The sequence below is a fragment of the Homo sapiens genome, chromosome 4, assembly GCF_000001405.40.
Source record: "Homo sapiens chromosome 4, GRCh38.p14 Primary Assembly".
Taxonomy (NCBI): Eukaryota; Metazoa; Chordata; class Mammalia; order Primates; family Hominidae; genus Homo; species Homo sapiens.
The window spans coordinates 189,355,649-189,427,737 of NC_000004.12; the positions used below are offsets into that span (position 1 = coordinate 189,355,649).

Genomic DNA, 72,089 nt, shown 5'->3' on the forward strand with positions numbered 1-72,089 from the left:
TCTCACAGCTCCAGCAGTTCATTCTGTCCCCAACACAGTCCTCGGGCGCCAGGACAGTGCACGGCCTCCCGGTCCGCCGGGCTGCTCCACGACGGTGTCCCCAGGGCTGCGCCACAACAGTGCACGACCTCCCCGTAACTCGGGCTGCCCCACGACGGTGCACGGCCTCCCGGTCCCCCGGGCTGTGCCACGACAGCGTCCCCCGGGCCGCCCCACGACGGTGCACGGCCTCCAGGTCCCTCGGGCTGCGAGTGCAGGTGATTAATAAACTGCCGTCAATCTCGTCTGCTCGGTGGCGGGTGATTTGTTTTCAGACAATACTATAGCCCTGGGACGAGAATCCCTCCCTGCGAATGGGATGAACAGCGAGCACTTAAACAAAGAGTGGCCATTGGATCTGGCAACATTAGCTTCCCCTGGAATCAGGAAGAAAATACTTTGACAAGGAAATGTGAGGAAGAAGTAGAAACAGGAACTGGAAAGATCTCCTTCCAGAAGTTCCACTGTGCTTGGGAGTGAGGGGAAGATGGTTTTCTAAGACCGGAGATGCCACAGCCTATAAAAGGGCTGAAAATTAAGAAGGGCAGATGGGTGGGGCAAGAGTAAGGGCCAACAGCAGCAAGAGTAAAGTCCTTGGGAAGTGGGAGGTAAACGGCTCTGGAGCACAAGGTTGTTCTCAGACAGAAGCGCGGAGATTTCATCCAAAGTAGCAGAAGGTGCAACAAAGCAGAGATGGATGCGAGTGCCCTGCCCCGGCAGCTGAGACGTGGGAAGATGGGAGTCCCGGCCCACAGAGCTCACTGATGGCTTCCACTGTGCTCACCTGTTCTGGGGGGACGCACAGGAGATGGAGCTGGGTTTAATGAAAATTGAGAATTTGCCCAGAAAAATGTCGAGACTATTTACAAAAGACTGTCAGATACTTATTAGCATATAAAGAAAATAAACTTTTATTCCTAGAGGTAAATAAGAGCTATTAAAAAATGAAAAGATGTAAAATTTTGTTTATTTTTTATGTGAAGTATCAAAATGATCATATTGTTTTTCTTTGGTTGTACAGCATTATGGTTTTCTTCACTTGTTTTAAAAATTAAGAAACTAGTTTAAAGAATTGATTGAATGTGATATGTTGAGTTTTCACTAAGTCACTAAGCTTAATGGTGTACATAACACATATAACATATGATTAGTCTTTCTTAAGAATACTTAGATTTTATATTATTAAGTAAGAGACATAGGATCACATCTATGTGATAATAATATGAAAATGTTTAATACCAAACAAGCTGAATAAACTCTAACCATGGAAAACTTAGTATAGGGATAAAATTGCTATCTGTGGTTGATGTTCCAGTGGCTTGAATGCTATGCAATAGACAGGAACAACATTTCTGGGAAGTAACATTTGGGGGGACCTATATTTTGGTAAGTCCTGGAAAACCAGACTAACTATATTTTATTATTATAGTCTAGTTAACTTAGAATATGAGATGGATGTTTTAATTCATAACAAATGAGCATTCAGAGTATGAGATAACATATGTAATGCATTTAGAATAGCACCTGGCATATAGTAAATAACCAATTAAATTATTATTTTAATATTGCTGGCAATGCTTGTCAAATATAAGAATATTGAAAATGATGCTATCTGGAGTCTATTTATCATCTGAAAAGTATTTTTTATTGTTTTATTGAAGAGAAAGCAACAGCATTTCTCACAGATTTGTTTCCTGTTTGCTTGTGAGCTTGTTATTAGAACATTTCTGCAACCCATGAACACAAACCTGGTCACGATAAATATGCCAAATCTTGGGAAATTCACTTAACGCCCCTTCCTGTTAGGCCTGTTATACTGAGATACACGCTGATCGATGGGATTTATGTAAGTACTTGTGCTTTTAAAACTCAGTCCATGCACTACTTGTAGACTGTGGTCAAACATTTAAATTAAGTAACTCTTCTACAAGGCAATTTGGCAGAACCTTAAACTTTTGCAAACTCTTAGAACTAGCATTTCTCCTTAGAACCAGGAATATTCAAACATTTATCTGTAAAGAAATTATTGTAACAACAGCAAAAAAATGTGAAGGAATCTAAATGCCCTCTGCTAAAGCGATAGGTAAATAAATTATGGCCAAATATGCATGCATCAATCACAAATAGTGTCGCATAACACTGTGCAGTGATGCACAAAGAGACTCTTAGTCTATTAAGCACAACTGCTATGATCAAACACTCAAAAACTAAGTGACCCTATTTTTTGGAAAAATAAGAGATAGTCATTGAAAGAAAAATACTTGAAGGAGATACACTAAAATGTTGGTAGTATTTGTGTCTGAATGGTGGTGTTAGAAGTAATTTTCTTGTTTTCTCTATCTATATTTTCCATTTTTAATAAATATATCTCCTCTTTGCTTAGAAAATATAAGGTTTTTTTAACTGAAATATAACAAAGTGATATAGAAGGAGACCTACTTCTGACAATATTAAAACATAGCTAAGTAATATCATGCATACTAATGAACATTCAAAACCAAAAGAAGCAAATAAAATATATATTAAAATTAATGTAAATATACAATTTATATTTGCTCAGATTCAGTCAAATATTTGAAACAAATTTTAGTAGGGTCAGAAATGAAAAGAATATAATAGTTACAAAGATAATAGATGGGTTATAGCTCTTGTACAATTATCATCATCATCATCATCATCATCATCAATTAACATTCATTGAGTCGCTTCTCTAGGGAGCTAAACCTATTTCTTAGAAATAGAACACATCTGGAAGTAAAATTCTTCTTTTCAGGGTTCAAGAGGACTACTTAGGAAATTCCAATTCAGAACATCACACAGTATCTAGCCTTCTGAAAAAGTTAATGTAGTTTCCAGAAGAGTTCAGCATATTAAGCAGTGTCAACAGAAAGCGGCTGGATTACAAAACATAATCGCCAAACAGCTGCACTGGGAATAGCATCACTCAAATGATCTATTACCATCAGAAAACTGCTGCAAGAGAACCCTATGGCTGACGAGCCTCCTATCCCCAAACAGCACTGCCCTCAAAATAGAATACCAGACCAGGTACAAAGCAACATTTAAGACATGGCAACTGAGGTCCAAGGTAAGTACATGCCAGACAAACAGGGAAAAAAATTGACCAAATTTAAGAGAAGCATTAAATTTAGGAAAAGCTTCAAAATTATTCATTCAAAAAAATTTTTACTCTGAAAATATGCAGAGGCATATAAATTAGCTTTGTGGCTTTTGAAAGTTTGTTTTTTTCTAAATAGTCTAAATAAACAATAATCATTTTTCAGTTTAAATTACTTGAAGACTTAATTAAATCACCCCAGTTGAATAAGTGATGTGACTTATTTCCAAAAAATATTTTTTGGCTTTATTAAAAAAAAAAAACTTCTGAATTTTCTATAGTAACTATGCAATGGGACACATTTGTTAAAAATACAAAATCTAGATTAAAACTGCTTGGGATCAAATCTCAATTCTGCTAGTCACTAACCTTGTGGTCCTGGTTAAGTTACCTAATCTCCCTAGGTTCTTTATCTGTAAGCCGTGTATAATTAATAATTACAGCACCTGCTCATAGATGTGCTTTGAGGATTAAGTGGATTTGTGCATATAAAAGCACTTATAAAGATGCCTTGTACACAATAACTGCCCAATAAATGCTTATGATATTTATGCTACGATAACTAGTCATGGCAACATACAATCTGTTTATAGTTACCATTTTGAATGACTTTCTATGGGGAATCTTAATGCCTCGGTATCAGTGAACATGAGGTCTCTGGTGAAACATCATTGCACTCTCTCCCAGCCTTCTCTCATTTTGTTGTTTCCCTTAATTTTAATAAAACCAAAGTCATGCTTTTCAAATATACATGTAACTAAGCATGGAGAAAAGGGACTCTTGGAAGATAGACTCGAGATTTAAAATGACCTGCATACATTGTAGTGCTGGACTGTAAGTGCTGTGACAAAATGCACAGAAAGAATAGAAGGATGTTCCACATTTGGGATCAGAAAAACCAAACGCAGAAACACACGATAATGGGGACATGGGTCTAAAGGTGCAGACACAATTGGATGTTCCAATCATGCTGTTCTTTTTTTTTTGAGACAAGAGTCTCGCTCTGTCACCCAGGCTGGAGTGTAGTGGTGCGATTTCGGCTAACTGCAACCTCCACCTCCCAGGTTCAAGCAATTCCCCTGCCTCAGCCTCCCGAGTAGCTGGGATTACAGGCGTCTGCCACCACACCTGGCTAATTTTTTGTGTTTTTAGTAGAGACGGGATTTCACTGTGTTAGCCAGGATGGTCTCGATCTCCTGACCTCGTGATCTGCCCACCTTGGCCTCCCAAAGTGCTGGGATTACAGGCATGAGCCACCACACCTGGCCCCAACCATGCTCTTCTAAAGGTAAGTCTATTTTTATTGATGTGGAAATCATGCTTCCAACAGAAGGAGAAAACCAATGACTAAGGTACGGGGGAGTGGGAGGAGTTCAAATTCACTCCCAAGCTTTCATTAATAAAGACCACATCATGTTACCTCTCAAGACCTCTTTATCTATGTATACTGAATTAATCCATCTTAGTGTGAGTAGAAAGAGTGAAGAAAGCCCAGGACTAAGGCCTAAAAATCTGCAGTATTGAGGAACACAATAAAGAATGAGTGGCTAGCAAAGAACATAAATGAAACAATTGGCAGGGGGGTCAGAAAGTAGGGTGTCATGGAAGCTGAGAGGAGATCATGTTTCCAAGACAAAATAGTTAACTGATTATTGAATGCTAACAACAACAAAAAATCTACTGAAAGAGAAGTGCCCTTTGGGTTGAGTCCCCGAAAAGGCACTAGTGATCACATGTTACAGGACTGATGAGGTCGTGGTACAGTGAGATAAGAAGGAAACAGGAGATGAGAAGGGGAGGTATCATATATGGACCATTTGACAATTAATTGACGAGAAGCTGGGGTGTCAGGAGATCAGAACCATTCCTAGCAGAGCGTGTAGGACAGAGAAGGGTTTTCTCTGAAAAGAGACTCTTGAACACTTCTGAAACCTGACAGATCTGTAAGAGAAGGAAGATCAGAGAGTAATCAGATCCCCACAACCCCTCAATAGAGAAGGCAGGGCACACAGCATATTGGAGAGGGATGGTCAAGGACAGCCCTGGCCTGGCTTCCCTGAGCGAGGACTTGCTGGGCGAGAAAGAGATTTCTAGCTTTCATGACATGCAGCTGAGGTCCTACAGTTTAGGTTACACTATTAGAGCTTCCCCAGAACAAAAGTACAGCAGTATAACCAGAGCTGTGCGTGGGGAAGTGTGTGTGATTCAGCCTGCCACGTCCAGTGGAATGCACTGCTCCCTCATCCATAGGACTTCACGTGAGAATGTTTTGCATGTTGTATTGATTTTTCAACCTCTTAATAGCTACCATTTATTTAAACCCTATCATGTCCCAGGTACTATAATGGACAGTTGAAAAATATTAATTTGCATCCTCATAGCAATATTATGTTATAAAAAGAGTATATGATCCTAGTCAGAGGAAATTTGCCATCTATACTCTTAGATGTTTAGTGCAAAATATCAAAAAGGAAAGATCTCAGCATTTAAAATCATCTAAACAAAGTCATAAAGTGCACAGATAATATAACAGTTGCAGGCAAATGCTGGCAATTGGTTCATTCATTGTGATATTCATTTAATGCCTACGATGCCAGAGTGTGTGAGAGGCGGCGAGGATGGATTCAACAGTAAACAAAGAAAGTCCCTGCTCCATGACGGACACTTGAGAATACTGCATCCACTTGAGGGAATGGTGCAAAAAGTTTTTTATTGATTGAAGAGAACTCTAATATATGCTGATATCGAATTTGACAAAGTTCTTCCTAAAAGCTGATTTAAATTAATAAGGTATTTACCAAGAATATGCATATAATATTTTCCAAATTAAAATTAGATAATGCAATGTATTCATACCTTATAATTTGAGATCCTAGACAATACAGTTAAAACAAAATCAAGACTCTAGAACATGGGACAATACATGTTAATCACTTACTGTTACCGAAGAAAGAATATATTGAAGAGAAAGAAATTAAGATGAAACCACTCAGGTGGGGGAAAAGAATTAAGAAGTTAGATTGTTTAAATTATCAAAAAGTAGATCACAAATGAATTCACTACCAAAAAAAACAATTTAAAAATCCACCACCACTACCATTACCTTCCTACATGCGCGCACACACACACACACACACACACACACACACACGTCAACTTAAAGTACATAAAATCCTGAGTACTCCTAGGCTTCTGGTAACAATACTGGCTGCTGGATAGGAAAGTAAAGGGGGTGAGGCGCTCTGGGAGGGTTAGCCTGGAGACAGTTGAAGGCTTGAATGGCAAGTCGGACGGCTTGGCTGCAACCCCGGCTCTGTGACTTCCCTGATGTTTGACTTTGAGCAAGTTTCCATGCCCCTCTAATATGGGAGTAACGGTAATGTCTGTCCTGTAGTGTAAGGATTGAATGGATTAAATCAAAAGTAAAAGTTTATAAAAGTGTCTAGCATATAAACAGCACTTGGTTAAGCTATTGCTAATATTATTTCCACTGTTTTAAGTGTTTAACTTTATGCCAAATGACTGATTTTTTAAGCAATTCAAACATTTTTATCATTTTGAAAGACTGACATTTTCCAGATTGCATAAATTGTGTTGTCAAGCACACATTGGCACACCACACATACACACGCACACTCACACACATCACACAACTCAGTCACACACTCACACACATACACCACACATACGCACACTCACACACCAGTCACACTCATACACCACACATACACACGCACTCACACACACATACACACCCACATACACACACACGCACACACACCACACATACACACGCAGACATACGCACACACTCACACACACAGTCTCACACACACACATACACACGCACACTCACATTTTGGGTCACTGCATTAATTCCATATGATATCTAAGAAGCATTTGCCTCCAGTGAGTTACCATAACTCTTCCTCCCAGTGAGCATTTTTCTAAAGAATTTATTACCATTTGCGAGGAAAGAGTCCCCACATGATACATCATTTCAACTTCTGATTGAAAAACAATTGCTACATTTAAGCATGAATATGTAACTTGTGGTAGTGATTATGAGGGGTGACCTAGTTTCATGAAAAAGCACCCCATTATTTTGTTTCTGCTTACAAAAAGTATCAGAAAAGTCAGGGACCATTAAGTAAAATGTAAAAAATAAGACATAAGCTGCACGCAGTAAAAATATAATGTGCTATTCACTGTTTAATATTTGTTAAAATGATTCCATCAGTTCAAGGACTGCCTGTGTATTTCCTGTTTTACTTTCTGCTTTCTTTTTGTTCCAGAGAAATCAGGCACGAGTTACTGGAAATGCTATTTTTAAAGTTTATTAAAGAGATTTGATGAAAAAGAAAATAGTTTCTTTAATTTCTTATACTCAGGTTTGCTCTTTGGAATAATTCCTGATTAGGGACAAATATTCACTGGAAGCTCTCCTTGTGTGCAGCATGTCAGGATGGAAAGAATGAGGACTTGGGGGCTGGAGTAAAACTTTGCTTTCCATTTGCAGCCGACGGCCAGTTGAGTGAGCATACTTCACCTATCTTATTTCTTTACCTTCATGTCCTTGTCTATTAAATTAGGGCATTTGACCAACTGATTTCCAAGTTATCTTTAGCATAATCTATAATATTAAGAAAAAAACTATGTGTTTTCAGAAACTCTAAAATATAAAAGCTTATTGTATCAAAATGAATAAGTTGATTCTCCATCAATATGTTGTGAATTTAACAAAATATTTCTTATTCAAATTATGTAATAATACATTTTCAACTAAGATTCACTATCTGGAACTTCTGGGGCCTTCCAGAATAGCACTAGCATGTAATTAATAATAAATAGGATGTTAAGATATAATAATGATACATTTGTCCTCTTTGATTGAACACCAGTAACTCAAGACCTCTTTGATATGACAAAAGAACAAAAGAACCTGGGGAGAACACGTAAACCTAAGTTTGAAAATGAGCACGGATGTTCCTTACCTTCAACACAAACCCAGACAACAGCGGCAGTGTGCGCGGCCTCCCGGCCCTTTACCTTCAACACAAACCCGGACAACAGCGGCAGTGTGCGCGGCCTCCCGGCCCTTTACCTTCAACACAAACCCGGACAACAGCGGCAGTGTGCGCGGCCTCCCGGCCCTTTACCTTCAACACAAACCCGGACAACAGCGGCAGTGTGCGCGGCCTCCCGGCCCTTTACCTTCAACACAAACCCGGACAACAGCGGCAGTGTGCGCGGCCTCCCGGCCCTTTACCTTCAACACAAACCCACACAACAGCGGCAGTGTGCGCGGCCTCCCGGCGGCAGTGGGCGCGACCTCCCGGCAGCAGTGGGCGCGACCTCCCGGCGGCAGTGGGCGCGACCTCCCGCGGCAGTGTGCGTGACCTCCCACGTCAGTGTGCGTGAACTCCCGCGGCAGTGTGCGTGACCTCCCACGTTAGTGTGCGTGACCTCCCGGCGGCAGTGTGCGTGACCTCCCACGTCAGTGTGCGTGAACTCCCGCGGCAGTGTGCGTGACCGCGTGGCGGCAGTGTACGTGGCCTACTGGCGGGAATGTGCGTGACCTCCAGGCCCTTTACCTTTGCCTGTGACCTCCCGGCCCTTTACCTTTGCCTGTAACTTTCCCAGATTGCTTGTAAGTACGTGCAACGCTTTAAGACGTGACTTAGATTCTTTCAAAAATGTAGACTCCCCCAGGAAATAACTACTTCATCTTTTAGAATTGCACATAAATGATTTTTAAGATTCTTGAGTCTTCCAGAGTGGGAGAACGCACAGAACTGGAAACCTCGGGGAGATGCGACAACCTTTGTGTCCACCCCACTTTGCTGTGAGCCAGTTCCCTCAGGAACAATGTAGCCCAGTGGTGTGCCCTGTGTTTACTGCTGAAAATTCAGGAGAGAAACAAACCAGCCAACAATCAGAGTGAGCAAATCACTTCTATCCTACCTCTCATGAAATAATAGAATTTTTTAAAAAAGGAAAAAAAAATTCAAGAAAGAGTATAAGAAGGTCTCTAAATCAGTTTGGGATGCTATAACGAAAAATACCACAGACTGGGTGGCTTAAACAACACACATTTATTTCTCAAAGTTCTGTAGGCTGAGAGGACCAAATCGCTGGCAGATGCAGTGCCTGGTGAAGGCTGCATCCGCGTGAGACGTGCTGTCTCCTCATTGTGTCCCACGTGGCAGGGGGAGCAGAGAGGAAGCCTGCTCTCATGGTCTTCTCATAAGAACACTAATCCCACCATGAGGTCTCTGGCCTCATAACATCTGCACCCAAAGGCCCTGTCTCCAAATACCATCACAATGGGGACTAGGGGGCCCATATAAGAATTGTGGAGGGACAGAAATATTCAATCCACAGCAGGAGGCCTGCAGAATTCCTAAAAGAAAGAAAGTGTATTAAGCCAACAAAGAAAGAATATGGGGGAAAACAGCCTGGAAGAAATCTGAAAGACAATTATGAGAAAATGCTATTGACTAGACATGGGTTTTGAGGAGCTCCGAGTTAAGGCTCCACAGATAAAAACTGCTCTGGGATAGTTGTGGTGGGTAGTTAACATGGTAACCACAACAGAAGCACCTGGACCCCTCTGGCCCCTACATCTTCTTCCCCTTTACGGAGCAGTGGTCGGGAAGAGCATTTGCCCCTGAGAAGGCAGGAAGTGAGATTTCCTGAGCAAGAGAATGAGGAGCGTGCCCAGGGAGCTGCTAGCATCCGAGAAAGAACTCATCCATCCTGAGAGCCCTCAAATAGCGCCTCACCTGCAGTTGCTACCCACGACTGACTCCTAGAAACAGAAGACCCCAACAGACCATGACTGACTCCTAGAAACACAAGAGCCCAATGGACCATGACTGACTCCTAGAAACACAAGAGCCCAGTGGACAAGGATTTCAAAGGAAAAGACAAATCCACAAGCATTTGGGCAAACCCTGTGCCAGGAGTCAAATACACCAAACTCGATGGAAAGAAGCACTAACAGCAACCTAATTAATAAATATAACAAGTGTAACTAATTATGACAAGGATATTAGAGAAGATTATTTATACCTTACAAAGAAATACCTGGTGATCTCAGAATCTTTTAAATATAATTGTCAAAAAATTCATGGGTGATCTAAAAGGTAAAATGCACTCAATTGAAAAGCAAATTAGTTGAAATATTTTTAAAAAGATTCTCCCAGGAAACTAGCCAAAAGATCCAAATGTGGAAAGTGTTTGAGAGTTAGAAGCACAAAGAATATTCCAAAATCTTAGAAATGCCCATGGGAGAAGTGCCAATGGAAAGTGGAAATAATTACAGAAATGATAGAAATCGATTTCTAAAAGCTGAAAAACAACTCAAGTCTCCAAATTTATAAGGGCCACTGAGTGTCAAGAAGGATAAATAAAAAATAATGAGAGAGGCCAGGTGCAGTGGCTCACGCCTGTAATCCCAGCACTTTGGGAGGCTGAGGCAGGCAGATCACGAGGTCAAGAGATCAAGACCATCCTGGCCAACATGCTGAAACCCTGTCTCTACTAAAAATAAAAAAAAATTAGGTGGGTGTGGTGGCACGTGTCTGTAGTCCCAGCTACTGGGGAGGCTGAGGCAGGAGCATCACTTGAACCCAGGAGGCAGAGGTTGCAGTGAGCCAAGATGGCGCCACTGCACTCCAGCCTGGTGACAGAGTGAGATTCCATCTCAAAAAACAAAACAAAAAATAGACAATCCTAATTTAGTCCATGTTTTACACCAAAAGTACAAGTTGAGGGGTACTTAAAAATTGGTGTATTAATGTGTGCGTGTGTGATATATGTAACACGGATCCCTCCATAATGTATCAGGAGAAGGCTCAAAAGGAACACAAGTAACTATTAATAGTGGAACTTCTGGGAAAATGAGTAGATTAAAAAAAGAAGAGAAGAGTGAAGGTCTTCACATAACTTTATGTGGATTGCTTGAATCTTTTATAATTAAAATGCCTTCGTGTATTATTTGACTTAATCCGAAACTAATTGAAGAAAATTAGTACTATTTTAATTGATTAATACCCTTTTAAATAGAAATTTTAAATTAACATTTAAATAATAGTATTTTACTTAATATTAAAAGTAAGATAATTTAAAATTTAATAACTAGGAATATAAGAAAATAATATGAAATATTCCACCACTTAATATTTAAATTCATATCAGATATATAAAATGTGACAACTAAAAGAACTTTCATTATTAGAGGAAATTTGGAATAGTAGGTCTTGTTAACTAGTAAATGCTTATAATGCCATACCAAATATTGAGCTTTCAGAAAGTCACACTAACAAGAATAAGAAATTCTATAGCCAAAGTCTTTCAATAATATGTTGGACATGGTGCCTGCACATATTAAAGGAAATGGCATAAATTAAAGGGCCCCACAAGTTAAAAATAAATAAAAAGACTTGTATCAATTTCTCCAACAAAAATAGCCTTATAACAAGTAGATCTGGTTTGCTTAGGAAGAAGTAACAGAGAATTTAAATATCTTTCAGAAAGAGAGACATGAAAGATCATCCAGGCTTTTCTTTGAAATGAAAGTATTTATTAGCTAGCACTAGATTAACTTTCAATAAAATACAGGAGCCCAACCTCGCTTCTTAAAATTAAGTTAATTTTAAAAAGGACCCTTGGCTGGGTGTAGTGGCTCACTCCTGTAATCCCAGCACTTTGGTAAGCCAAGGTGGGAGTATCGCTTGAGCCCAGGAGTTAGAGACCATCCTGGGCAACATGGTGAGATCCCATCGTTACAAAAAAAATACAGAAATTAGCCAGGCATGGTGGTGCATGACTGTGGTCCCAGCTATTTGAGAGGGAAAAATTGGAGGATTTAAAAAAAAAAAAAAAAAGCACCCAGACCATCAGCATGTGTTAGTTATAGCACCTGGACATGGATACTCAGCAACACTTTCTGAGTGAACGAGGAACGGGCTCTGATAATCCCCTGGCGTGCCCACATTGGATTGGTGATGCTGATGGACACTGCATGAGCAAAATGCCCTCTAAATTGAGCAGTACTTTGCTTTCACGGCCATGTCCACCACAAACCAGCTGTAAAGATCCTAAGCAAATAATTTCCTGATTTTATAACATTAATATTTGTCTTGATTATCTTCCCACTTCAAAAGAGATGGTCATATGAAGTATATGCTAGTGTTCTAGGTAAAAGGAATATTACGTAATGATATAAATCATTCCAGTACAATGTCATAATTGCTACACAGTACTCTCCTTTTCAATATTTCAGCAACAAAACAGATTTTTACATGACTTTTGCTCTGCAGACAGTGAGTAGTCAAGGCAGAAAGCACTGGAATTTCCAAACATTTTATCTGCGTCTTGTAAAATCACATGAATGATGAGACCTCATGAACAATAATTTGGGTCAGGTGACATGGTGTGTCTGCACATACAACATGCAGGCTCAATCTTTAACCACTTGGGTTAGCCTGTAACATTGGAAAAAAAAAAAAAAAGAAAGAAAATGAGGGCAGGGAAATTCGCCACGAGCAAGGGACACAGTGTGACGGCCACAGAGAAAGTGAAGGAAGTTAGAGACGGGCACAAAGTTGCCATTCACACCCAACAGAAGATTTAAATCTGAGCTTCTGATTACTGATTGCTTTGTTCACTCCTGTATACAACGAGGGAGGAAATTAATCAGTTCTTTTTTTTACCACAAGATTAGAAACAGCTATTCAAAAGAAAAGGGGATGCTGATCACTCACTAAGTAATCTGATAACTTTTTAAATTCCACCCTAAATAGACAAGCCCTAAGTCATTCTTTCACAATCATAAAAAGGCTTCACATTGCTTATGGACAATATGTCTTTGGTTACAAAAAAAATAGTTTGAAAAATAAGGTAGATAAACTTTGTACTCAAGTGAAATTGAAACACTACACGAAATGCTTACGCTGTATGGAATTTAAAGGTATTTTGCATGGATATATATCAAAGGCCAAATTAGCAATTCTAAAAAATGTGATAACGTGCATTCACTAAGTTTTAGTGAGTCTTACAGCATGCATAGATACTGACTTACACAGGTGTCTATAAAGTAATGAGCAACTCTACAAGCTCCATATAAAAATTAATAACAATATCACCCTATGTATTAATCACACCTCTATACACTTTACATGTGTTAACTTATTCACTCCTCACAACAACCCAATGAAGTAGCTGCTATGATTATACCCATTTCAAAATGTAAAAAATGAGGCACAAAAAAGTTAAAAACTAAAACTGTCCAAAAACCAGCTCTGAAGATGTAGAATCTGGATCCCAATCTAGAATCTAGAAGCAGAGTTACAACCACTGCATGATATCTTGCTCCATGCCTCATGCAAACATGCAGCCCTAGTCACATTGCAATTTATAATATAAGCCATCAAGAAGAATGTTTACTGGAGTGGAAAGGGTTAAGACTGTGAGAGGAATAGATGGTCAAAGAGCAACTCTGAACTAAGTAGTCTCAGGGTGGCTATATCTTATATAAATAAGATTATGAGTCCTATGAAGAAGTCAACATAGGCGAAAGTACACTGAGATTGGGACCCAAGCATTGACCTGGTAACACTGAAGATGAGTTGGTTATTTTAAAAAATTATCCTAAATTCAGGCAGTTGTAAAGGATTTAATTTCCAGCCTATTTTAATACTGAAAAATTTAAATAATTGATTACATTATTAGCTTAAGTATATCCAGTGATATTTACGTACTATATAAAACTAAGCCTTTATAAATAAGCTTTTCTCACAGCCAGAAATTTTACATTGCTTTTTTCTCCTTAAATCCATTTTCATCCTCACAGAATTTTTTTTATGTAACATACTTGTGCTTAAAAGTCTTTTATTGATAACCCAATCATATTCTGCAAGCAATATTCTAGATATAAATTTAAATTTGTTATACTTAGTATTTCATGTGACCATAAGTCACGTAAATATTTAAGAAGTTCTTCAGAATTGTATTATCATTACGGTTATTATTAGAACTCAATTTTAAAAACACATAAATATTTTTTAGATTTTAAGTGATTGATAAACCTGAAGTCAGTTATTATTGGAAATGCATCTCTTCATGAGATGAATGGAGCTTATTTTTTCCAGTGGGTCACATTTCCACAGATGTTACTGCTACAATGAGGTCGGATTCAACATCCGTTTTATTCCTACTTTTCACTTTTATAGATGTAATTTCTAAAACCTTGTTCCCATAAACAAGTAGATGGAAATTGAAGGAGTTTGTTTATAGCAACGTCACTCAATGGTTTTAAATCCTTTTGAAGTATATGCTGAAAATTCCATAATCATTTACATTAACAACAATCATAGGTAATTATCTAGCAGCTTCTCCTCCAGAGCAAAGAAGTGGACCCTACCTGGCCCACGAAAGCATTTTCACGCAGTCATCGGAGTCATTTTCTTTTTTTTTTTTTTTTTTTTTTTTTGAGACGGAGTCTCGCTCTGTCGCCCAGGCTGGAGTGCTGTGGCGCGATCTCGGCTCACTGCAAGCTCCGCCTCCCGGGTTCATGCCATTCTCCTGCCTCAGCCTCCCAAGTAGCTGGGACTACAGGCGCGCGCCACCACACCCGGCTAATTTTTTGTATTTTTAGTAGAGACGGGGTTTCACCGTGTTAGCCGGGATGGTCTCGATCTCCTGACCTCGTGATCCGCCCGCCTCGGCCTCCCAAAGTGCTGGGATTACAGGCGTGAGCCACCGCGCCCGGCCCGGAGTCATTTTCATGCAGTCGTCATCAGAGCCATGAACTCTCTCAACAGTGATATCCCTCGTCCTTCCTTTAGGGCTACTCCAGGTTTTTATAACTTGGGTCAGGCTCCCAGAAAGATTCATACCTGGGAAGACGTGCTTTCCAACTGGGAACGGGGAGGCAGGAAAGGAAAGGCCAGTTCTTTCATGTCAGGCTTGTTCTCAGGGAGATTAATTTTAGGAGAAACTAAAATGAAGCTAGGATCTGAAAGTGATCTCTCTTATACGAAGTCTCGCACCTGTTGAAAAGCCTTTGGTTACCCCCAAGATATACATTCCCGTGTGAGTTCAGGTCTGTGGGTTTGGGAGAGTGTGGGAAGGACACGCCCCCAGTTAGCCTCAGTCTCCCCTTCTGTGAAGGGGGAGGTAGCGATCCTGCATCCTTGTGACGACAGTGACAGTGTCTGGCGCATGGAGCTTGACACCAAGCTGACACTCAGTGGCTGAGCATCTTCCCTTGTGCTTGTCACTGCAGCTCAGGCTTCCTGTGTCCTCTTCCCAGGGTCACCTCGAGGCCTGTCTCCTGTGGCTCTGCTCTGGGGTTAAAATTTTTTGTATTCTTTCTGCCACCTTCCTGCTCTCCCAGTCCCGAGTGGCCGCATCCCTGCTTAGCACAGTCTCCTGTTTTCTTTCCATCATAGCGTCTAACCTTACATGATTGTCTCATCTTGTTTTGTCTTGTTTGCTTGTTTCCTTTTATTACGTGTTGCCGACCCCTGGAAGGTTGGCTCTGTAGAGCAGGATGCCATCTGCCCAGAGCCTTGAGTGGCGCCCAGCAGAGGAGAGCTGTTGTAAATGATTGTTTGATGAAGTAAAGGAGTGAGTGAATGCATTAGTTTGCCATGGCTGCCATAGCAAAGCACCATAGACTGAGTGGCTTAAACCACAGACATGTATTTCCTCACAGTCCTGGAAGCTGGAAGTCTAAGATCAAGGTGTTGGCAGGGCCAGTTTCTTCTGGGGTCTGTCTCGTTGATGTGCAGGTGATGGCCTTCCCTCCTTGCCCTCCCTCGGTCTGTGTTCATGTGCCTTCCTCTCCTCTGCTTCTAGGAGCCCTGTGCACAAACATTCGTAGCAACTGTATTTTTAATGGCCAGAGATGAGACACAGTCCAGTGCCCATCCGCTGGGGAATGGACGAATGTATCGTGGGACACCTGCATGAGAAATTCACTCAGCAAATGAGAAAGAACAGCTGACAGCAAAACGGCACAGGTGAACCTGGAAGCAAGATGGTAAGTGATAGACGCCAGAAACAAACACCCTGCAGAAGTGGGTCCATCTATGTGACACTGCAGGAAAGGCAAGACTTTAAGGACAGAAAGTAGATCAGTGGTTGCCAGGAGCTGAGGCTAGAGAAGGGGATTGACTTCAAAGGGGATTGATTTGATGGGAGCTGGAAAACTGCTATAATTTCATTGTGCTTATGGTTACTGGAGTATATATACTTGTCAAAACCCATCAACTGTACACTTAAAATGGGTAAATTATATATAAATTTAACTCAATAAAATGGATTTTACAAAAATCAGAGCATAGCAAAGATTCTTTAGAATCCATATTTTCGTATGATAGCCTACCACAGAATTTTTGCAAATATATTTTTCACATATATTTTGGGGGAAAATACACACATGCAAACACACACACACATTTATATGTAAAATAAAGCAAATAGAAGTGTAGGTTTTATTTGCAAAGTTGTTGAGAATGCTAGGGTGGTGGAGAGCCACGTCAGGCCGAATCTCAGCTCTCCCTACAGCTGCCGAGATGGTGCCTCACAACGTTTCCTCGTTTGACTCCCCAGACCCCAAAGCCTCCTGAGCAGTCAGCGAAGACGCTGGAAGGATCCCCGAACCGTCATTATTTACCTCCATTGACTGAAGCACATTTAAAAGTTGGTTTACACTTTCCACTCCATATCATTTAATAATGTCATATTGAACTGTTTCCCCAAGCAATAAAAAATAAATCCTTTAATGCTATAGACAAAGTATAATAGCACTCAATAGAAAGAAAAGAAATTTGAAGGGCTTAGATTTCTTACTCTCCAATTGGAAAAGTAAGAATTTTGGGGAAAAAACACTTTTGCCTAGAAAAGCATATTCCATAGAGGACAGATGGAAAGGATATTTGTGTTTAATTTAAATGTTCTGCAAAAGTTCACTCTTCCAGCACCACGGCAACACCCGCAGGTCTCTGACAAGTGACAAGAACACTTTATGCTGAATCCTCAGCAGGATCTGAGACCTATTAGGGATTTTGAATCCATCTGGAGCTCGAGGAATCTCTGAAATGAGGCAAACCAGGGAAGGGCTCTGAGGAGACTTCCACACACTCCTCCAATCACACATGCAGCCCAAATTCCCCAAGTTTCCTGTTCTGGTTAATTAGAGATCCCAGTTTCATGATCACTGACTGCCCTTTCTTCGGGGGCTGGTTTGGTTTAACGATTCCTGACATTTCATCCACGGCACTGAGCTTTTTTACAGCAATAGAAAATAACAGCCTCTCTCCCTGACAGCAGAGCAGGTTGTTCGATGCTGTAACTAGAGGAACAGTGATGGCTCTCCTCTGTGCTAACTCACGGCACAATAGGTGGGACATCAAGAATAATGACATCAAATGGCCGTGGAAACGGATTCGCAGGATGCGCAGGTGAACGCCCATTTCAAGCTAGACACTCTCTTGTGTCCTGTGCCGCTTCCAGCAGCAAAGAGTTCTCACCGCTTTCCGCTCCTCGTTTGAGTGTGGGAAGCTGCCAGGAAGGCTCCTTTTGAAAAGCTGTGATCTGAGGGTCCAACCAAACCTGGGGCTTTGAGGACTCTCCCCAGGAGGCAGCCCCTTCAGTACCTGTGCGGAGGCAGTGATCAGAATAAGAGGAGTGCAGGAAATGCAAAGGCTACCTGGTGACAATCCAGTGTTTGGGGCCAGCAAGGACTTGTTGAGATCAGCGGTAAGAACTGTGGATAATGACACAAGCAGCTGCCCAAGGGAGCCTGAGGGAGAACAAGCATTAATGACCTCAGAGACTTGTTCTCTTTCTAGTCTTTTCCTGAAATGCCAAACCATGGAGCCAGTTATCAATCAAGGGAGTGAAATATATCGGAGGATGGGTTTGGTTTGCTACAGTGACAGCCAGCTTCGCTTTTGAATACTCTTTGAAAACAATTTTTACCGTGCAATGCTGGAAAAAGCCAACAAATAATAAACCTGTCGCAGTACTCACCAAGAGCTCATAAATACAAAAGTCAGCCTTGCAGCTGCAAAGAAACGCCATTCCTAAGCTTGAAAAATTGTCAGTACTCAATCATTGCATCTGATACCAATTTTCATTTCGGGCTGTGATTTGGGACGACTCTTATCTTCAGCACTCCAGAGGCGGGAGCCTCCTGCTCCCACTGGGCGGTCTTAGGGTTAGGGTGGAGGTGCTGCCATCAGATGGAGATAACAGCAGTTCTTTGAGTTCTTTTTAATTTTCCCAGCTGTGCTGCAGTTACACACCAATAAGCTCATCTTTTCATTTGGTTCAAAAAACTATGCAGAACTGTGCTAGTCCTGCATTTTTGGTGATAACATTTCAAAGGTAAGAGAAACACATTTAATGACAGCCATAGGCCCTGGGCTCTGCCTGGGAGCCCAGTGCTCCTCCTCCTGAAGCAATTCTCATTATGCCACATCCCCCAGACACTTTGTTACTGTCTGCCTGATTCTCGTCCGCCTTCTCTGCCCTTAGGGAAAAATCATCACACAAACCCTGTTGAGAGAAATGAGAACTTTACTGAGGAGCCCTGTGTTGAGTGGACACACTTCAACAATTTCCTGTAGCTTTCATGGGATTCAGCTGCAGCAAATGTATGACCTGATTCTTCAAAGGAGGACCAGGAAGCTGCCTGCTGGGTTCTTTGTGGAGGGTTCACTGTGAACAGGAGGAATTTGCTTCCATGAAGCATAGTGTTGCTTCTAATCAAGGGAAAGTTTCCAGGTTCTCAGAAGGTTCCCATTTCCTGAGAGGTGCCAGGTCACATACTTTGGTGTTGAAACTAAAAGTTACTGGATTTGGAAGTGACAGCTATAGGCCTATATTCCTCAGCAAGGTGCTTCTCAGTAGTGAGAGGTCGCTTGTTAAACGAGTTGTCTTTTTCCACATTCGATTTCCTCGCACCTGGACTGCGTGGTTGGTGGAGAGGTACACACAGCCCCCTGTGGGGTCTGCTCTTCTGTGAATCTAATGCACGTCACCTCCTGTTTCCTAGGGAGCATCTCCCTTTGTTGAGCCTCAACGTGCAGTTATTTTTACATGATCTCCCTCTACTGAACCCCTCTGAATCTAGTAGGCCATTTGTGTACAAATGTGACAATTTGTTTTTTAATTTTTAATTTTTTAACTTTAGGTTCGGGGGTATATGTGCATATTTGTTATATGGGTAAACTTGTGTATCAGGGGTTTGTTGTACCCAGGTACTTATTTTATCACCCAGGTATTAAGCCTACTACCCAAAAGCTGTTTTTTTCTGATTCTCTCCCTACTCCCACCCTCCACTCTCAAGCAGGCCCAGTATCTGTTGATCTCCTCTCTGTGTCCACGTGTTCTCATCATTTAGCTCCTTCTTATAAGTGAGAACATGCAATATTTGGTTTTGTGTTCCTGCATTAGTTTGCCAAGGATAATAGCCTCAGCTCCATCCATGTTGCTGGAAAGGATATGATCTCATTCTTTTTTATGGCTGCATAGTATTCCATGGTATGTATATACCACATTTTCTTTATCCATTATGTCATTGATGGGCATTTGGCTTGATTCCCTCTCTTTGCTATTGTGAACAGTGCTGCAGTGAACATAAGCATGCATGTGTCTTTACGGTGGAGTGATTTACATTCCTTTGGGTATGGACCCAGTAATGGGATTGCTGGGTCATATGGTAGTTCTGTTTTTGGCTCTTTAAGCAATCACTACACTGCTTTCCACAATGATTGAACTAATTTACACTCCCACCAACAGTGTATAAGAGTTCCCTTTTCTCTGCAACCTTGTCAGTATCTGTTCTTTTTTTTTTAACTTTTGAATAAAAGCCATTCTGGCTGGTGTGAGATGGTATCTCACTGAGGTTTTGATTTGCATTTCTCTGATGATCACTGATATTGAGCCTTTTTTCATATGCTTGCTGGTTGCATGTATGCCTTCTTTTGAAAAGTGTCTCTTCATGTTACGATTTGTTAGTGTGCTTAAGCAACCATGTCCAAAATGGTTAAGAATAGACAAATCACTCCCAAGAAAGACAAAGAACCGCACCATTAGTGGTTACCTGGTAACATACAAGACCCTCAGACCTAGAGGGACTTCCTCCAGAGACCGACGGCTGACATAGCAGGAACCCTACAGGCTGTCTCTCCTGATGCCCCAGTGCGCTGCTTTCAGGGAATGGTCCCACAGATGAATGTTCAGTCCTAGCAAATGAAAACTCAACAACAAAATGTGTTGCTGTAATAGAAAAAGTAATGTTGTCTGTCCAGACTTTCCATGGAAATATTGGTTTATACACTCACTATTGACAAATTAATCTCATTTGAAAACAAGTAAAATATAGCTACATGGTATAGCAAAAACATATGCCTTTTTGGCAATTGCTATATCAAAAATAATTTACTCAACTACTTTTTACTGGCTGAATTGATCAGTTGTTAAAGCCAAAATAATCTGGAGTCATCCTTGAAGTTGGTCACATCTAATCAACCTAAAAGCCAGCAATACAGCCTTCAAACTATATCTTGCATCGACCAATTTTCACAACCTCTACCAATTGTACTTAGTCATCTTATGACTCCAGCCTTTTTAATACTCTCCCTGTTTCTGTCTTTTCCATTTCAGTTAATTCTCTACACAGCAGCCAGGAAGCTCTTTGTAAATCATAAGCCATATCATGCCAGTCCTCTGCTCGAGCACTGCAAGGGGTTCCAATGGTCGGGTTTGGCAAACTTTTTCTGAATGTGGCCAAGTAATAAATAGCGTAGGTCTTATGTGACTACGTAGGGCCATGTGACTTCTGTTGTAACTTCTCACATTTGCCACTGGAGCATGGACGCAGCCACAGAAGATGCTTAAGTAAATGGGTGTGGCTTTGCACTAATAAAATCTTTATTTACAAACCCAGTGCAGGCTGCTTGTGGACCAAATTGTTTGGTGACTCCTGGAATAGAAGATCATACATGATCTTGCTTCTGGCTCCCTGTGCTAAAATTCTCCCACTTAGTAACTTCACTTTAATCGTAATGCTCTCCTTGCTGTTCTGGAAAGTGCCCAGTACAATCTCACCTTGATTCCTCTGCATTTGCTCTATGTTGTCTTAAAATACTTGATTTAGATACATGTGGCTGTGTAATAAATCATACTGAAACTTGGTAGCTTAAAACAATAAAGACATGTATTATCTTTCACTATCCTCTGGATGGACTGGGCTCAGCTGGGCAGTTCTTCTTTCACATGTGGTGTCAGGGACGCACTCACCTGGAGGAGGCTCAACTGAGCAGAAACACAACAGATGGCTCATTCACCTGCAGGCAGCTGGTAGCAGCTGGTATCTGGATGCTCAGCTGGAGGTAGGTCCTCCTCCATGTGGCCTGTTCATGTGGCTTGAACTTCTTATAACATGGTGGCTGCGTTACAAGAAGGAATGTTCCAGGATCATAACAGTGGAAGCTACAGATCTCCAAGGTTCCCACCTGGGAACTCACAGAGCATGGTTTCTTCTATAGACTGTACATCACAGCAAGGTTCAGGGGAGGATTCTGAGAACACCTTTCAAGGGGAGGATTAGGACACAATTTGCAGCCCTCTTCAATCCACTACATGTTCTTCCCTATCTGTTTTATTTAGGTTCAAATGTGACCTTTTCAGACAGGCCAGTTGTGGCCACCCTTGCCGTGTACTCAAGAAACTTTTTATCTGCTTGACCTAATTTTTCTTACTGCAATTGTGCATTGTGTATATTTATTTGTTCATTTTTTTGTTTTCTCTTTTCCTACTGCTAGAAGAATGTGTGTTCCCTCTTTGTCTGTCTGTTCATGATTCTCTCACCAGTTCCTAGGATAATTCCTGACACAAAGAAGGCATTCACTAACTGTTTCCTGAATGAAGAAGTGTTGGCTGTATAATACGGACTGTGCCAGCCATGGAGGATAAAAAGATTAATCAGATCGTATTTCTGCTCTAAAACATCTCATGACCTAAAACTGAGAGGCTGCTGATCTGGAATTGATGCTATGGCTTCTCAACTTCAACAGTTTGGAAGAGAATCACAAAATTGTGTCATTTATAAGCAAAGTTCAAAGTACTAAAAAAAAATAGGAACACTACATATTTCAATGCATGAGTACACATAGGGCTCCCCTCCTCTGCCAATGGCAGGGACTACCAGAGCTTCTAAAGGCATTTTAAAGTTACACTGTGAGGAGTGTCAGACTGATTAACATTTTCAGCCAACGCTGTTGAAGGTGGGATTTATCAGATTTTTTTTCATTTATATTTAAATTCTTAAATTAAGGAATAAGAAACATATTAATAAAAGCCTTAGTGATATCTTCATAGTATAAAGTATGACTTACTTTATTAATCTATTAGCATATCTTATCATATTCTGTGATATTTATAACCTGAAAAATGTCAAGGAGAGAGATGATACCAGGACTGAGAAAACATGTTAAACCATACTTGATATTTTCATTAATATTTGAGACAATATTATTTACTAAATATTGAAGCTCACAGAGAAATACAAAATAATAGCAATTAACAGTAAAATTTACTAAAATCTAGATATCCTATTATTCATTTCTAGTTTTAGCAATGCTTTGATTTTAAAGAATAAGAGGCTGGGTGTGGTGACTTACGTCTGTAATCTTAGCACTTCGGGGGGCTGGATCACCTGAGGTCAGGAGTTTGAGACCAGCCTGGCCAACACGGTGAAACCCTGTCTCTACTAAAAATGCAAGAATTAGCCAGGCATGGTGGTACATGCCTGTAATCCCAGCTACTTGGGAGGCTGAGGCAGGAGAATCGCTTGAGCCTGTGAGGCAGAGGTTGTAGTGAACCAAGATCATGCCACTGCACTCCAGCCTGGCCAACAGAGCAAGACTCCATCTCACAAAAAAAAAAAGAGTAAGAATAAGAGACACATGTTCACACTGTATATGTATTTTGGGACAGCTAGAATAAAATGATATGTAGTATATACAAATATATAGTATATACATATATAGTATATACAAATATATGATGTGTGTATATAACATACATATGCCATATATATGGTGTACAATTTTTAAAAATGATTTTTGCATTTAAGATTTAATCTTGTTCCCATAGTAGCGTAGATCTTAAGTTAGTCTTGGCCAGAGGGAAATCACTCCAACAAACCTAGCAATGTGGCTGATGTTTCTCAGAGGGTCGGAAGCACCTGGAGGGATCCCAGAAAAAGAAAAAGGTTATGGGATAGCAGGTATGGTTAGAACGGTGAGAGTTAGGGTAAAGGTTAACGGTGCAATAAAGAGACAAAAATAACATCACTCGAACAAGATGGAAGATTGTTTCTGTTTCATATGGGAGTCCATGCGTGGGCAGGCAGTAGAGGGCAGTGAGGCATACCTTCTCAATAGTGCTTCCCCCAATCTAGGTGACTTCTATATATATATAGCGTTGGTTCATGCGCTGTTATTGAGTGTGTTGCACCTGCACACTGGAACTCAGATCACCACCACACTCCCACATTCTTGACCCTGGACAGGGAGAAAGGCTGTGTGCAGGGCAAACCGCTTATTTTCATATATGTATCTGGAATTTACACACATTATTTTCACTTGTGTGTCTGTCACCAATGTTTACATGCACAGCTCCAGATGTGGTCTCTATTAGGGTGGCCAAGAGCCCTACAACAGTTCAGAGGGTTATAATCCTAAAGGGAAGAAGGGGAGAATGAAGACACAGAATAATTAGATGTCTGCAGCTTGGTATAGTTGACTAATTCTCCCATCCCCCAAACTAACTGATTATCTTTACTTAATCTGGACAGTAGTATTCTTAGTACTTGAACTTAATAATAGTTCCTTTGTTCTTTCAGAACAGAAAAATAAATTGAAAGGAGATTACACTAGAAAAAAATAATTTTCCCCCTCTCAAAATGTGGACAACAACACGCCAGTCACACACACCTGCAAGCACACGCACCTGCAAACACACGCACCAGCTAGCACATGCACCTGCAAACACACGCACCAGCAAACACACACACCTGCAAGCACACACACACCTGCAAGCACACACACCCGTAAGCACACGCACCAGCAAGCACACACACCTGCAAGCACACGCACCTGCAAGCACACGCACCAGCAAGCACACGCACCAGCAAGCACACACACCTGCTAGCACACACACCTGCAAGCACACGCACCAGCAAGCACACACAGCTGCAAGCACACACAGCTGCAAGCACGCACAGCTGCAAGCACGCACAGCTGCAAGCACACGCACCTGCAAGCACACACACCTGCAAGCACACACAGCTGCAAGCACGCACAGCTGCAAGCACGCACAGCTGCAAGCACACGCACCTGCAAGCACACACAGCTGCAAGCACACACACCTGCAAGCACACACAGCTGCAAGCACACGCACCAGCAAGCACACACAGCTGCAAGCACACACAGCTGCAAGCACACACAGCTGCAAGCACACGCACCTGCAAGCACACACACCTGCAAGCACACACAGCTGCAAGCACACGCACCTGCAAGCACACACAGCTGCAAGCACGCACACCTGCAAGCACACACAGCTGCAAGCACACACCAGCAAGCACACACACCTGCAAGCACACACAGCTGCAAGCACACAGCAGCAAGCACACACACCTGCAAGCACACACAGCTGCAAGCATGCACACCTGCAAGCACACGCACCTGCAAGCACACACAGCTGCAAGCGCACAGCAGCAAGCACACACACCTGCAAGCACACACAGCTGCAAGCACGCACACCTGCAAGCACACGCACCTGCAAGCACACACCTGCAAGCACACACACCTGCAAGCACACACAGCTGCAAGCACACACAGCTGCAAGCACACACACCTGCAAGCACACACCTGCAAGCACACATACCTGCAAGCACACACACCTGCAAGCACACACAAAATGAGTGCAAGAGAGAATGTGCTCAGTACTTGGTCTGGTGTTCCTTGATAGCAAAATAAATAATAAGAATAAAGGCAATGATGTGTTTTTAGATCTGCAACGTGAAAACAGGGGTGGGTAGGGGGTGGGGGACATTGGTTGAAAACCGAACCAAACAAAAAAGTGCAGAGAACACACGACCAATTCTCTCATCAAAGGATCATCTTACTGTGGCCAGGTGTGGTAACCCGAGCACTTGGGGAGGCCAAGATGATGAAACCCTGTCTCTACTAAAAAACACAAAAATTAGTAGGGTGTGGTAGTGGGCACCTGTAATCCCAGCTACCTGTGAGGCTGAGGCAGGAGAATCACATTAACTCCGGAGGTGGAGGTTGCAGTGAGCCGAGATCCTGCCACCGCACTCCAGTCTGGGCGACAGAGCGAGACTCCGCCTCAAAAAAAAAAAAAAAACCATCTTATTTTGAACTCCCACTCGAGAAATACACAGCCTAAGTTGGGTGATTATACACAATGGCCACGTTCTGATGTTCTTGAATTAAACACCAAAAAGTAAAAGCAAACACTTTTCATTTAGAAGATATTCACAGACCTACTACCGATATCTCCAAAATTTCATTTTTATAGAAGAATCTAACAACAGGTTTCATATATTCAACAGATTTTTCAAGGGAAACATAAAAGATCCAAAGAGTATGACAAGAATAGAGTGAAGAAAATACTAAACAAATACTTAAAGCTGTAAAATCAGCCTCCCAGATATAACTTTGTACTTGTCAACCTATTTTACATTGTTAGTTGTTTCAATGACACATATAACTTTATATAAGAGAAGATAACATTGTGTACATAAAACCTCAAATCCTATTTATTCAATGTCATTGGATTTGTTTTAAAACAAATCATTTTTAATAACTATGAAGACACTATGTAATAGTCTGGTGTCTTGATATTTCTCATGGCTATTACATGAGAAAGCAAAAGGAAGAAAAATGTTGCAAAAAAAGGACAAGAGCTCAATGAATTTATATAAATTATTGACAGTAAATATATATCACCATCATTCATTATATAATTGAGGTTCACTTTTAGAAATCTATTTTTTTGCAGTTGCACATTGATAGTTTATATAGGAAGGAATTCATTAAAAATATTTAATCATAAAAATTGAGTAGAAGAGAAAAAGACATTAAAAGTTGAATAAAATTTCTTAAGATTTGTCTGCATTACTATTATGATTTCATTTGGAAATATTGTGAAATTAGCAAACAAATATGTTTTAATTCTTTTATAGTAAACTGAGAAGCTCTTCTACCAACCACACAGAGTAATTGACTCAGAGGAGATTAGGTTAGACTCTGGAGCCTGAACGAAGCTTCAGAACAGGGATTAGCATGCTTTATTTTACTTTATTTTATTTTATTTTATTTTATTTTATGAGACAGAGTCTCACACTGTCACCCAGGCTGGAGTGCAGTGGCACAATCTTGGCTCACTGCAACCTCCATCTCCCGAGTTCAAGCGATTCTCCTGCCTCAGCCTCCCAAATAGCTGGGACTACAGGCAGGTGCCACCGTGCCCAGCTAATTTTTGTGGTTTTAGTAGAGATGGGGTTTCACCGTGTTGGCCAGGATGGTCTCGATCTCTTGACCTCGTGATCTGCCCGCCTCAGCCTCCCAAAGTGCTGGGATTACAGGCGTGAGCCACCGCACCCGGCCTAGCACGCCTTTTCTATAAAAAGTTAGATAGTGAAAATGTTAAGCTTTCTGGGCCCCGTGCATTCTCTGTTGCAACTGTACAAACTTTCTCAGCTTGTGGGCAAATAGTAGGTCCAGGCCCCGTTTGCTGATCCCCGCTCTGCAGGATTAACCAGGCAATTGGAATAATTCTCAGTTCATGCATATCTCCTCTGAGAATATGTCATTACCTATATACATAGTTATATTTATTCTCCTATAATGCTCATGTTTATTGCTTAAAATTTATTTGTAATGCATTTTAACAAAACTCCCTCTCCTCTCCTTTCACACAATAGCTAATCATCAGTCATAGGATTGCTTTTATTTTTACTTTGAAAGTTTATAATTTATCAAATATCCCAAAGTTCACACATATTTGTCCTTGTATTTGTGTGGAAGGAAAGACTAATCTACTATATAATGCTGACTGATGCTCTAGGCCTTGAAGGAAGCATATCATGCCTGCTATCTCAGTTACTCTCCACCACCATGCTATGAGGTAGGTGCTTATCCACATGTGAAACCTGGGCCCAAAACACCTCAGTGAGTCTCCCAAGGTCACCCAGTTTATAATGGTAGTGTCAGAATTTGAACCTTTCTCCTAAATTTAAGGCTAATCCCCTCTACCTTTTCTTTGAAAATCCCGAGCCGGGCAGGGTGGCTTACACCTGTAATCCCAGCACTTTGGGAGGCCAAGGCGGGCAGATCACAAGGTCAGGAGTTCGAGACCAGCCTGGCCAACATGACGAAACCCTGTCTCTACTAAAGATACAAAAATCAGCTGGGTGTGGTGGCGCATGCTTGCAATCCCAGCTAGTAGGGAGGCTGGGGCAGGACAATCACTTGAACCCAGGAGTTGGAGGTAGCAGTGAGCCGAGATTGTGCCACTGCACTCCAGCCTGGGAGACAGAGCCAGACTCCGTCTCAAAAAAAAAAAAAAAAAGAGAGAGAAAAATCCCAGTCCTATCTACATACTCAGGAAACTTACAATTAACATGACCAGAGAATAGGCCAAATTTGGTCCTTGCCTGTTTATGTATGGCCCAGAGCTAAGAATGGTTTTTATCATTTATCATTTTTAAATGATTGGAAAAAAATTTAAAAATAATATGTCATGACATGAAAATTACATACAGTTTAAATTTCAGTATCTATACATAAACTTGTATTGAGAATAGCCATGCTTATTATTTACATGTCGCATGTGGCTACAGGGCAGAATTGATTAGTGGTAGCGGATACTGTAGAGCTTGCAAAGCCTGAGACACTTTCCACCCGCTCTTCACAGAAAAAGCGTGCCAGCTCCTGGTAGAGACTAGAGACTACTTCTCTCTCTTTTACGCTCAATCTATCCTTCTAACTAGGTATTTGCCTAGTGCTCTTAATCATACTCAGCCCACTTTCATTACAAAAAAAAAAAAGACAAAAACAGAAACAAATCCCAGGCAAACAAAATCATCTCCCACTCCACCATTTACTCCCTCCCAGCCACCATCTTTACTCTCTCTTCACAGCCAAGTTAGTCTGGAGAGCTTTCAACACTTGTCTCCATTTCCTTATGCCCCACTCGCTCATCAACCCACACCATATTGGCTTTGGGCTGTCACTTTAACAAATAAGCTTTTAGTAATGCCACCACAGAACAGAGATATATTTCAGTCCTTATCTGTCTTGTCCTCTCAGAAAGATTTTGTACTACTGACCATTTTCTCAATTCTGGAGCAAGTTCGTTCCTTTGCTTCTGTATGCAAAAATGTACTTGCTTTGGCTCCAACTTATCTCGTGACTTTTTATCTGGTTCTTGTTCAGATTTATTCTCCTCTTACCAGAATTTAAGTAGCATCATCCCTCAGGGCCCTGGAGACCCTCTTCTCTTCTTCCAATCTCTGCAACCCATAGACAATATTGCAAGGCCCACTAAGCTGTCTGAATGTGAACCAAGTCAGAGGACTTCAGGAAGGATAATTTCACAAAGACAGCAGATTTGCTTTAACCAATTATATGATGAAGCAATAAGATGATGTCAGTGATAAAGAAAAACATAATCATTTTTCAGAAGAGGGAAGAAAAAATGTAATCAAAATATTTGGGGAAAGCAACAATAAAACAGTACCAGAAAGACACATGGTCCCCATGAAACAGAATACAATGTAATATGATTTTTAGAAATTAGCTAAATTTTTTTAAAAGAGAGCCTATTTAAACATGGCACTTGGAATATTCACCTTTGAGCGGTCAGCCTTTCCTTCTGACATATATCTATACGCAGCAACTGGTATATATATAATGGTTAGAAATACATGCTATTTTTATATTGACTGGTTTTCAATTTTTAGATCAATCTATACACAAAGCAGAGAAGACAATATAATGCTGTTCTTATAAAATTTTAAAATTTTTAGATAATTGTTGACGAACAGATTTCTGAAGTTGAGGGTTGTAGAAGGACATTGAGATCCTGAATTTATGTGGGGGGTAGTCAAGGTATAAAATAAAGACATTGAAATTTAAGTGTGTTAATATTATAAGGATATCAAATGAAAGGAATTGAGTACAATTCTACCAAATATTTGGAAGAGAAGGAAGAAGTGTAGAAGTGAGGTGAGATGAGAGAAAGTCAGCTGAGCTTGTCATCTGTTGTCCCAGGAAATCACTCAGCAGAGCTTGTGGTTGATACAGCAGGTAAAGGGGGAACATGATATCTGGGACAGAAACGTGACTCCCAGGAGAAAACTAAACAGGAGGGCTCTGTGGAATGACCAGGAGCCAGGTGAATGGACTTTGCTCTTGCTTTTTTTACTCTGAACTCTTTGAATTATCTATTTACTTTTTGGACTTGTTACTTGCATAATAGGAGAAAAACAGTAATTCAAACAAGTAAATTGGAGCTTGATTCTATTTAAATATTAAAATTTAAAAGGAACAAAACTAAAAGTACTGGAAGTAAAAATTAGAAAGCCACAAGAAAATAGATAAACTAAAAATAATTTGTTGAGATATTTATATTCTCAGGCATAAAACATCTTGATTTCACTGCCAAAAAACATGATATATTCTTAATATAAAAAGTGTATGAGTTAGAAATATATAGAATCACAAAGATATTTGTCATTTCACTTCAAACAACAACAAAAAAATGGTAAAACTGTCTTCAATTCTAGAATAATGTGAGATGAGAAACCTTAAGTGTTATCTATCCTTTGCTTACGTAATCCCTATGTGCCCTCCAGTGTCCGATATGCAAGTCTTTCCTCTGCTGTAAAACACAGCTTGGCAGCAAAATGTGCCATATATAACTGTAATCTTTAGTAATGATGAGGCACTCTGTAGATTCCAGCAGGTACTTTCATTACTCCCACAAGCTTTTAAGCACCCATTATTTTTAGTCTTATATTCTCATGAATATCTTTTACATTTTACATCTAAGGAGAAATAAAAGAATAATAATTATATTTAATTATTTGAATAGCTTTTTAATCACAAGTCTCTATGCTGGAATCTGAGGGATATTTAATGCAAAAGTCATACTTGCCCTCCATAGTCAGTTTCTTTCTGCAGTTACCTTATTGCAACATGCCCAGTAGTGATAAGTCCATTTTCCGTATATACACAAGCATAGAATCTAATTTTCAAAAGGCCACCTAGGAACCCAGTCTAAATCACACCAGATACCTACATTGCTTCTCTATTTTGCTGAGAGATTGTTATCCAACATCTGTTTGCACACTTCAGTGATAGGGAGAACACTTAAACACAATAGTGGTGATTTATTGTTGAGAAACACTAGTTATTAGAATATTCTATCTTATATTGCATTGAAATTTGCTTTCCCTTTAACCCTATGGGTCCTGGTGAGGTATTACTTTCATTTTTATTTTTATTTTTTTAATGTATTTATTTTGAGGCAGAATCTTGCTCCGTCACCCAGGCTGGAGTGCAGTGATACATTCTTAGCTCACTGCAGCCTCAAACTCCTGGGCTCAAGCAATCTTTCCATTTTTGACGTCCGAGTAGCTAGCACTACAGGTACATACCACCACAGCTGGCTAATTAAAAAAAAATTATAGAGATGGGATCTTCTTAGGTTGACCGGCTGATTTGAAACTTCTGTCCTCAAGCAATCTTCCTGCCTCTTTAAAGCAACGTAGACCAGTTCTATTATTTCTCGCACTTTGCACTTATTCAAGCATCCAGAGTTAGCCATAAGGCTTTGAAGGCTTCTTTCCACTCAGTTAAATAAGCTGATTTTATATGGTTGGCTCAGGGCACAGTTTTGAAATCAGACAGACAAGAGTTCAAGTTCTATATCTGCCATTGACTAGCCATAAAGCTTGGGCAGGAGACTTAATGTGTACAGATAATAATGGTAAGTGATCTATAAGTTAGTTGTGGGATAACACATAGGAAACACTGATAAATGACTGATGTGTTTGAATCATTTATCATTTTTGTAATATTAATATTTCACAGGATGTTATGAAGATCAAATGCTATAATCTGTAGGACACTCTAAAATTTGTCAGTTCTAAAGCATTGTACAATAGTAGTCGTTATTTCCAGTTATCTTTCATCTCTCAATTATAATGGTCAACCTAAATGAAGACAAAACTACGAGTATTTCATTCACAAGCTAAGTGTAACATCCCAAACCACTAGATACGCTGCACTTTCTATTTTTGGAAATGTATACTACGACTTACAATCAAGCATTAGTTCTGAAGTGACCTTTACAAGAATTTTTATCCTTAACATATGTTAATTCTCTATGTAAACTATTATGAAAATGAACCAGAATTGAACATTTAAAATAAACTTTTTGTGGAGCAACCAACAATTCCTAAATATTCAATATGACAATTGTAGTGCAAAAACAAATGCTATTATATTGAGGAATGCATATTATTATTTTGAATATCTACTCAAGAACTTTATGATTTTCAATAGTAAGCATGGCACTTTGTGTCTCTTTCCTTGGAGCTTATGAGTCTCGCCAAAGCCCATTGACATGGGGCTAACCCAGGGGCCACTAAATCATGTCATTATGTAACTGTTAGCCTACAACTAGCGGTCATCTTTAAAAAAAAAATGGCAAGTAGAATTTTATCACGGTATATTTTATCAAAATTTGTTTCCTTGTTTTAACATGAGTATTAATGAAAATAGTATTCCAGGTAACACCTGGACAATTCACATACAAATGTTCATTAGAAATAGCAAAGAAAGGAAAATACAGCACTTTACACTGAAATGAATAAAATGCCTCCTACTTTCTAGGCATTAAAGTGTAAATTGCACTTAATTATGAATACATTTTATAGCTTTATATTTAACTTAAGTTACATATTAAGTTTTAACATTTTGAGAGATTTATCCAAATATCAACTATTCACTTCCTTTAGGCCTTATTTTTTGTTTTCACGTACACAATAAAGCAAACTAAAAAACAAAACCATCAAACTCAAAATACATATAAAAGTGGTCCATCTATGGAGTTTATAGTCCAAAAGTTTCTGACTGATCAAAGGTAATCAGAAATTATTATTTCAGTGATAAGTTCCATTCCTCCCTAGAATCATTTACTGCCTTTTAACTCATTGCCAATGTCTGGATCACCAGTGTCTATGATGTCACTTTGTGAATTTTCAGGAACCTAACGTCATGCAATCTTAGGTAAAAATGGGGAGAATATTTGAAAACAAATCATAATTCAGACATTTTTATAGTGGTATTATCTCATTGATTCATTGTATTATTTACAATTAAGGACAAAAGGTAGGCAAAATAGACCTACCTGTCAATGGCCCCTCTTTTCTCAAGTTAGGACATTTTGCTTTAGAAGTCCTTTACTTCACTATATCAGAATATAGTAATATTAACCATTAAGTATAAAATTGAACTTCATTTTAAATGAAACACACATATGAATATGACAAAATTCATAAACTATATTTGTTGTTTACAGAGTTGATTATGACAAGTGGAGAAGTAGGAAAAATAGCTGGAAATAATGCTTAAAAGTATGTAAGAATTTGTAAAAAAGAAACAAATTTGGACAATAAAAATAAACACTAACTAATGCTAGGGACTGAATTATGTCCCCCTAAACTCAAATGATGAAGCCCCAGCCCCCAGTGTAGTGGTATTTAGAGTTAAGGTCTTTGGGAAATATACAGGATTAGATAAGATTGTGAGGGTGAAGCCCTAGCCCCCAATGCAATGGCATTTGGAGAAAGGGTCTTTGGGAAATATAGAGGATTAGATGAGGTTGTGAGGGTGAAGCCCTAGCTCCCAGTGTAATGGCATTTGGAGAAAGGGTCTTTGGGAAATATACAGGATTAGATGAGGTTGTGAGGGTGAAGCCCTCATAATGGTATTAGTGCCCTTATATGGGGGATGCCAGAGAGCTTGCTCCCCACCACCTGCCACATGTGAGGAGAAGGCAGCATCTGCAAGCCAGGAAGGGAGACCTCACTAGACACTGACCATCCCGGCACCCTTACCTTGGACTTCCAGCCTCCAGAACTGTGAGAATACATTTCTGTTGTTAAGCCACCCAGTCTATAATATTTTGTTACAGCACCCTGAGCTGACTAAGATGACTAATATTTTTTGAGCACTTATTCTATTCCATTCACTGTGCCAGATGCCTGACATGCATTTTATCATTTGGTCTCCATGAAAACTCCTTGAGATAGTTACTTTTATTAATCCGTGTTATGGATGATAAAAGCAGAGCCTTAAAAAATGTCTTAGTCCATTTTGTGTTGCTACTACAGAATACCTGAGACTAGATAACTTATAAAGAACCGTGATTTTTTTTTCTCACAGTCCTGGAAGCTTGGAAGTCTCAGATCAAGGCGCCAGCAGGTTTAGACCCTGGTTCCAAGCTGGCACCTTGTTGCTGTGTCTTCTAGAGAGGAGGAACACTGTGATGTCACATGGCAGGAAATAGAAGCAGGAAAGCCTACTCCAGCAAGCCCTTCTTATAGCAGCCTTCATCTATTCATGAGGCAAAGCCTCATGACTGAAACACCTCCTACTGGACCCCACTTTCCAACACTGTATCATTGAAGGTTTATTTTCCAACACATGTTTTCATGCTGCTGATAAAGACATACCTGAGACTGGGTAATTTGTAAAGAGAAAGAGGTTTAATGGACTCACAGTTCCACATGGCTGAGGAGGCCTCACAATTATGGCAGAAGACGAAAGGCATGTCTTACATGGCAGCAGGCAAGAGAGAATGATAACTGAGAGAAAGGGGTTTCCCCTCATAAAACCATCAGATCTTGTGAGACTTATTTACTACTAAGAGAACAGTATGAGGGAAACTGCCCCCATGATTCAATTATCTCCCATCAGGTCCCTCCCACAACACATGGGAACTATGGGAGCTACAATTCAAGAGGAGATTTGGGTGGGGACACAGCCCAACAATATCAACATGAATTTTAGAGGAAACATTCAGATTATAGTAAAAGGCAAATTAACGTTTCCTAATTTAGATAGCTAGTAAATACCTGCCCAGAATTCAAACACAGATCAGTCTAAAGCAAAATGCAGACACATAACTGCTACTATTTATGCCACTGATTTACAAAAATAAGTTGTAAAATAAATTTAGTTACTAATTACCAGCATTTTTTTAAAAAAGAAATCGACCAGGATATAATTGAAATTATACAAATATATTACAAAAAAAGAAAATGTCATTTTATTAAACTTTTATTTCAGAAGACAGATAGTCAGATGAGTGGGTGAGTGGGTGGATGGATGGATGGGAGAATGGATGGATGGATAGATAGATAGATAGATAGATGCAACCACACAGGTAGAGGCCATGTAAATGCATTTCTGCTGTAGAAATGCTATGTCCCAAAAATTAGTAGATGGAAAAATAACGGGGGCTGGATCACCAACCAATGGGCATTAACCTATTAGATTGTTGTGAGAATTGAATTAAATAGTAGATAACACCCAGGATATAGTGAGTGTTCAGTAAAGATACAATTATTTTTGTCACAAAAATTTTAGCATCTTCACTCTACCATCCAAAAAAAGCTAAGGCTGCCTGCATGTTAGACTTTTACAAGACTTGGGGGTCTCTCAATATTATCTACTCTAGTAGTTTCTAAGATTTTACTCCACTGTATAAACCAGATATAAGCAGCCTAGATGAAGTGAGGCAAGAGTCTTGTCTCTGAGCTTAGCCTGCCCTTTATGATCATTCAACCATCAGTCCCAAGTTCACTTAGGAAGTCGTTGCTGACTACCCCATCCACCGTTTGACTTACCACCCTGTTTGAGTCACTACTTGATAGTCTCTCCTTCTCTCTCTTTTTATTTTTTTTCAGTCTTTCCCCCCTTCTATCAAGAGCAAATATTAGGTCTATGAAAGCAGGATTTAGTATCTCTTGCTCATCAGCTTGAAATATGCCGGAAACACAGGAGACAATCAAAATATTTGTTAATTACTTATAGACAAGGTCAAATCAGTGGAATTTACTTTGATGCCCATCCAATCTTCCTTTACATCTTCTAGCCCTTGCTCGGGATCATTAGAACCGTCACCAAGAGATAACCAATATTATTGTGAGGTGCATTCAATTTCTTCACTTAGAAACAGCCTTGCTCCCCTCCTCTTACCTTTGCAACCTGGTTTTAAAAAGCCTCTAACCCTTGAATGGGATATGCATTTGAGTGGAATGTGCTGGAATGTTCAAGGCTGGCAGGTGCAGGATAAAGAGGAGAAAAGATTATTCAGATAATCACCTTTAACCCTTAGGAGTCTGGCTTCAGTTGACCAGGGCACAAGCTGCCACCCAGCTCAGAGCAATAACACCTCTTTGAAGAGAAATGTCACAAACCTTTTACACAGACAAGCGATGTTTAATGTTTCAGTTTCTTCCTCTTGTGAAAGGATGACCTCAATCTCCTTTGTCCCTCATTCTCAAATCCTTCGTTGGTAATGCGACAACCTCCCTCACTTCCGTTCCAGGTTGGCATCGTCACGCGAAGCTCTGCACTGAGGATCACTCCTTCCTGGGCTGTGTTTAGCCCGAGCTGAAATGTTTGCTATCATTTAGATGAGACCCTACCACTTTGTTCTATGGATCCCTGGAACATTGTGATTATCATAATGGGTGCAATTCTAAGGTAAGCAAATAACTTCTCAGAAAGCATACTTCACGCCCCCAAGGAGCAGAAACCCTTCTAAGGAAACAGGAGCTCGTTAACTAACCTAAATGAGAACATATGCATAATGGCACCTGAAATTGCCCTTTCAGGTGGCAAAGTACAAACCCTGAATTCCAGAAGAATCTATGCAACAATATACCAGCCTCCCTGTCAAATTCAAACCATATACAACATGAAATACATTGAGAACACAGTAACTGTGGCCCTTTATATAGATACCATATGTCAAGCGCGTCCGTGTGAAGAGACCACCAAAACAGGCTTTGTGTGAGTAACAAGGATGTTTATTCACTTGGGTGCAAATGGGCTGAGTCCAAACAGAGAGTCAGCGACGGGAGATGGGGAAGGGGTTGCTTTATAGGAGTTGGGTAGGTAATGGAAAATTACAGTAAAAGGTGGTTATCTATTGTTAGCAGAGGAGGGGGTTACAAGGTACATAGTGGGGAGATCATAAGACTCATTGTCCAGAAGAGGAATGTCACAAAGTCGATTGATCAGCTAAGGTAGGGCAGGGACAAGTCAAAATGGTAAAATGTTGTAATTTTGGTTAATCAGGTAAGGCAGGAACTGGCTGTTTTACTTCTTTGGGGTTTTTTCGCTGCTCCAGACTTCTTGGCTCCTGCAGGCCACCTGGATGTGTATGTGCAGGTCACAGGGGTTATAATGGCTGAGCTTTGGCTCAGAGGCCTGACACCATAGGTATACGACACAACACAATTTTTTTTTTTAGAGTGAGATTATAGTGATATTTATTTTTATTATTATACTTTAAGTTTTAGGGTACATGTGCACAATGTGCAGGTTTGTTACATATGTATACATGTGCCATGTTTGTGTGCTGCACCCATTAACTCGTCATTTAACATTAGGTATATCTCCTAATGCTATCCTTCCCCCCCACCCCCACCCAACAACAGGCCGCTGTGTGTGATGTTCCCCTTCCTGTGTCCATGTGTTGTCATTGTTCAATTCCCACCTATGAGTGAGAACATGTGGTGTTTGGTTTTTTGTCCTCGCGATAGTTTGCTGAGAATGATGGTTTCCAGCTTCATCCATGTCCCTGCAAAGGACATGAACTCATCCTTTTTTATGGCTGCATAGTATTCCATGGTGTATATGTGCCACATTTTCTTAATCCAGTCTATCATTGTTGGACATTTGGGTTGGTTCAAAGTCTTTGCTGTTGTGAATAGTGCCACAATAAACATATGTGTGCATGTGTCTTTATAGCAGCATGTTTTATAATCCTTTGGGTATATACCCAGTAAAGGGGTGGCTGGGTCAAATGGTATTTCTAGTTCTAGATCCCTGAGGAATCACCATACGGACTTCCACAATGGTTGAACTAGTTCACCGTCCCACCAACAGTGTAAAAGTGTTCCTCTTTCTCCACATCCTCTCCAGCACCTGTTGTTTCCTGACTTTTTAATGATCACCATTCTAACTGGTGTGAGATGGTATCTCATTGTGGTTTTGATTTGCATTTCTCTGATGGCCAGTGATGGTGAGCATTTTTTCATGTGTCTTTTGGCTGCATAAATGTCTTCTTTTGAGAAGTGTCTGTTCATATCCTTTGCCCACTTTTTGATGGGGTTGTTTTATTCTTGTAAATTTGTTTGAGTTCATTGTAGATTCTGGATATTAGCCCTTTGTCAGATGAGTAGATTGCAAAAATTTTCTCCCATTTTGTAGGTTGCCTGTTCACTTTGATGGTAGTTTCTTTTGCTGTGCAGAAGGTGTTTAGTTTAATTAGATCCCATTTGTCAATTTTGGCTTTTGTTGCCATTGCTTTTGGTGTTTTAGACATGAAGTCCTTGCCCATGACTATGTCCTGAATGGTACTGCCTAGGTTTTCTTCTAGGGTTTTTATGGTTTTAGGTCTCAAGCTACCAATGACTTTCTTCACAGAATTGGAAAAAACTAGTTTAAAGTTCATATGGAACCAAAAAAGAGCCTGCATTGCCAAGTCCATCCTCAGCCAAAAGAACAAAACTGGAGGCATCACGCTACCTGACTTCAAACTATACTACAAGGCTACAGTAACCAAAACAGCATGGTACTGCTACCAAAACAGATATAGACCAATGGAAAAGAACAGAACCCTCAGAAATAATGCCACATATCTACAACTATCTGATCTTTGACAAACCTGACAAAAACAAGAAATGGGGAAAGGATTCCCTATTTCATAAATGGTGCTGGGAAAACTGGCTAGCCCTATGTAGAAAGCTGAAACTGGATCCCTTACTTACACCTTATACAAAAATTAATTCAAGATGGATTAAAGACAACACAAATTTTTGAATTCTGTTTAGATTTTCAAAAGCTGGGGCAAATTTCATTCTAGGAGTCAGCTTTGATGAAGTTTCTTGATTCTCATCTTTATTTAATTCCCCTCCAATTTTTAACAGGTAACAGTCTAGACTGGAGATACTAGGTTTTAAAGTAAATAGTCAACAGAAGAAGTAAAAGCATCATTTACTGCCTCATAGAATTCTAGTTGGAAAGGGCTTGGGGGAGAAGCTGGTCTATAGGCTTAGCATCTGGGAGGAGGAAAGGGACCCCTGGAGAAGATGAATATGCCACCAGGCGACACAGCTCATCAGAGGCCATGCTCAGACTCAAGCACTGTCTTTTCATTCAAACTGGAGCTGTGCTACTCTTTTCCAGTTTGGTACTTGACACATCCAAATAAAATTTACAACCTCTACCTGGGATAAGAACTCTGCCAGCCTCAGATCTACCTCTTATGGACGGAAAAAAAGAAAGTAAAATTATGCTGAGAGATTTTGTTCTTGGAACCTCTCAAATTCTCTCTCCCAGCAAATCAAAGCTCATACCCTGAGAAGAACGGATCATTGTCCCTGAAGTTGATTAGAAATCTATTGATAATATTTCATCACCTATAGTGCGCCATGGACGTTTTCAGATTCTGGCTCACAGATGTGAAGTAGTTGCATTGTTGTGGATAACGATTCATTTGCTTTAACTCCACCTTTGCCCTTTTTCATTTGTCGGGATTGATTTCCTTTCTCCATATAATTTCACTTGTCACTATTCATGACTTGAGAATTGACCCTCTCCTTTCTGCACCTTCCTTCACAAGCCAACCTCTATTCTCAAAAACAATTGAAATTGAACATTAATAAAATATTATTGAAGATGGCTTTTATGAAAATGCTTGCTTTGGATTATTTTCTTACTAATATAAAGTGCTGTTCTTCAGATATACCCTATAAACGAATACCAAATAGCCACCAGTGCTTAAATAATAAAACAAAGAAATCATCAGGTGTCCATGCCTAGCTCTTCTCATCTCACACATACCCCAGTAGAAAATTCTATTTTTAACTCCCTTTTTTCTTGCAGAAAGATGAAATAAAAAATCAGGGGATCTCTGCCTCTCAGTTTGTAAAGTGATGCCCAAGTTTCAAAAGAGAGAAAGAAATTTAAATCAAACCTTCCACAGGAGCTGCAAGGAAATAGACCTTCTGAACTGCTGGTGAGCTGGAGAGACTCAGCCCTCTCCTCTTAGATAAGGATGGTATCTCCTTGGAGTTGAGTTTGGTCAAGGTAACTGGCAGAGCTCAATGCTTATAAAAATTTCCTTAGTACAAGTACTGCTAGTGAATATTGTTCCAAGCTGATAATGTAAGAACCTGTGACCATCAGGGCACATCCAGAGCAAGAGCAGAGGTTTCTGGGTCCTGCAAGCCCCTACTGTGTGCAAATCGTGACACTAGCTGTGCTCCTCTGTCTATCATGGCCCTTGGGGACAAGGAAAGCTACAGTCAGAGTCACTGCTTTAGCTGTGATAATTCCCTTCTCTTTCTGACTCTATTTCCTTTATCAGGTTACTTTCTCTGGCATATGAGTTCTGAGGTTTTTCTGAAGTAGAAATTCCAGTGACTGTCAAACATTGCCTTCAGGTGCTGAAATACTTAAACAAATTCATTTCTCTTGTTTTGTATGAACATGTGGTGCAACAGAGCAATAGTTACATGGACAGTGCTACAGAGATCTTAATATCTATATGCATTGTAAAATTTACTTTTCAAACTTTAAGTGAGTTAAAGTTAAGTTACTTTTAGGAAACTAACCTATCAGGAAGAGAAAACACTGGCTTGCCAGATCTAAACATCAGATTGAGCACACGTTTGCTGCAATTTGAGTATGTTCTTTAAGCATCTCGTGCCTCCATTTCTTCATTGACAAGGCATCAACTCTCTACGAGAATTAGAGAGAATGAATATGACACATGAGAAAGGTGTTAGACACTGAAGGGAAAGCTGGTGTTCTTTCCAAGAACATGTTTTGAGAATCTGTAGAGAGAAGAGTCAGTGCACAGCTTAGGCTACATAGATCAACGTTGGGTATTGGACCTTTCTGGAATCAGAGAAGAACGGAAGAGCTGGAGCTGGAACCAGAATTAAGGGGCATAGAGGCAGGTTTGGATATCCAAACACTAAAGAATGTCAGACTTTAACAACACATGGCAATTTCCTACCTAGAAAAAAATCTCAAGGAAAAGCATCTAACTCTTCTCCTAGCAGAGTAATTTCCCAAGGAAATGACCAGGTGGATAGAAACACTGGGCAAAATGAGCATCTGTGCTGGGAAACAAGAAACAATGCCAGCAACATACTAGGAATTACCCCGCCCTTCGCCCCCAAATTTGCTGGATGTCATGTAAACATTGAAAACAAAATTGTTAGAAAGGGTCCTCCTCCTGCCCTCATGAGAAAGCAAACCCTTTGGGGCACCACACACTGACCCTCCTTGACATCCCAAAAGCATACCCAGTAGCCCAGCATGAAGGGCTGGGAGGGGCTGGACGTGCTGCTGCGCTGGTGCAGGTGGGAAGCACAGTGCACACCAATCTTAGGCAGATGGAGCCCATGGAGTCGGACCGTTCCAGCCATGCCACAGTGGGGAGGTAGAGTATGAGGTTTCTCTGTGACACGGACAAGACAGCACTGGCGCAGCCACACATTGTGCCTGCCTTAGAGAATCCACCTTTGGATTCATTAGCATGGGGGTTTTTGAAGACTTTCGTAAGAATGCTTTTATTAAAAATAACACCAATATTCTTTTAAATGTAACAAAATAATTTTGAGATAATCTGGAAAAATTGAATCATAGCTTGTGTTGGTCAGGGCATGGAACGTTGGAACTCTTGCTCATCCATAGGAGAAGAACTTTCGTGGAAATTCATTTGACCTAAATACCATCCATAGTCTCTGAACTGGTAAATTGAAATTTAGAAATTTCTCAAAGGAAAGAAAAATATCAGTTCATAAGTATTTACATTCAAGAGACATGTTCACTTTAGTCTGACTTAAATGAGTAAAAAATCAATGAAATATTATCTGTTTTCCTCTCCACCTGTTTGTACTACGTGTACTATTTTACCCTTCTGAAATGCCTCTGTATCTTCTCTTCCTTATCTCACTTGGGTTTCTTTTAGACTCAGCTTGTGACTTACCTCTTCAAGGAAGCCTTTTCTGATATCCCAGGCTAGATAAGATGTTCCTCCTCTGTACTCCCACAGATCCCCACGTACTTTTTTTTTTTTTATCATGGAGCTTATCACATTGCATTAAATCTGTTTGGGTGACTCTCTTCTATATCAAACCAGCTAACCTCAAGGTCCCAACGCACTCAAAAATTGTTTTTAATTGAGCTGAGCTGTTTAACTGAACAGGGATTATAGAAGAGACAGTGCGGCAGAGGCCAACTGAGTTTGTGGTGGTAGAACATCCAGGTAGAGTCTTTCAAAAGAACTGTTTGGAAAATTGTTTTTAATTGAACTGAACTGTTTAACTGAACAGGGATTATAAAAGAGACAGTGTGGCAGAGGTCAACTGAATTTGTGGTGGTAGAATATCCTGGTAGAGTCTTTCAAAAGAACTGTTTGGAAAATTGTTTTTAATTGAACTGAACTGTTTAACTGAACAGGGATTATAAAAGAGACAGTGTGGCAGAGGTCAACTGAATTTGTGGTGGTAGAATATCCAGGTAGAGTCTTCCAGAAGAACTGTTTGGAAAATTGGCAAGTGGGAATTCACACTTTGGGATCAGGAGAGAGGCCAGGACAAGAGAGATTATATGTGAATTCTATTTATTTAGAAGTAACACTTTAAAATCTAAATGACAATATCAAGGGAAAGAACACAGAAAATGGAAAAAGAAGGGAGAATAAAGAAGCTTCAGACACAGAAAGTGCAATGTCACCAACACCAAATCACAGGACATTTCAAACAGGGGTGATCCATGTAAGAGCTTTTGTAGCTGTTGTCTATGTCTGAGCATGGGTTATCAACCTGAAGCAGTGTCATCCCCAGTAAAACATTTGGCGATGTCTGAAGATATTTTTTGTTTGTCATGATTTGGGGAGTGAGGATGGTGGTTGGGAGAAAACTCCTCTGGGATCCAGTGGGCAGAAGCCAGGGATACTGCCTGTATTTGTCTTCTGGGCTACAGTAACACCATACCACAGACAGGGGGCTTATACAAAAGAAATTTATCTTCTCACAGTTCTGGAGGCTGTAAGTCCAAAGGCCATGCAAAGATGGGGTATGCTTTCTCCTGAGGCCTCTTTTGTTAGCTTACAGATGGCAGCCTTCCCTCTATGTCTTCACATGGCCTTTTCTCTGTGCATGCATGCCCCGGTGTCTTTCTTGTGTATCCCAATCTCCTCTTTTTACATGGACACCAGTCAGAATGGATTAGAGCCCACCCTCATTTTATCTGAATTACTTCTTTAAAGGCTCCATCCTAAAAGGCTTTGTCTGCAAAATCTCTATCTGAAGTACTGGGGATTAGGTTTTAAAATATGAATTTGAAGGGAACCGGTTCAGTCTTTACTCTCTGGACCTCCAAAATCAATCTGTGTCCCTCTCACTAGCAAAATATATTCAGCACCCCATCTCAACAGCCTCAAAGTCTTAACTCATTCCAGCACCAACTCTAAGTCCTAAATCTCATTTAAATCGCCTCTAAATCAAATGCAGGTGAGACTCGAGGTATGATTGATCCTAGGGAAAAAGTTGCAACAGCTGTGAAACCAGACAAGTGAGTTATATACTCTCCTTGTGAGACAGGCATAAGTTGGGCATTCCATTCCAAAAGAAGAACTCAGAGACAAGAAAGAGGTCAGGGATCCCTACAAAGTTCAAAACCTAGGGGAGCAAAATCCATTAGATTGAAAGCCTAAGAATTATCCTCTTTGGCTTGATGATCTGTTCTCCACAATCACTAGGGCAGAAGACACATCCCCAGACTCTGAGACCAGCATCACTCCCACAGACCTGGGCAGTAGCTTGGCCCCTGAGGCCCTGGGGGCAGCCTGCTCTGCTAAAGCCAAAAAGGAGGCAGTCTTGGCACCCACATCTCAGTGCCAAATTCTATTATTTTTCAGGGTTCTCCAGTGAAAAGAAATTAATCCAGCTTCATGACCTAATCACCCCTTAAAGGCGCCACCTCTCAAAAGTGCCACACTGGGGACAAAGCCTCAACATGAACTTTGATGGGGACAAATCATATTATTGTCCTTTGACCAAGACTGGGTGAGTTCTCATGGGAGTGGGCTGGTTCCCGTGACAGTGGGTTGCTATAATGTGAGGTTACCTCTCCTGGTTAGCCTTTTACAGATGCCTGCTTCCCCTTTCTCTTCTCTGTCATGTGTTGATGCAGAGGAGGCCCTCACCAGAAGCCACCAAATGCAGTTGTCAAATCTTGAACTTCCCAACCTGCAGAACCCTGAGATAAATGAACCCCTTTCCTTTTTAAATTACCCAGTCTCAGGTGTTCTGTTATAGCAACACAAAGTGGACCAAGACTCTTGGCAAGTCCAAAGTCTGATGGAGTGGGCAGGGAGGCTGGAAACTCAGGAAACAGTTGCAGTCCAAGTCCAATGGAAACCTTCCGGAATAATTTATTCCTGCTTGGGGATGGCCAGTCTTTGTCTTGTGAAGGCCTTCAACTGATTGGATGATGTTCACCCACATTATCGAGGGTACCCACTTTACTCAAAGTCCACTGATTTAGATAATAATCTCATCAACACACACATACACACACACACACACACACTCTCTCTCTCTCTCTCTCTCTCTGAAAGAAACATTCAAAATAATGTTTGACAAAACAGTTTGGCACTGAGGCTCACCCAAGTTGACACATAAAATTAATCTTTACACTGACTTATCCTATAATGCTCAAGACAGTCCCCCAAAATAAAGAATTATCTGGTTCAAAAAGTCAATACTGCTAAAGTTGAGAAAGCCTAGCCTAGAATGATAAAGAGGGTATGAGAATGGGCATTATATAAACAAGAGAGCCTAGGGTGGAACAAAGTAGAATCTAGATGTTTTGAAGGCTAAAGAGGGTATGAGAATGGGCATTATATAAACAAGAGAGCCTAGGGTGGAACAAAGTAGAATCTAGATGTTTTGAAGGCTAAAGAGGGTATCAGAATGGCATTATATAAACAAGAGAGCCTAGGGTGGAACAAAGTAGAATCTAGATGTTTTGAAGGCTAAAGAGGGTATCAGAATGGCATTATATAAACAAGAGAGCCTAGGGTGGAACAAAGTAGAATCTAGATGTTTTGAAGGCTAAAGAGGGTATCAGAATGGCATTATATAAACAAGAGAGCCTAGGGTGGAACAAAATAGAATCTAGATGTTTTGAAGGCTAAAGAGGGTATCAGAATGGCATTATATAAACAAGAGAGGCTAGGGTGGAACAAAGTAGAATCTAGATGTTTTGAAGGCTAAAGAGGGTATCAGAATGGCATTATATAAACAAGAGAGCCTAGGGTGGAACAAAATAGAATCTAGATGTTTTGAAGGCACGATTATTGGTATAATCATTTTTCAGGTCACTTGCACATAAATCTCAATAGAAATGGTCACAAAGCAGTGGGTGCTGACTGACAATACATGGGCTCTAGGAGTGAAGCAATGAGAGGAGAAACATCACTAGTAAGAGTTTTATTTGCTTTTACAATATTCTGTGAGAGAATTTTTTCCCCTTTGGCCATGGGTTTAGCATGTACATTTCAAAGGTGTCTGTTAAAATGACAGAGTTGGCTTATTTTTTCTCTATTAGCCAAAGACACATTATAGTGGTTGTTTTTTGAAATTTATCAACCTGAGCTTGTATTTTTACTTTAAAGATAAATGAGGAACTTTTAATTTGGTAATAAGGGTACTGCTCAAATATACCTAGGCAAAAAACAGTTGTTCTATGGATTTAAGAATGAATACTATCACAAATAATAAATCAAGGAGACTAACTCTTAAATAAGATACAGTTTGCATTTTCTCGCCTAAGAAAGCATTTTTTAAAATTAGTACAAGCCTAAGTCTTGGTGTTATTTGTTTGCTCTCGTTCATAATAGGATTGCTTTATAATTATTTAGTTTTTTAAAGTGTGTCTATTATTCTAAAAACTTATAGTCCTGAGTGTCTTAATTTTTTCTAGAAAAATTTGCAATAGCTATTTCTGGCCATTGTTAGTAGGTTCAAACTGATTATGTAACTAAAGTGCTTCCACCATGAAAAAAGTGGTACATTACATTTTCTATAGAGTCTTTCATAATTCATCCCGATCAAAGCAGTGAGCTGAACTGAGACCATAAACAGCTCACAAATGTTTCACAACATAATCAATGAAGTACCAATGATATCTCAAAAATAGCTGCAAGGTTATCTGTAGTGCTTTATAGTTACAAATATGCTGTCAAAATTAGATTTTCTTTCCTTTTCCTGAGTTTAGTAAGCACTTTTGTTTCTAGTCATTTAACCAACTCCTTTAGTTCTGGAGTTCTATAAAGTTCACTCACAGAGGAATTGAACCATTGATGGGGGACTGACTGCTGGCTATACCTTCCTAAATATCATCTCTTTGCTAATCACCTCCTTACTAAATACTATAACAATCCTCAGATGCATATGCTTAAGGACAAATCTTAATTTGCAGGACATTCTTCCCGCTGGTTGGTAATGCCCAAGTGGTCCTTCTTTAGGCTGAGCAGTGTTAGATGTTCATGATTACCATTTCCACTCTTTTGTTGCTGTGGTTAAAATAAAAATAAAAATAAACGTATATAAGGTGTTTTGCTTTCTTTGAGTCAAATAATTTTGGTTCAAATAAAGAAGACATAAGAAAAGCTAACGATTTACATCAGTGATTAAACCCTTAGATGAACTTGTAATTAAGCTTAGAAATGAGGTAAATTTAGAATTAGGGAAGCAATAATAGTGTAACTTTATATTGGACTAAAGTTAAGTGATATTTTATATAAATGTAACTGATAGAACTGGTTAAGACTACTCACCTTAATCAACTATAAATCAGAGAAAGCATACCCTAGCTATGGAACATAATGCAATCAAATGTATAGATTCATTGTTTCAAACTTGGATTTGCCATGCAGATGTTTTTCATTAGAAAGGTTTCTGAGATGATTTGGCTTTGTGTCCCCACCCAAATCTCATCTCAAATTGTAATCCCTGTAATGCCCACATATTGAGGGAGGGACCAGGGGGAGCATAGGGGCAGTTCCCGCATGCTGTTCTCATGATAGTGAGTGAGTACTCATGAGATTTGATGGTGTTATAAGTGTTTGACAGTTTCTCCTTCACACACACTCTTTCTCTCTCTCTGTCTCCTGTTGCCTTGTGAAGGAGGTGCCTGCTTCCACTTCTGCCATAACTATGTTTCCTGAGGCCTTCCCAGCCATGCAGAACTGTGAGTCAATTAAACCTCCTTTGTTTATAAATTACCCAGTCTGGGGTAGTATCTGTATAGCAGTGTTAAAATCAACTAATACAATAAATTGGTACCAAGGTAGTAGGGCACTGCTATAAAGATACTTGAAAATGTGGGTGCAGCTTTGGAACTGGATAACACCCAGAGATTGGAACAGTTTGGAGGGCTCAGAAGAAGACATGAAAATGTGGAAAAGTTTGGAACTTCCTAGAGACTTGTTGAATGGTTTTGACCAAAATTCTAATAATGATGTGAACAATGAAGTCCAGGCTGAAGTGGTCTCAGATGGAGATGAGGAACTTCTTGGGAATCAGAGAAAAGGTCACTCTTGCTATGCTTTAGCAAAGAGACTGGTGGCATTTTGCCCCTGTGCTAGAGATCTGTGGAACTTTGAACTTAGAGAGACAATCTGAAATTGGAACTTATGTTTAAGAGGGAAGGAGAGCATCAAAGTTCGAAAAATTTGCAGCATGACGATGTGGTAGAAAATAAAAACCCTTTGTCAGATGAGTAGGTTGCGAAAATTTTCTCCCATTTTGTAGGTTGCCTGTTCACTCTGATGGTAGTTTCTTTTGCTGTGCAGAAGCTCTTTAGTTTAATTAGATCCCATTTGTCAATTTTGTCTTTTGTTGCCATTGCTTTTGGTGTTTTGGACATGAAGTCCTTACCCATGCCTATGTCCTGAATGGTAATGCCTAGGTTTTCTTCTAGGGTTTTTATGGTTTTAGGCCTAACGTTTAAGTCTTTAATCCATCTTGAATTAATTTTTGTATAAGGTGTAAGGAAGGGATCCAGTTTCAGCTTTCTACATATGGCTAGCCAGTTTTCCCAGCACCATTTATTAAATAGGGAATCCTTTCCCCATTGCTTGTTTTTGTCAGGTTTGTCAAAGATCAGATAGTTGTAGATATGCGGCATTATTTCTGAGGGCTCTGTTCTGTTCCATTGATCTATATCTCTGTTTTGGTACCAGTACCATACTGTTTTGGTTACTGTAGCCTTGTACTATAGTTTGAAGTCAGGTAGCATGATGCCTCCAGCTTTGTTCTTTTGGCTTAGGATTGCCTTGGCAATGTGGGCTCTTTTTTGGTTCCATATGAACTTTAAAGTAGTTTTTTCCAATTCTGTGAAGAAAGTAATTGGTAGCTTTATGGGGATGGCATTGAATCTGTAAATTACCTCAGGGATCTAGAACTAGAAATACCATTTGACCCAGCCATCCCATTACTGGGTATATACCCAAAGGACTATAAATCATGCTGCTATAAAGACACATGCACACGTATGTTTATTGCGGCATTATTCACAATAGCAAAGACTTGGAACCAACCCAAATGTCCAACAATGATAGACTGGATTAAGAAAATGTGGCACATATACACCATGGAATACTATGCAGCCATAAAAAATGATGAGTTCATGTCCTTTGTAGGGACATGGATGAAATTGGAAATCATCATTCTTAGTAAACTATCGCAAGGACAAAAAACCAAACACCGCATATTCTCACTCATAGGTGGGAATTGAACAATGAGATCACATGGACACAGGAAGGGGAATATCACACTCTGGGGACTGTGGTGGGGTGGGGGGAGGGGGGAGGGATAGCATTGGGAGATATGCCTAATGCTAGATGACGATTTAGTGGGTGCAGCACACCAGCATGGCATATGTATACATATGTAACTAACCTGCACAATGTGCACATGTACCCTAAAACTTAAAGTATAATAAAAAAAAAAAGAAAAGAAAAACCCATTTTTCTGGGGAGAAATTCAAGCTGGCTGCAGAAATTTGCATAAGTAAAAAGGAGCCCAATGTTAATCACCAAAACAATGGGGAAAATGTCTCCAGGGTATGTCAGAGATACCAGTGGCAGCTGCTCCCATCACAGACCTGGAGGAGCAGGAGGAAAAAATGGTTTTGTGGGCCAGGCCCAGGGCCCCGCAACTGGGTGCAGCCTCAGGACTTGGTCCCCTGTGTCTCAGCCTCTCCAGCTGCAGCTGTGGCTAAAAGGGGCCAAGGTATAGCTCAGGTCATTGCTTCAGAGGGTGCAAACCCCAAGCCTTGGTGGCTTCCATGAGGTGTTCAGCCTGCAGGTGCACAGAAGTTAAGAATAAACATTTGGGAACCTCTGCTTAGATTTCAGAGGATATATGGAAATGCCTGGATGTCCAGGCAGGAGTCAACTGCAAGGGTGGAGGCCTCACAGAGAACCTCTGCTAGGGCAGTGCAGAAGAGAAATGTGGGGTTAGAGTCTCACACAGAGTCCCCACTGGGGCACTGCATAGTGAGGCTGTGAGAAAAGGGCCACCATCCTCCAGACCCCAGAATGGTAGATCTACTGACAGCTTGCACCATGCACCAGGAAAAGCTGCAGGCACTCAACGCCAGCCCAAGAAGGAGCTGCCCAAGGCTGTGGGAGCCTACCCCTTGCATCAACATGCCCTGGATGTAAGACATACAGTCGCCCCTTTGTTTTGGCCAATTTCTTTCATTTGGAGTGGGAGCATTTATCTAATGCATGTACCCACCATGTATCTTCAAAGTAACTAACTTGCTTTTGATTTTACAGGCTTTTGAGCAGAAAAGATGTGCCTTGTCTCAGATGAGACTTTGGACTTGGACTTTTGGGGTTAATGCTAGAATAAGTTAAGACTTTGAGGGACTCTTGGGAAGTCATGATTGGTTTTGAAATGTGAGATGGATATGAGATTTGGGAGAAGCCAGGGGTGGAATGATATGGTTTGGCTCTGTGTCCCCACTCAAATCTCATCTCAAATTGCAATCTCCATAAACCTTTTGAAGGTTTGAAGGAGAGACCTGGTGGGAGGTGACTGGATCATGGGGGCAGTTTCCCACATGCTGATCTTGTGATAGTGAGTGAGTTCTTATGAGATCCGATGGTTTCATAAGTGTTTAGCAGTTCGTCCTTCACACACACTCTCTTTTTCTCCTGCTGCCTTGTGAAAAAGGTGCCTGCTTCTCCTTCCACCATGATTGTAAGGGTCTATGAGTTATTTAAACCTTCTTTTTAAAATAAATTAGCCAGTCTCAGGCAGCATGTTTATAGCAGTGTGAAAATGGACTAATATGGTTTTTTCTAGGAAAATTTATTTTCATTTGTAAAATATTTAATGAAATAGTAGTCAACTTATTCAAAGAAATATTGTTTCACTCATTACAAAGTAGTGGTAAAATATGTACATTTCTTTGAACTAAATTGTACTTCTTAAAAACTTTGTTATTTTGGAATAATTTTATATTTATAGAAAAGTTGCAAAGATAGTACAGAGAATCCCTGTCCACCCCTGTTAAAATAATTAAGTGGTACACCATTAGGTTAGAGTGGCTCTAGTGCCCTGTGTTCCCACATAAACAAAGTGGAACTTGAGCTGGCAATCATAGGCCACCAGCTGTGCATTTTCCAACTTCAACCAATAAGCAGTTCCTTTGCTCTGTTTCCACATTCACCCTATAAATCCCCACAGCCCCTTTGGGGAAGCCCTTCAGAGCTTGTAGTTTGGTGCTGCCTGGTTAATGAATCCCTGTTTGCTCAAATAAATTCTATCTTTTAACAGCCCTTCCTAGTTTCCCTTATTACTAACATTTCACATCACTATGGCACATTGATCAAGACAGAAAATGATACTGGTATCTCTTTTACTTTCCTAGGGCTGCTATAACAAATTGCCGTAAACTCGAGAGCTTCTAACAACAGAAATGTATTCTCTCACAGTTCTGGGGTCCAGAAGTCCAAGACCCATATGTGGCAGGGCTGCCCTCCCTCCCTATGGCGGCTTTAGGGGACATTTTGTTCCTTGTCTCTTCCGGCTTCTGGTGGCTGCTGGAGTTTCTTGGTTTGTGGCTCCAATCTCCAGTCTCTACCTTCGTGACCACATTGCCTCCTCCTCTTCTCTTCTGGGAAGTCACCATTCAACCTACAACCCTGCATTACTATTAACTAAACTTCAGACAGCTTTTCCATGAATCTCCTCTTTCTATTTCAACATCTAATTAGGGCACCACAATGCTGCCCTGTCACCTCTTGTATGTGATGCTTCCCCCACACTTTACCTGTTTTTTATGACCTTGAGAATCTTGAGGTGTACAGGCAAGTTATCCCACAGGAAGACCCCCACCTGGGTTTCTTTGATGTCTTTCTCATGGGATTTGGGGAAGGAATTTCACAGAGATAAAGTGCTTTCCTTGTCACATCAAATTAGGGGCACACGACACCACTGAGGTTGTTCACCTTCATCACTCATTTCATGTGGTTTTGCCAAGTTTTTCCTCTCTAACTCTACTATTTTGCTTTTCTTTCTCTATTCTGTCCCATGGAAACAAGTCACTAAGTTTAGCGTATGGTTGGAGAGGAGGATTAAGCTCCAACTTCTGTAGAGTAAAATGTCTACAGAAATAGTTTGGAATGTTTCTGTAAAATAATGTAACTTCTTCCCCATTCATTTTTTAATCATTTACTATATATCAACAGGAACTTGTGTATATTTATTCTATACTTTCGGTTATATCCCAATACTCTGTTGTTTATTTTACTGCTCAGATGATTCCAGCATTAAGTGGGGAGCTCCTTCAGGTGGGCCTCTGTTTCCCTTTGTCACACTCCCATTCTCTCGGGGAGTTTTTCATGCACTTTTTAACTTCCTGGTTCTACAAAATGCCCCAGGCTTATCTCGTATGCGTGGTTTATGTTTTAAAGCCAAATGAAATATTAAATGCTCAACTCTGATTGTGCTTGTCTGAAATGAGGAATGGCACTTACTGACACCTTCTGTGACTTTGTGAGTAAAAACAAGGGCACAGTTTCATAAAGTAATGATTAAGCAAACAGCCAGGTGAAGGAGTTATGTGAGAGACATAACTGCTTTTCTTACAACTAAAATGTCTGTGCTTTGGGCAGAAGGCAGGGCTGTAACACTGAATTCTAATAACAGAGTTAACAACCTTTAGCTCTAGCACAGGCTCACCTGAGATGATCAATTCCCTGTTGGTACAAGCCTCTCCTGGCTGTCGACTCAGAACTCCTCATTCACCTACATTTAACCTCTGTCAGTGGTTGTAAATGTACAGACAATGCTCTCTCATAAAATCACCAATTCAATGATAAGTGTTTTCATAGAACAATTTTGGCTCTTGAAACACAAAAAAATTTTACAGTGTAGATGTGGGTCACTTACCCCAGAAATGAACTGGAACCAAATTGCCCATGGAAGCTGCACATACACACTTGGAATAATCAGCACTACCCAAGATTCTAACTTGTGTATTTGTTTATATTTTCTCTAACAGAGAGAGGCTAAGAGAAATTTCCTTGATTGTAGTTGGACTTCTCAGGAGGAAGGCTGTATCTTTCTAATACTGCTTGGTCACCAGCACACAAAAACACATTAGCATTAAGGTATTATATAGCAATAAGGATAACTTCTGTAACATACGACATTTCACTATTTTCAACATACATGCACGTGCACACACACACACACACACATACACACAGGAAAAGAGTCCTTCCCAATGGGCAAGGAAAGTATTATCAATATATTTTCATTCTGTGGATGAGGAAGCCATGATATAGATAGGAATGAGGAAGCCATGCTATGGACATGGATGAGGAAGCCATGCTATGGACATGGATGAGGAAGCCATGATATGGATATGGATGAGGAAGTCATGATATGGATATGGATGAGGAAGCCATGATATGGATATGGATGAAGAAGCCATGCTATGGATATGGATGAGGAAGCCATGCTATGGATATGGATGAGGAAGCCATGATATGGATATGGATGAAGAAGCCATGCTATGGATATGGATGAGGAAGCCATGATATGCACATGGATGAGGAAGCCATGATATGCACATGGATGAGGAAGCCATGATATGCACATGCATGAGGAAGCCATGCTATGGACATGGATGAGGAAGCCACGATATGGATATGGATGAGGAAGCCATGATATGGATATGGATGAGGAAGCCATGCTACGGACATGGATGAGGAAGCCATGATATGGATATGGATGAGGAGGCCATGATATGGATATGGATGAGGAGGCCATGATATGGATATGGATGAGGAAGCCATGCTATAGACATGGATGAGGAAGCCATGATATGGATATGGATGAGGAGGCCATCTCTTACTCTATGACTGGGTAAGACAGATGAAATTTCCTGGCACAGTAATCACTGTTACTTAATTACAGAGCACACAAATTCAGGAGGATTCAGGAATGTTTTCTAAAATCCCTTTGTACTGACAAACTATGTGCAGAATATCAAAATATGCAGTATATCTAAAATGTTCTTTAATGTTTTTATAAAACACAATGAGTTTAATCCCAATTAGAAATCCAAAAATCAGCTATTGAATAGTCAATCTGTCTCAAAACTCAAACTGAACCTATATGACCCAACATGTTTACAGTCTGATTAATGAGGCAGTTTTCCAAAATTTAGTCTGGCAACAAAAAATTTTCTAAATCCTTGAAATGTAATTTCAAGGAAATTATGTGCATATTAAAGTCAAGCTGGAAAAATGTGTGGGTTACTTACTCTAGAGCAAGGAGTCATTTCCATAAAATGTTTCAGCAGGATGTGCACTGTAAAATATAAATGGAGAGGAATGACCGGATGTGCTCTTTTGTCTTTCAGCATCAACATTTTTAAAAATACTGTATTTTGCCTTGTTATTTTCACAAAAGCATTTAGCAACCTTTCAGATTTTCAACATTACATTTTGACAAGACAAAGAGAAGAGTAATCTGTGGGCGGCACCCTGAAATAATAACCAGAGGAGTATTATAGGAAAGAACATCGTGTCAGCTGCTAGAACTTCACCGACTACACTTCTCTGGGAATCAGAATGAACGTCTTCATGACTACTTATGATATAGAACGATTTTACTTTTGAAATCCAGATGAGTCACTAATTCTAAAGGGTACAGCATCCCAAGCTCTGCAGCCACCATTTTAAGAGTAAAGGAAGGAGAACATTAAGCAGCCAACTTATTTAAGGTTTTTTTTCTCTGCTTGTCTCATTAGTCTTCTTTTATTCTTCCCGTTGAGACAAATATGATCTAAAATCATCAAATATAAAATATGAGTAACTCTCTCTGAAGAATTAATCTAATGTATTTGGATGTTTGGTTTTTAAAATGCAGTTAAGAAATTACATCCCCTAAACTGTTAATTAATGCTAAAGCTGGCAATTATTCTGTTTATTTGCAGCATCAGTCTTGGTGAATGCTCACTTTTCTTTAGGTTTTCAGGTTGTGAAAGCAATAGCATATAAAGTGACCTTCTTTCTTTCACTTCTGCCACTGACATGGACTAAATGTTAGTATGGCACATCCTTCCGCCTCCTGCTCTTTCCCACCTACTTACGTCTTTATATTAAAGTGGAAGGCAAGTAGAGGACATAGAATCCGGTCTTGTTTCGTACTCACTCTGATATCCTTTCTTTTAATTGGCATATTTAGACCATTCATGTTTAATGAGATTATTGATAAAATTGGATTAATATTTACCATGTTTGAAGCTGTTTTTCATTTTTTGAATTTATTCCTTGTTTCTTTGAGTTTCCCCTCTTTTTCTTTCTTCTCTTGTTTATATGATTTTATTTTATCTGCTATTTGACCATATTATTATATTTTTTAAGACAAATCTTAGTGGCTTCTTGAAAGTATGTAACACACAGTTTTAAATAATTTAAGTCTATCTGCAATAGCACTATCCTACTTCACATGTACTGTGAATTTGTGGAGCAGGTTCACCGTGCACTGGTTAGCAACTTGTCTGAGTGCAGTGAGACAGAGCACGCTCAGGGGCAACAAGTCAAGACTGAGAATTATCACATACAACAGAAATGTAGGATTCATCATGAGCTAGTCCCTCAAAGCTCAGGAAAGCTGCATAGAGCAGATGGAGCCTTGTCTGTGTGTGACCCACTTACCATGCAGCTGAGGAATCCTGGAAATAAGGCTGCCCTGGGATTTACACCCCAAGAGTCACATGAAGTGCTGGGCTGAAGTGTTGAAGAACATTCTATTTGTGGGGAGGAGGGACTGTTCCAGCCATCCTCTCCTTATACCAGGATGTTGCATTTCTGTAGTTATAGAACGACGTTCTACAGTTGTTCTCAAGAACTATAAGTGAGAAAGGGAAGTTAACTGGGTCAGTCCAAGACTGCCTGGAGAACTGTCCTACACAAGTAACAGAGTATTTCCAATGGCTCCTTCATATCTCTGTGATAGGTGGCCATGCATTTCACTTATCCACATGCTATAATCACTCAACACGTTGTTACTATTACTGATTTAAATCAAGTTACCTTTTAGATCAGTTAGGAATGAGAAAAGTAAAAGATTGAATTTTACCTTCGTGTTCTCCTTTCCAGCACTCTTCCTTTCTTCATGCAGATCCAAGTATCTGACCAATATTATTTTCCTTCTTCCTGAAGAACTTCTTTTCACATTAGTTTCAGGGCAGGTCTTCTGGTCATGAGCACTCCCAGTTTTTGTTTCTCTGAGAAAGTCTTTATTTCTTCTTCACTCTGTAAGAATCATTTCTCTTGTTATAGAATTTTATGTTGGTGTTTCTTCTTCTTTCATTATCCTCTCCCCTCCACAATCCTCTTGCTTGCATGATTCCTGATGAGAAGTCATCTGTAATTCTTATCCTTGCCTTTCTATAGATAAAATGGCCCTTGCCCCCGGTTCTTTCAAGATTTCTTTTTGAAATTGCTTTTCTACTGTTTAAATATGATACCCCTAGAAGTAGGGCTTTGTTTTCCAGTATTTATCTTCTTGATGTTCTCTGAGCTAACCTGATAGGTGGTTTCATGTCTTCCGTACATTTTGGAAAGTGCTTTGCCATCATTACTTCAAATATTTCTTCTGCTCTATTCTCTCTTTTTTGTCTTTTGGTAATCAAGTTAAACGTATGTTTTGCCTTTTGAAATTGTCCCACAGCTGTTGGATGTTCTGGGGTTATTTTTCTCGCTTATTTTCTACTTGCATTTCAGTTTGGAATGTTTCTATTGACATATCTTCAAGCTCATTAGTTTTTTTCCTCAGCTATTTCAATCTACTGTGGAGATCATCAAGGCACTCTTAATTTCTGTTACTGTGGCTTTGATTTCCAACATTTTCTTTTGATTTTTAAAGTCTCCTTCACTCAGCTAACATGTATCTGTTTTGACACGTTATTTGATTTTTTATTAGATTCCTTAAGATATTAATTATAGTTGCTTTACATTTCCTGTTTGCTAATTCCAAAATTCGTCTTTCTGATACTGATTCTAATGCTTGCCTTGTATCTTCAATCTATAATTTTTCTTGGCATTGTCTGTAATATTTGATGAAAGCCAGTAAATAGGTAGAAAGATAGAGATACATAGAAAATAGAGATAGAGGTATATATAAACATACAGATATACATCAATAGGTGTACATCTATATCTATACATATATAAATACCAACACATACATTACATATAAGTATACACATACACACACACAACATGGGAACTTTGGTAAATTGGTCTTCAGTGCGAGGATTTATGTCAATTTGGCAGGTCTTGGACTTTGTTTAGTGTTTGTTGTAGCTATGGATGCCAGAGGTTTCAAATACCTCTGGTGGCCTTGTTTTTGTGTCTTTGGTTGTTTTAGTGTTTCTGTAAGATAAAGCCTGTCTTTCAGCTCTTTCACCTGGAATCAATTGTTAATACACTGGAGTCTGTTGGTGTTGCAGTTAAATGTTGGGGAGAGAAGCACACTGTAGTCTCGTGTGTAAGTATGAGTGTTTTAGTGGCACTTTGTCCCAGGGCTGTGACCTTTATAAGTGTTTCTTAGATTTCCTTCCTCCCTCAATGGTGATAAAAGAAAGCAAGAAGTGGCTGGCTTATAGATATATTCTTGCCCCAGGAGGAATGGGGCCCTGGCAGTCTTTTTTTCCCGGAGAGTAGGCTTTTGTTATAGAGAAGACCCTGGGCATGTTTTATAAAGATTACCTTTCCCTTCCTTCTGCCACAGCACCAGGGGATCTCTCTTGCTTTCCACCTTGAGACCCTGGTGGCATTCCGAGTTCCAACTGGGTTGGGGCAGTGAAAAGGGGGCCCTAACACTAGGGTCTCCAGAAAGTTTTCACTCTCAGAACAGTCTGCATTCAGCCTCCAGCAATTCATCAAAATTACCACCTACATGTCCATGCAGGTTTATGACTCCAACTGCTCCTGCTCTAGGGAGGCTGATCTTGGTCATGATGATCTGCATTCAGCTGCATCTTCAGCTTTGGGCACCAGGCAGCCCTGTGACCTCAGGTCTTCAAGGAGTCTAAGAAAAGTAATTGATTTATAGTTTGTTCAGTTTTTTTCTTATTGTAAGAACAAAGTGTTTGCCTCTAAGCTCTTTATATGTCAGACGGAGATTCTAACAGGAAGTCTGTAAACGTGGCATTAGAATATTTTTACTTGGTAATCTCATTCAGGACAGTTCTGGAAAGGTATCATTTTCTAACTCAGGACAAAAGGCATACAGGGCCAATAGTATATTTGAAGAGCCAGGTGTTCTAGCTTTAGGCAGCTCTACCCTGAAATGATTGAAGACACATATTTGACCATTCTCTTAAATCTAAGGAATTAGATTAATTAATCAATCTTAATAACTAATTTCAGTGAGTAGGAAACTGGACTACTGGCTTATTACATTTTAAATTGAATTATACTTCATATTATACTACAATATATAACACAATTTAAGAAACTCGAGGGCATAGATATCACCTCTACCATATATTTATCTATGTCTATCTATCTATCTATCATCTATCATCTATCTAATCATTCTTTTGAGGGAGAGACAGAGAGACAGAAAGAATGTGTGTGTGTGTGTATGTGTATGTTTGCATGTGTGTGTGTTCCCTGCTTTAGCAATTCCATATCCATTCTCCACCCTCCTCCATCCCTCAGGAAACTGATCAATAGAGAGTAAATTGAAATGCTCCCTTGCCTTCTGGCTTTTGGTTAGATTCACCAAAGGACAAGAACACAGATAGAGAGAAAAGTCTGAGGTTGTAGCCTTAATTCCCTGAGCTTATTTCCTGTGTGCTCCCCTGGGATTAGGTACACCCTCCAACACAAATGGAGAGAAAAGTCTGAGGTTGTAGCCTTAATTCCCTGAGCTTATTTCCTGTGTGCTCCCCTGGGATTAGGTACACCCTCCAACACAAATGGAGAGAAAAGTCTGAGGTTGTAGCCTTAATTCCCTGAGTTTATTTCCTGTGTGTTCCCCAGGGATTAGGTACACCCTCCAACACAAATGGAGAGAAAAGTCTGAGATTGCAGCCTTAATTCCCCGAGTTTATTTCCTGTGTGTTCCCCTGGGATTAGGTACACCCTCCAACACAAATGGAGAGAAAAGTGTGAGGTTGTAGGCTTAATTCCCTGAGCTTATTTCTTGTGTGTTCCCCTGGGATTGGGTACACCCTCCAACAAAGTGCATAGCTCCTCCCTCCTGCTGTCCTTTTCACAGGAGTCTTCCCTTTAGGGATTTCAACTGCCCCTGCTTCCTGCTCAGTCACACGTGAGTTATAAAAGCCCAATTGTTTATGTGCTTGACCCTCTAGACCAATCCCCAGGGTCTAAGGCCAAATATACACAACCCAGGAGATAGGGTGATAGCATCATTCCCAAAGCTGCTTTTCTTTACCCCCACCTGTTTCTGAAGACTAGACTACATTAATGTGTCTAAAAGAGGAAGGAAGAAGGCTGGGTTCTGGCTGCCCTGCAGGCAGCATAGACACAAAGCGGCCATTGCCGGATAATCTAGGGAAGTCGTTGCATTTCTGAGCCCAAACCAGTAGCTCTTGTTTTCAGGAAATAATAAGTTCTATTGTCTTTGTAGTTGCTGGAAATTTCTAACAAATTCTGGTAGTGTTGATTGTCACATTTGCTTTAGGTGGTTGTGAATGTTGTCTTTTGAAAACATCTTAACATATGTTTGACTGAAAAGTTAGGAAAGAATATCAGAGGCCATTTTAAACCCAAGACAGACTATTGAATTAACAATGACTATTAAATAAACCACATACATTTTCCCTCCTAGGAGATGTTGAACACAATATGGAACTTACCTCTTTCTGTACTTTATACTTGAGCTAGGCTGTGTATATATCCCTTGAGCTAGGCTGTGTATATATCCCTTGAGCTAGGCTGTGTATATATCCCTTGAGCTAGGCTGTGTATATATCCCTTGAGCTAGGCTGTGTACATATCCCTGAACTTGCCCAAATTCATGACTTTGTTTTCTCACTTTCCATTAGGATTTTCTTAGCTTCAGTTATATCTGTTGAAATTCTGTACTTTATTCAAGGGTTATCATGGATAGCAACTTCCCTATGAAACATATTCTGATGTTTTCAATCAGATATTTATAGTCTTTCCCTGTTTTGCACAACCATTGTATATTATTTATTTCTGCTTTATTGTCTTCACATTATGTATACACACATATGTAATATGCACACACACATATATAGAGTAAATTTTCATTATTTGCTGTAGGTTCATTCTCTGAAGCTGCTGCTAATGCTGAGTTTGTGAATACTGAACCATGAATACTGAACCGTTGCTCTCATGGAAAATACAGGGTTAAACCCCTGCGGGCCTTTGGTTAGTATTTTTTTGCCCGCTCCTATCCTGGTCACATTTTTGTCAATGTATCAATACATCATCTTGTTTTGTGTGTTTCTGTTTAAAGTCACCTTATTTAATACATGTTGTGATTCATTAACTTTGAGCTCATGGCCAACAGCATTCATGCCTGAGTGAAGCTTATCTTTCACATCTGTTTTCTCCGTGAGGCACACACAGCCTTCTTGTGCTTAGCCACACTAGACAGCACTTCCACACTATGCTCGGGGACCACCTCAAACAAAAAAGTTGCAAACAAAAAGCACAAAAATGCAAAAAGCACAGCACGGTAAAGGCTGCCAAAAGGACATTCACTTGCAGTATGCGAGCTGATGCGGGAAGGCAGAGCATCCCCTTCTTCTACCTCAGCTGGGAACATGCACGTTGGGTGGCAAATCTTCCACCATTTTTCATGTGCCTTTTCACGGGGAATGGCTGTGAAAGAACCACATTGTCGACTTGGGTATCACGAAGAAATTTTAGTCAGTAGGCAAATTTGCAAATGTGGAATATGTGTAGAATGAGGATAAACTCTGTGTGTGTGTGTGTGTGTGTGTGTGCGCGCGTGCACCTATTATGTTCCTGCTCCTTGCCAGATGCTGTGTTAAGCATTGTGGTTTACAAAGGAGGATATCACAATTTGGAAATGAAGATAATCAAATAAACTGATACATACAATGTGGTATAAAATACTCAAGAGGAAAGCACGTGTCACTGAGGCCTCATCATGAGGTTACCTGGTGGAGCATCGACGTTCAGGAAACGTTTCCTGGAAAGAGTTGCCAGTGAGTGGAATCCTCAAGGACAAGTACAAAAGAAACCTTTCGTATTTTGTTTCATAGCAGCATCTAGTGTGGTGTCTAGATACATTATAAGTAAACAAAGATAAAGCTTTAATTAGCAACATCTACTTAGGTTACAAATATGAAATAGGAAAAAAGTATATGTAAGTGAAGCTTGGATATACAATTATTTCTAAAGTCCTAGAGATCCATTTCAGCTATGGTAATTACTGAAGCAGAGCCGGGCACTTTCCTCGTCGGAAGACATGACGTGAGATGACATCACGCATGACTAAATGGGGACAGGCAGAGCACTGAAGAGATTGACAGCGGCCGAAATCCAGAGAGGCTCGTATGTCATGCAGAAGAGGGGGAGATTGAGAAGGAGTCATGCAGGGAGTAGAAAGATCATCTGTTGTGGCATTTTAAAATCAAGGTGGACATTTTAATGGAGAGAGTGGTAAGCATTGGAAAGAGTCCAAGTAGCGTGAAGAATGAGAAGCATCCATTCACTGAGGTTCACAGCTAGAAGGTCATTATTGACCTTGGCAGGCATGGTCTCAGTGGAGAATTGGAGGCAGGAGCTAGATTGCAGGGCACTGAAGACCACATTGAAGGCCATGTGCATGCCTTGACCTCTAACTCCAAACACGCTGGCCATTTCCACCTCCTCTAACATGCTGTGTTTCCTCTGAATCAGGGTCTAAACATTCTCTCCCTTCTTATTCCGTTAACTCCTTCTTAAAGGTAACTGGCCTTCTTAAAGGTAACTGGCTCAGATGTTTCTCTTCCACAGCATCTTCCCTAAACACCACCTGCCATATCAGGACTCCCTGTTACACATTCGGACAGCACACTGTCACAGACTCTCATTCCAGGTCTACCTGCTGATCTGAATGGGGTCTACCTCCCCGTCCCACCACTAGGCGAAGACTGGGATCATGTCTTGTTTTCCTGACAATGGTATCCACAGTACCAGAGACGTTCCTGGCACATGTGTTTCATTCAACTGAGAACTATTTCCTATAAAATACTGAAACCTCCTTGCATTTATTCATTCATTTAGCTTCTCTGCAGTGCCTTGCATATGCAAACATGCTTGATAAATATGTTTAAACAACCAAACAGTAGTTAATTAAGATAGGACTATTGAGTTGGTCACAGAACATCTAGAATCTTCCTCCAATACTATATGATTTGCCTTCTTTGGTCATCACTCTGTCATCTTTGCCAGGAATAATGCCTGGCACAGAGTTAATGCATAACAATTTTTGTTGAATTAATAAATGAGTGATTAAATTAATATAAAATTATAATTAGTTATGGTCTAATTTATGCCTTAAGTTTATAAACTTATAAGGCAAATTTCAAAAAAAGTCAGAAAATGCTCTGCAAGGCAAGAAGAGCATTTCAAAGGGAATTCTGGGTCTTCTTGTAAACTTTACTACGAGGAAGAAAATAAAAATGCACTTAAAAATCATCAGAAGGATTTTTCTAATGAGCTCAAATTTGAAAGGCTTTGAATAAGACACGCAAGACTTAAACATTACCAAGTACACATATGCAGTAAAATTATGAGTTTCTTTTAAAATATACTGAAGCCAGAATAAGGGGAAAAATTAAAAGTAAAAAAAAAGTTACACATTTTAGTTTATCCATGGAGCTATATGAAACATAAAAAAATGGCACCTAAGGTCATCAACATCTTTAATACTCAAAAAATGCAAAATTAAAAACACACGTAACAAGTGTGACTACGTGCTCACTAGCATGGCTGAACAAAATACTGATAATAGCAAGCCCTGGTGAAAATATGGACCAACTGGACCTCTCGCATACTATTTATGGGAATGTAAACTACTGTAACTACTTTGAAAATATTTAGCATGTTTTTATAAAGTTAAATATAAACTTATATTATGACCCAACTTTATTACTGAGAAATGAAAGCTTATGTCCGTAAAAAAAAGCTTGTACTTAAATGTTCACGGCAGCTTTATTCATAATAGCCCCAAACTGAAACCAACTCAAATATCCATGAATAGGCCAATGGAGAAGCAAATGATGGCATACCAAGGGATGTGTCTCGACAACAAAACAGAATGCATACATACCCTCAAAACTACTTCAGTGAGATAATTCAGATTAAAACACTACAGACTATATGATCCTATTTGTACGAAGTTCTAGAACAGATTAAAGTGATATGTGGTGATAGAAATTCGATCAGGGTTTGTGTGGGATGAGTGGTCGGGAAGGTCATTTGGAAGGGACCAAAAAGGATGTCTCAGAATGGTGAAAATATTCTTATATCTAAAATGTGATGGTGGTTACCTTGTTGTATACATTGTCATGGGCCTATACATTGGTGTGTTTACAATGGGTGTGTCTATTGTATGTGGGTGTATACATTGGTCAAATGTATTATACTCTGTGTTTAAAATAGGTGCATTATTTTTATTATATGCAAATCATGTCCCAATAAATTTTATAAAACTTTTAAATTTAAAATTATATGTTAACTGTAAAAAGAGAGAAAACAGACATCTTCAACTCTTGTTTTATTTCTACTCTTACTGCTGAGAAGAAGGTAGCAGAATTGACATTGATAAAAAAATCACCAAAATCAAGTTAATGCAGAAGATTGTATGGTAGCGTCTAGCTCTTCCAAATAAGTTCAAATTTTAAAACACAGAAGTTATACCCTGTGTATGTTGGTCAGTGTTCTTCATTGCCATAAATAGAATTCACTCTGGTGGATTTAAACTGCTATGGACTGAATCGTTTCTCCCTCAAAATTCTTGTGTTGAAGGCCTCGCCCTCACTGTTCCTATATACAGAGATAGGACCTTCTTGGATGTAACTAAGGGTTAATGAGGTTGCAAGGATGGGGCCCTGAGTTGATAAAGTTGGTATCTTTACAGAAAGGCAACCAGCGAGCTCGCTCTCTTTCCTCCATGTGAGGACATAGCGAGAAGGCAGCCACTTGCAAGACAGGAAGAGAGCCCTCACCAGAAACCAATCTACCAGACCTTCACCGACGAGCTACAGCCTCCAGAACTGTGAGAAAATAGACTTCTATTATTTAAGCCGCACAGTCTATAGTATTTTGTTGTGACAGCCCAAGCAGCCTAATTCAAGCTGAAGTTCTTTATTACAGGGTGCTAGAGAGCTTGCAGAATCTCTGGGACCACAGGGAAGTCAGTTTTCATTGCTTCTCAAAGATCTGCTGCTTAAACCTCTGCTGGAGCCCCCAGGAAAACCAAGTGTCTCGGGCTCATATCCACAAGAGGAACCATCATTTCTCCCATGGTCACTGTCTCAGCTGCCTCCCTTCATTTGCCCCAGTCTCCCACTGGGGTGTGTGCCCGGCAGAGCCTGGGTGGTCCCACCCTCAGAGTCCACACCTCCAGAGCATTGAGGTCCCTTGGTGGGAAGATTGCTGGGCTGCATTCGGGGACTGTGAGGAGCACTTCAGGGAAGACGGGAAAAGACTGAAAATATTCTCTAGCCGAAAGAGAACTGAAGAATCACAGAGCAGACCTGTGAGCCTGATATTCTTTTGCCAAATTTCAAAGCAGGCTATTAAAGAGATAGATTTTGAATATTATAGTGAAAAAAGTAATAATAACAAAAGGCAACACAATTTTATCATGAACTAGGTTTCTCAGATTATTATACCTGGTTGATCTCAGAATGACATCTGAGGGTCTCCCATACTATAATTTTCACAGGATTCAAAAATGTGAGAGGTTTTTTTTTTTAAGAAAAAACATAATTGATTGATACCATCCTGAAAAGAAGTTCGTAGGTAATCAGCATAAGAAACAATTTTTAATATGAGCAGACACGCATCAGCTTACCGAATTTGCACATGACACAGTATCCAGGCACAGGTCAAAAGAGGCTGCCTCTGACAGCCGTTCTAATATTTTTTCTGCTGCCTCAACTAGTGTCTTCCCTACTGCCCCCACCATCACTCTGACTCTTCCTAAGAGCACTGGGTTGGGACGATACTCCACCCACTGTTGATCTGTTTGATCAGGGGCAGTCCATTTCACCTCCCAGGGCCGCCAGTTTCTCTTCTGCACACAGAGATGACTCCCAAGGCCTCTTCAGCTTTTAGTCCCCATGACTCTTATGAAGCCTTTGGGCTTGGCAGCACTTTTTTTCCCCTCTGAAAACAGTTTTTAATTTGCCCTTACCTGTGGATGGGTTCCCTGAAGCTATCCAATTGATATGTCACTGAGCATTTGGAAATTGTCGTTATGAAGGGCAGTTGAAGAGTAAATTTTTTTTTCTGCGACATCTTTGTTCACAGCTGTGCCTTGTAGTATACCCAGGGAGGGATTTAAAAACAAACAAAAAACTGGAGGGAGAAGAAAGAATGAGGAAAATGATAAATTGTGTTGGAAATCATCTAATGATGAGCCTGTTCTGGGAAATCCTTAACCACAGGAATGAGCTTCACCTGGTGTTGAGCATTCAACTCCTTCTGGTTGAATGCCAGAGAAGGTGTGAGCTGCAATGACTCTAACAAGACTGGGGAATCGGGGCAGCCTCTGCGCTTGGACCCGAGGCCAGCCCAAGACAGTGACACCCGCTACTCGCCCCGCTTTCTTCCTAGCACCCTCATTACAAGAACAGCAGCCTTTACAGTTAAGCAAAGTGCAAACTCCTCTGACCTTTGGTTCTTCTGCAATAAAGTCAGCTGGCTGCTTTTAATGTTTCCTTTCATGGCTTTCAGAAAACCCTCCTCCCATGTGAAATGTGAAATTTTGAAAGGGTCCAAGCCGTATCTCACATGGAAAGGGACGCTAGACAGGAATAATTTACATCTTAAAGTTATGAACACAAAATTAATTAGAAAATTGAACCAGGGTGAGCGGTAGTGAAAAAACAGCTGTTCCTGTTTTAGCCTCGGTTTCATTTCTCCCACAGATTCTAAATCTCAGGGAGCTTGTGAACTCAATTCCCTTTAATTGTCTCTATGCAAGCACAGTCATGCTAGTTCAAAGCTCATAAACATCGAGGTCTAACGTTACTTGTTTGAATGATGCATTCATTCTGGGACTAAGTGTGAGAATGCCAATAAGCCCTCTGCATAACTCAAAAGAGTGTAGGCATTGTGAGAAAATGAATCGAATAAATGGAAACACTGGATCTCCAAATTCATTTCCAAAATTAAAAACCAGCTACCTACCATTGGTATTTTATACATCTGTATACTTTCTGGTAAAACATTATTTAAAATAAATTCACAAGTCACGATCCTTGAGCAAAAACTAGCAATACATTTTCTTGGAGCCATTTGACTTCTCAGATTTGTGGAGAGAAGAAATGAGGACTATTAATAGAGAATTTCTAGGTTTTTGTTACAGTGTTTATGAAGGACCCTGATCCTGTATGCCCCATAGGTCCCTTTTCCACAGACACGTGAATCAGTGGGAACTGAGAATTCACATTTAACACCAGGTTCTCTGGCCACGCATAAAACACAAATCCTTTCCCCAGAATGCTGCACGTTTTAACACAGGATCTCTTCTTGCTGAACATGCTGAAACTGTCCATTCCCTTGCTCTGTTACCTGCTCTTCATATTCTGCTGAGAACAAATGTGTCAAATGAACAGATTGCTCTGACAGTCAGCTTTTGTCAAACTAGGAAAATTATACCCAGGCCTTGTCAGGAAAACAAGCTTTGGAGTCTTCTGGATGCACCTGTGAAGCTGGCCCTGCTCACAGCTGCACACCCTCCTGGCATTCCAACATTGGCCACGTTGATTCAAAGCACAACCGATGAGAAATCTCTCAGGCAACCTCTCCTTCAGCTGACACAGCCAACTGGCTATGAGCAAGTGTTTGTCAAGGCCCAGTCGGAATTGCTGACCATAAAACATAAGATAATGAGCAAAAATTAGCTCTGGAAGAGAAGTTTCAGTTGTCTGCACTTGTCCTTTCCAGGTTTTATGGCCCCTGGAAACCCAGGAATTCATTACTTCATCCTCCTTCGTGTTTTAGTATTTCAGGGGAGTTTGTGATATTCTCTAAATTGGTTTACCTTTCATTTAGGATTAGGAAAATAGTTGAATTATCATTAATAGTGTGAGTCTGCTAATTTGCTTGTGATGGTTAAGAATTCCCTGTTGAAGAAGATAGCCAAAGATTCTTCGCGGGGGCTGTATCACCTGGAGCTTTTCCCTCTGGTGTGTTTCTGATCCATCTTTGACCCAGGGTATCTGAGGCCCGTCTGGTGCGCTGAAGGCTTTTTGGTGAGCTCTAGATGGATTTTAAGATTTTTACATAAATCTCAGGATGGCTGGGAAGTTATCACAACACAAAGTAAGACGGAAATAGAGATGACCTTTCTTGCTCCATTACTGTCATTGGATGCTGGCTAATTTGAAAGTAGCAAAATGATGTGTCTACCTCTAGTTATAACTCAGTTTCCAAACAAATTATATATTGCTATAAAGGTAAAACCTACACTCATACTCTTGTATGTGAGGTAAATTTTTTTCTAAGAAGAAATGACTAATTTTTAAAGTAATTTTATAACCAATTCTACCTGTGTTTACCATTTGCTTCCAACCAAAAGTTTAATTTGGACTTGATCTTTCAGAAGATTGGAACATTTTGTTCATAAATACTGTTTTTTTCTTTCTGGTTTTAATGGGCTGACCTAACCCCTACCCCCATTGAGGTTCTGTGGTATATTTATTTAGCAATCAACTATTGGGATGAAAAAATAATGGTCCCTAGCACACGAAACCATGAATGTATTGCTTATTACACTTTGCTAGAATTTAGTATAAACACATAGATACAAGCATCATATTAAACAGCTATGAAATTATTGTACAATTGACAAATGAAATTTGAAAGATACTTCTTTAAGTATCTCTCAGAGTTCATTCTGCCAAGAATAATTTTCTTTAATTAATTGGTTAGGCATTTATTTAAGCCATTTCTTTAAATTCTAGGGCAGAGGCAACAATCTATGTCTAATTTGTTTTCCCAATTACAAGTGGATTTGTACTGAAAATTGAAAGGTGAACTGGAGCTGACAAACTTATTTTAGGATATCTTGCAGTTAGCATAAGTTAACCAAACGCCACAGAACTTTTAGATTCAGCTGGCAGTGAGAAGTGTGTATTCAGATGAGTTTATGAATTTTCATCTTGTTTCTAATCTTTAAATAATTTGCTCTCTTTTATATGTTCTTTCTCAGCCTGTTGCAGTAACTAAAAAAAAAAAATCCTGTTCTGAAATCATATCGACTCTGAAACTAAATCTATCCAGTGATTAAACAGTGCTCTTCTCTCTTCTCTGTACACTTTGCCTTATAATTCTCTCAAGGCATCTATGTAATTATTCATTTGTCCTTGAAGTTTTGCCAACTTTTATTTGTTATGAGCCCATGAATTCAGTATCTGGAAGATGCCATTACTCCCACATTACATTTGACCATATTACAGGATCAGATGTAGTAAATATAACACACAAAACTCATGGGTTTTCTGCGGAGGGGCCGTACAATACCCAACGAAGTGTGAGAGGTGAAAGAACCTTGAAGTGTCGTAGATGCAAAAAAATATGTGAATGTAAGTTCTGATCTATGGGAGCTGAAGGAAGTAGCAAGGACACCTCCTGATTTGATAGTTGGAGCATTTAAGGACGGAAGATAAAGCAGAAATGTGATTTGTAGCCACCACCAAACATACCTTCCTTGCTAATACCAGGCCTTTTAACAGCCTTCTTTTGAAAACGCTTTCTGCACTATGGATGTGTTGTATTTCTATGCTTTTGACAATTGAGTAGACTGTTTATTAACCTCCTAGGAAAAGGATCCAACCTAATTTTTATTGTTAGTGAGATAACTGTTCATCACATAGTGGTTTCCTTAACAGAGTGAATGACTGACATACTCACCTTAGGAAGTCTGTAAAACAATACAATTCCAATTACTCCAGGCAATTTGTGTTGTTCTGTCTGGTTTTTAAACAATTCTTTTAGCAGCTGGGCCATTTTAAAAAGGGCATCACTCACAAGAGACGAGTGTATAGAATTGATTACAGTAAGGACAGCACATGGGGTACCTCATTCTCCCCGAGGGCTTGACATGGACCCCATGTGGGTTTGTGCACACACATTGCATGGATCCCCCATAGATGCATATACACATACACACACTGCATGGAACCCCTGTACGCATACACACACACACACACACACTGCACGGAACTCCTGTATGCATACGCACACGCACTCACACTGCACGGAACCCCTGTACGCATATACACACAGGCACACACGCACTCACACTGCACGGAACTCCCGTATGCATATACACACAGGCACACACGCACTCACACTGCATGGAACCCCTGTACGCATATATACACACAGGCACACACACACACACACACACTGCACGGAACCCCTGTACGCATACGCGCACACACACACACTGCACGGAACTCCTGTATGCATATACACACAGGCACACACGCACTCACACTGCACGGAACTCCTGTACGCATATACACACACACACGCACTCACACACACTGCACAGAACCCCTGTATGCATATACACACACACACACGCACTCACACTGCACGGAACCCCTGTATGCATACACACACACACACGCGCACTCACTCTGCATGGACCCCGTACCTGCATGTACACACACACACACTGCACAGAACCCCTGTATGCATGTACACACACATACTGCACAGATGCACACACCTCCCCCGCATGGAAACCTTCTCAAGGTCACTCAGTTAGCAAATGACACAGCTAAACCTTGAAATCACTCAGACTGGCTCTGGAGTGAGGCCATAGAATAGTGTCTTCAAGGAACAAACTAAAACTGGTGATAACAAAACGGCTAGCAGCACTTTAGGGAAAAAGAACACATTTAATAAGTGGCTGGAAGAGATCATGTAGTAGGTTCATTTTCAAACCGTGTCCCTTAGATCTCCAGTTTCTTAACCTCTTTGACCCCGTGTGTTCTAATCTGTAAGGGGATATAATAACCGTAACTACCTCAGAGGATTGTTTTGTGTATTAAATGATTTAATCCACATGCAGCCTTTAAAATACTGCCTGGCATATACTAAGCACTTAATAAGCTTCAGCTACTATTATTCAATTCGTAAACCGAGTGCCTACAATGAACAATGCACTGAGGGTTTTAGGGGATAAAGAGAGTCAGTAATACCTAATCCTAGACCACAAGAAGTTTGCAACATACTTAGATAGGAACTAGATAAGTGCTTTAAAAAATTTCTAAGTTTTTTGAGGATGCCGATACCCAAAACATTCTCCAGTCCACTGGGACCTTGCTGAAAGGGAAGGGAATGGATGCAAACTGCAATGTGTGGTTGCCAGTGTCCAAGTCATTAGCAATGGGTGGCAAATGCCCAGTTGCTCCAGGCAGCAGACTCTCTGATACACTACAATGAATCAAGGAGGACCACCACCCTTCCTCCACAGCCTAACTACAGGATTGGCATGAAGCCAGGCAGAGGAGCTGCCCACCCAGCTGCTTGAACCAGACCCTAGCATGTGTAACGCCTGGAGAGGTCCCAAGTGCAGCATACCAGAGTGAAAAAGCAAAAAAAGAACAAATATATCCTGCCTGAAAACTGAGTTTCGGCACCTCACCCTGCTCACTGGAGCACCATAGCTAATGAATGCCAGGTTCTCACCAAACTCACCAGATTAATCGATCCGTCTCCTGGAAGGAGGAGCAAGTAAGGGGACTCAGTTGTCCTCAAGAGAGTCAGATGACACCACTGTGGGAAAGAAGAGGTTAAAATTGAAAGAGGTTCACACGGTGACAGGGATACCAAATTGTCCTGAAATGAGCAGCACAGTCTTGTAAAATGAAGAACTGTCCTGCTCAATGCGTCACGGATGCCCCCGATAAGAAATGGTAGAAAGAACAACAGGAACACCCTCTCCAAATTTTTCCCGCAGAATTAGGGTAATGGCGGGAAGTCCCTTCTCTATGACCCTAGGTGCAAAAGTAGGGGGAAAAAGAAAAGCATTCTCCACTCCAACCCACACACACACACACACACACACACACACATACACAAAAGATCACTTCTAACTGCAATCATGAAGTCTCCCAAGGAAAAAAATCAAGGTCCTAGCAGCAAGAATTTTTTTATAGATGTCGAGATATGCAAGAAGCAGAGAGGGGGTAGTATGGAAAAGGAATAGGGACAGAAAAACAGAGGGTACAGGCAAGAAAGGGCAAATGGGCGTAATGTACAAGTAGGTGCCAGAGCTGGAGAAGCACGGGAGCTGCCTTCAAGGTCCCTGGGTCAGAATCCATGGGTGGTGACCATTCTGCAATGCTGGATCTCAGCCTGTACACAGTGGAGAAGGTGGTGACCATTCTGCAACGCTGGATCTCAGCCTGTACACAGTGGAGAAGCACTGCCTATGTGGACTGGAGAAAGTAGACAGTCAGAGAAGCAGCAGATTAAAAGGATTCGACTAACAACAGACACAATTTAGAAGGCTGCTTTGGTTGTCCCAGCAAGAATATCACAGATATTCTTCCTTCTTCAAACTTAGATCAACACAATTTTTATGCATACACGTTGAATGTTTGTATGCAACACATCTTAGCGTATAAGTACATCATGTTCTTTACAATTATTTTATCCAAATTGCACTGAGATCATTCTGAACTCTGAATTAGAACTGGAGCAAGCCTTAGTAGTCATTTGATCCAACCCTCTCGATTTTTCACTGTAGGAATCTGAAGATAAGGAAAGTTGAAGGTATCCTTACCAAGGTCACAGAGACAGCTAATGACTTTATAAGTTTTGGAAAACAAGTACTATGTCTTACATTTCTAATAGAATGTTATTTAATTTTGAAAACATCTTTTAATCCAGCACTTTGAAAGTGATCAGCTTTTAATGGAATGCCTTTTGCCCATGAAAATTGAACTTTTGAAAATAACGTCTGGTTAAACAAAACAAAACAGAAAATCCTCTCACAACAGATGTAGTGTAACCAGATTACAACTTAATCTCACAACTGACCTTCAAAGAAAATACTAAATTTCTGTGTTCAGATACTTCCTGAATGGGGTAACTAGGTTATCATTTTAAACATCCTCATTATGTAATAACAAAAATGTCACCCTGAATTCATCCAATCACAAGATTTTTGACATAAAAATATTTCCCATAAATATAAAAATGATTGTCTATAAATAATAAAGCCATGAACAATAGCCATAGAGCTAAGATATTAAATCTTAAGAACAATAGCCATAAAAAAGGATGACTTCATTTCCTTTGTAGAAACATGGATGAAGCTGGAAACCATCATTCTGAGCAAACTATTGCCAAGGACAGAAAACCAAACACCACATGTTCTCACTCATAGGTGGCAATTGAACAATGAGAACACATGGACACAGGGTGGGGAACATCACACACCAGGGTTTGTTGTGGGGTGGGGGGAGGGGGGAGGGAGAGCATTAGGAAAAATACCTAATGTAAATGATGAGTTAATGGGTGCAGCACACCAACATGGCACATGTATACATTTGTAACAAGCCTGCACGTTGTGCACATGTACCCTAGAACTTAAAGTATAATAATAATAAAAAAAAAGAAAAAGAAAGAAAGAAGAAAGAAAGAAGACAGAAAGAAAGAAAGGAAGAAAGAAAGAAGG

The 72,089-nt window shown here is 40.2% G+C and overlaps 1 long non-coding RNA gene across 1 annotated transcript; it reads left to right on the forward strand.

Moving 5' to 3' along the window:
• The first annotated feature begins 8,691 nt into the window (after positions 1–8,691).
• Positions 8,692–36,054, forward strand: LOC105377614 (uncharacterized). Its single transcript, XR_939634.2, has 3 exons — positions 8,692–8,807; positions 16,025–16,208; positions 35,897–36,054. It is a non-coding gene; the product is annotated as an uncharacterized LOC105377614 (long non-coding RNA).
• Positions 36,055–72,089: the final 36,035 nt, after the last annotated feature.